This window comes from Papaver somniferum, chromosome 8, assembly GCF_003573695.1.
Source record: "Papaver somniferum cultivar HN1 chromosome 8, ASM357369v1, whole genome shotgun sequence".
Taxonomy (NCBI): domain Eukaryota; kingdom Viridiplantae; phylum Streptophyta; class Magnoliopsida; order Ranunculales; family Papaveraceae; genus Papaver; species Papaver somniferum.
Window position 1 is genome coordinate 26,001,269 of NC_039365.1, and position 72,089 is coordinate 26,073,357.

The 72,089-nt window shown below is 36.5% G+C and overlaps 2 protein-coding genes, 2 non-coding genes and 1 pseudogene across 4 annotated transcripts; 3 read left to right on the forward strand and 2 right to left on the reverse strand.

The window, feature by feature from the left end:
- The first annotated feature begins 15,305 nt into the window (after window positions 1–15,305).
- TRNAT-AGU lies at window positions 15,306–15,379 on the forward strand. The gene has a single exon. It is a non-coding gene; the product is annotated as a tRNA-Thr (tRNA).
- An 825-nt stretch (window positions 15,380–16,204) lies between these two features.
- TRNAT-AGU lies at window positions 16,205–16,278 on the forward strand. The gene has a single exon. It is a non-coding gene; the product is annotated as a tRNA-Thr (tRNA).
- A 1,283-nt stretch (window positions 16,279–17,561) lies between these two features.
- LOC113302078 lies at window positions 17,562–21,386 on the forward strand. The gene is made up of 7 exons (XM_026550925.1): window positions 17,562–17,764; window positions 17,847–17,878; window positions 18,224–18,321; window positions 18,423–18,505; window positions 20,294–20,371; window positions 20,463–20,561; window positions 20,854–21,386. The coding sequence occupies exons 1-7, from the start codon at window positions 17,681–17,683 to the stop codon at window positions 21,130–21,132; spliced, it is 753 nt and encodes a 250-aa protein (XP_026406710.1). The 5' UTR covers window positions 17,562–17,680; the 3' UTR covers window positions 21,133–21,386.
- A 3,637-nt stretch (window positions 21,387–25,023) lies between these two features.
- On the reverse strand, window positions 25,024–28,802 carry LOC113301712 (protein LONGIFOLIA 1-like). Its single transcript, XM_026550503.1, has 4 exons — window positions 27,998–28,802; window positions 27,818–27,912; window positions 26,540–27,730; window positions 25,024–26,431 (listed from the first exon to the last, which is right to left on the reverse strand). Exons 1-4 carry the CDS (start codon window positions 28,341–28,343, stop codon window positions 25,826–25,828), a joined length of 2,238 nt encoding a protein of 745 aa, XP_026406288.1. The 5' UTR covers window positions 28,344–28,802; the 3' UTR covers window positions 25,024–25,825.
- An 18,361-nt stretch (window positions 28,803–47,163) lies between these two features.
- Window positions 47,164–57,220, reverse strand: LOC113304611 (annotated as a pseudogene).
- Between the last annotated feature and the right edge of the window lie 14,869 nt (window positions 57,221–72,089).

Sequence of the window (72,089 nt, forward strand, 5' to 3'; positions counted from 1 at the left end):
GACGAAACTAATGATATGTTTCAATCACTTTGAAAATTGCTTTGACGAGAAATGGTGTAACAACTGTATAACGTCCTCTAAGAATGTTTCAATGGTTGGAATGAGAGTTTAGATTACATACCCAATGATGGACATAAGTATTGTTGTGGAAACACATATGTGCATAAGTCTTATCCCTTGAATCAAAGTTTGCGAACTTTGTTGATCAAGAGAAACCGGAAGAATGGCTTGTTGCCAAGTCCGGGAACTGCTGAACTTCTCATCCCGAGAAATTCAGCTGGAGTTGACAAACTTGTTTCCTAAGTACCAGTCCGTGAACCCAGTCCGCGAACCGGCGGAAAGTCTTTGCCGATATTTTCTGCTGGAGTTTGTAAACTCTGCCCGGTTGCTTAAGTCCGCGAACCTAGTGTGCGAACTTAAGAAGTTTATATATCTGAATATGATTTCTGAACTTAAACATATAAAGAATAAGGAATGCAATTTGCAAACCGTGGCTATAAATTTCATGAACCGATTCGAGTGAATCAAATCATCTTTGCTTCAATTGTGTCTTGTGTAGTACATAAAATTTCCTTCCAATTGAACAACTCTCTAACTAGTTCATTTGATTCATTTGAACTAGTTATGGTGAAGAAGAATATGGTTTGTATGAAATTCTCATATGGCTAACCTTTTGGTTAACTATTGTTGAACCAACAATGTACACGTTTGGGTACGGTTAAGAAACCTAGAAGCGTGCATTTCATTTGTGTATAACAAGCTAAGTTTCCGATATAACGGTTGACAAATATTAGCTTGAATTTAAATCAAGTTTTCATCTAACGGTGGATATTATTTACTTTGTGACCAAGGCGAAACCCTGATTTGAAAGACTATATAAGGGGACATCTGGCAACTATGCAAAACTAATCCCCACACCTCACGTGTGATATTAGTTTGCGTGCTAGAGTCGTTTCTCCTTTAACCTTTGGTTTTCTTCTTCTAAAACCAGGTTAACGACTTAAAGACTTCATTGGGATTGTGAAGCCAGACCGATACTACTTTTATCGTAATTGTGTGATCTGATCTTGCATCTTCTATCGTACGAGTACAATCAGATTGATTGGCTTGAGATTAATATCTCTGATAGGAAAGATATAAAAAGTAGTGACAAACATCTTCGTCTCATTGTTTGTGATTCCGCAACATCTTGTTCTCTACCATACGATTAAGATTGGTGTGAGGTGAATGATTTATCTAGGTTGTTCTTCGGGAATATAAGACTGGATTATCAATTGGTTCTTGTTCACCTTGATTATTATCAAAAGACGGAACAAAAACTTTAGGGTTTTTCTGTGGGAGACAGATTGATCCTTTGATAGACTTGTCTGTATGAGACAGATTTGTTTATTGTCAAAGCCTGCGATTTTGGGTCGTAGCAACTCTTAGTTGTGGGTAAGATCAGCTAAGGGAATCAAGTGCGCAGTATCCTGCTGGGATCAGAGGCGTAGGGAGTACAACTGTACTTTGGATCAGTAGGAGACTGATTGGGGTTCAACTACAGTCCAGTTCGAAGTTAGCTTGGAGTATGCCCGTGTCTGTAGCGGTTTAATATAGTGTGTGTTCAATCTGGACTAGGTCCCGGGGTTTTTCTGCATTTGTGGCTTCCTCGTTAACAAAATTCCTGGTGTCTGTGTTATTTCAGTTTCCGCATTATATTGTTTTATCTTTATAATTGAAATAATACAGGTTGTGCGTTAGATCATCAATTAGAGTAATCCAACCTTTCGTTGTTGATTGTCATTGATTGATCCTTGGATATTGGTCTTTGGTACCATCCAAGTTATTCCTTGTATTTGATTAGTACTTGCAATTTCTGTTTGATGAAATCAAATCAAGAGAGAGATATAAACTCGTTGATGTAATTTTAATTGATTGAGTTTTGTTGATTCTCTTAAAAGAATATTTGAGTTTGTCCATACAGATTGATAAGAGAAATATTGGGTGGTGTTGTTAGACCCCCGCTTTTTCAGTTAGCATGGTCAGCGCATGCCAGTAGCACAACGGTGCAAGTGGCGCCTGGCGTAGCCATGGCCACCATATTTTGGTACATTGGTGTTGGACTCAAATGTGGTGTGGAAACATCATTTCCAGTAGCCACATCAATCCCAATGTTCCGTGGAACATTATTTGGCTTGGTTGGCGTAGTAACTTTGCCTAAATTAGGGTTTGGCATACTGAAACCCTAATTAGCACATGTGGCATGCCGCATGTGACCGTGGCACAATGGCGTTTTGTGCAAGTGATGCCAGAGCCACGCCAAAGGAACCATAGCCAGGCCATCGTGTGGAAATGGCCACGGGAGCAAGTATTGCTACGAGTGGCTATGGTATGGCGCCTTTATTAGAGTTTCCTAAGTCCGCACGGCTCGTGGAATCTTGTGGGGCCCGAAGTGGCATAATTTACGCCACGACTGGAAATTAGGGTTTCATCCATCGCCACTAGAGCAAGGTCGTGCTACTGTCTAGGAGAACCACGTTGAAGTCTGTTATGGCGTTTGCCACGAACAGAAGGTGGGTTGGCGCGTATGGTAAAGTGGCACGTTTGGCATGTGAACTTGGCAAGCTCGTTTGACATGCGTGTTTGGCATGCTGGCGCGAGCGCTGGCTTTGTGAAGCCAACTTGGCATGGTGCCCACTTGACGTAATACCACCTCTCTTAATGTTGTGGCAGGTTTAGAGCAACCTGATTGGTCAATAAAAGAGAGGGCCGGCTAAGCATGGGCGTGGCCACACTTCTGGTGCGCATGGTAGATTTAACGCGACCTGATTGGTCGATCGGGAATAGGGTCGGAAAGTATGGCCCAGCCACAACTTATGTGCGTGTGGCGGGTTTAAGGCGACCTGATTGGTCGAGGAAAATAGGGTCGGTTAGGTAGCATGGGGCGTGGCCAATGGCAAACGGCGTTGGCTGGCCTAAGGCATGGCCACGCCTCCCTTTGCTGCTGCTCCTATTCTGCGGCTCCTTTATTTCTTGTTTTCTGATTCTGGGCAAGATTTTTCACCTACTAATCCATGGAGGATTAATTAACTAGTTTTCCTAGGCTTAATTTCCACCGTTCTTTAATTTCATTGCCAAAGAGCAGTATTATTTTTGATTAAATACTTTATGTAAAGACCTTGTCCTTGATACTTGGAAATTTATGCTACTCTGCTGCGAGTGAACATAAATTGTCATGCCATATCAAGATTAAGAGTTCATCCGGGGAACATAGCACAGAATGCATTCAAAGAAACTTATATTAACTGAAAAATACAAGCAAGGTGCCAAAATTTACAGAATATCTGGATTGTTGCTACATGCACCATTCTGGGTAAATTTCATAAGAAAGTATTGAGTTGCTCAATAAATGCGCCAGTGAAGAGGTTGAACACTCATCACTTTTACATAGCTCTGTTTCTTTGTAGAGTGACGACACATTAAATGTAGGGTTTTACAAATTTATCCCTAAACTAAAAACCACCATCAACGGATAGAAACAGAAAGATTAGATCACACAACTACAAGAGAAGTAGTATCGACTTCGCTTCACAATCCCAATGAAGTCTTCAAGTCGCTAACCTACGGGGTATCGAGAAGAAACCTGAGGTTAAAGGAGAATCGACTCTAGATATACAATTAGTATCACGTAGGAGGCGTGGGGATTAGGTTTCCCAGTTGTTAGAGTTCTCCTATATATAGTTTTCAAATCAGGGTTTGCAATCCAGATTACCTTGGTAACAAAGCATTCAATAATGACCGCTAGATGAAAAACCTGATTCACCAAGATAATATCTTTCAACCGTTAGATCTAACTTAGCTTGTTACACACAAATGAAATATACCCTCATTTATGTTTATGAACCGTACCCAAACGTGTACACTCATGTTGGCTCATCAAATAGTTAACCGAGGTTAGCCACATGGTTACTATCATATTAACCTTATACATCTTATCCATAACTAGTTCAAATGACTCAAATGAAACTAGTTAAAGAGTTGTTCAATTGCATAGAAGATACAATCGAAATCAAATCGGTTTGATTCACTTGAATGAATCATGAACATTATAGCCACGGTTTGCATAAGATTGCATTCCTTAAGATTTAAATGTTTAAGTTCATGAACTGACCGATTTAACAAAATAACCAGCTTAAGTATGCGTATGGTTATGCGTACTTAAGCAACCGGATTTGAGTTTGTCAAGTTTCCAAACTCAGCAGAAATTTTCGATTGGAAAACCTCCGCCAGTATGCGTACTGGTACGCACACTTAAGGTGAGCAGTTTAGGAGTTTGTAATTCCCAAACTCAGCAGATATTTTTGGTTCGAAAACTCTTTCTAGTATGCGTACGAGTATGCATACTTAAGGTGACTAGTTTAGGAGTTTGTAATTCCTAAACCCAACAGTTATTTTCGGTTCGAAAACTTCTACCAGTATGCGTACGGGTACGTATACTTATCTTGTCCTCTTCACCAATTTTGTATGCACACATATGCATACATTTGGTTCCCGGTTTATGGATTTTTACACTAATGTGCGAACACACTATATATGCTTATTCCAAGGATGGTTATCTCATCAACTCTTAATTTCAATCATTAAAACTTTCTTAGAGGACGTTATATAGTTGTTGTTCACAAAGTATTTTTCATCAAAGCGATTTTCAAGTTATTGAAATTATCATAATGAAACATTCCAAGGCAACATAAAATGATTGTATCACACAAACCATGTTAGATATAACTCGGCAATTTTCATATGATCTTATTCGGACTTTTCGTCAACGAATGTAAGATGAACATGGCTAAAGCGAAAGCTTGCCAACACATATTTCGAGAAATATATAAGCGAGATGAACTCAGCTCGAAATCTCAAATGTGTATAATAGAAAATTATATCGTAAAACGACTTACATCTCAATATAGGAGATAAAGAAGAAATATACTTTCCAAGTGATAGATTAGTTAAAGTCTCCACATACCTTTTGTTGATGAGGTTCCACAAGCTCCCTTTAGTAGTTCTTCGTCTTTAAATGATGAACCCTGAGAGACCTAAGCTCAACTACACTATCAATGTCCTAGTCCAAGACATCTATAAATAGGCTAGAAATCAAGATTTATAGTTTTGGTCACTAACATTGACAAACATGTTTGATATAGAAACGCATGCGACTTCGACCGAGCAATGCTCTAACAATCTCCCGTTTTGCCAATTTTAGTGACAAAACTATCAATACATATGGATTACAAAATAAATAAAACTTGAAGCTTCTCATCCACATGTTTTATCTCCTTGGAATCTTCAACAGACTCGCAATCTTCGTCACTTCCAATTACTCCAATGATTCTAAAGGTTGTAAATTTAGTATCATCGTTGTTGAGGATCCGTATCTATAACAATAAGAAAACAAATGCTCTCAATCATTGTTATACAGTGTCATAGTATTATTACACATCATCAAAGTTCAGTTGTATCACAACTTTGACAACAATACTATGGTGATATATATCGCTCCCCCTTAGTCAATACTTTATCTCAACATGAAAACCACTCCTTCTTACATAATGATCCGTAAACCATATGTATTTGTAGTATGAACTACACATTAATTCTCCCCCTTTTTGTCAATAAAATTGGCAAAGGTATGAAAATTAGTGGGATCCTAATGAAATTTCCACGGAGATACTTCAAGACCAAGGGTGTATTAGCATACCAACAAATTTAGATGCAATCATGAATCCGAAGCTAAATGCATTCATCAAGGAGTTTATAAAGATACAAGATAACCCCTAAAATATTCCATAGTCGCACTCCCCACAAAGATATGGCAATTAAGCACAAGTTCAAAAGAACTCTCCCCCATAAAATGTCATTCCCGAAAGAACAACAAAGGCGACCTTACTTTCACAAGAAAAGAAGGATTTCTTTGAACAAAATTAAATCACATGAAAACATGAATTTGAATCCAAAGTATTCAATTGAATTATCCATAAATTAATCACAAGAAGACTCATAATTAATTCATTCGGAATTACACAACTAAATTAACCACAAAAAGTGATCGGTTCAATCGGTCATGCTCAACATAAGATAAATTGCGGAGCAACACAACTAAACAAATCAGGGAAATGATAAATTCAATTGATTATTCTCAATCATAAGCAAATATAGAGCAACACAGTACATACACAAAGATGTGGATCGGAGATCGACCAAATACTACGGAATATACAAGGATTCATTCTGTCTTTCATCACTATTTGCATAATGACATATAACAGACTTTAGTCCTTGTGAAACAACCTTTCTTTTATCATAATAATGACAAAAAGGCTTTTAACTTTTATAAGTCAAAAGTTCATTCTATCTTTTATCAATACATTAATATCAACATAATAGAGATAACTTTTGAACAAGTATGGGACAATCATAGTTCGTGGGCGCAAACACACATATCCCATAACAATTTGCAATATATAAAACCATAAAGATTAAAATTGCAAAAATCATCTTCCAAATAACTTAGAATTTAAATTAATAAATCCAAAAACATTGAAGATGAAAACGTTTGGAACTAGCTATGTGTAATCAGAATAATGGCTATTCCAAACCCTAGTTATTCTTCTAAACAAAAACAAGAATAAAAAGTTATCATAAGAAGATTTACTAGACATAAAGAACAACTCTAAAATCCAGAGACTCATCATGAGCGAATCAGTGGTCATGACAAGAATCTTCATGGACCACTGCATCATCAAGCTTGTGACCGACAACATCAATAGTATCTTTAGAAAAGATATCCTCTTTGAGAAGATCCTTAACATGTGACTTCATGAGAACAAGGTCAGATTTAACCTTTTTCAACTCAGAACGTAACATATTAAGATCCTTTACAGTGTTCTCAAGCTTCAGTTGAGTCTTCCCAAGATTAGTGAGAAAACCATGAACCACTTCAGCAGAAACCATCTCAGCATTTTCTTGATCTTGATGAGAAAATGCATAATAGCATGATGCATAGGATCCGAGTTCGTCAGCTTTCACAAGAGTTCTCTTCTTGTTTAAAACAAACTCCAAATAAACAAAGTCATCAATTGAATCATCTGGTAACTTCCATGAGTGTGAAGGAGACCCCATTCTTAAAACCGAAAGGAGAGAGTATGCGAGCTCTCATACACAGTTTGGTATTTATAAGTTTCCACAGGAAACAAAATTTTAGGGTTTCCAGAAAAGGCCCGTGCACGGTACAGTAGATACATGCACGTATACAACCTTACTCTTCGAGAAGAACATACCAAAGCAGCCAAAATTGCAAAAACAAGTTTTAACCAAACTTTACAAGGAGACTAAATCTCACAGGAAGAGAATCAAATAAATTTTTTTTATGGGAAAAGAATTTAGAGCTTGGAAAATTTGTCAACAGATATTCCAAAGAGAACTAAAAACAAGAACAAATACTTATGCAAAATGTTTGTGAGAGATCATCCAGCTACGAAGGATAAGAAAATAGTATAGAAAAGTCATTTAGCATCTGTATGGACGAAGAACTACTCAAGGAACTGGTGGAACTTCATCGACTAAAAGGAATGTGGAGACTTGAACTTATCTATCACTCAAAAGTCTATCTACTCTATCTCCTATCTTGAGACAAAAGTCGTTTTGCTATATAGACTTTGATTATACACATTTGCTATTTCGAGCCGAGTTTGTCTCGCTTATATATTTCTCGAAATATGTGTTGGTAAGCTTTCGCTTTGGCCAAGTTCATCTTTACTAGTGACGAAATTCATATTAAGTTTCAATTACTTGAAAATTGCTTTGACGAAAAATAGTGTGTGAACAACAACTATATAACGTCCTCTAAGAATGTTTCAATGATTGAAATGGTAGTTTAGATTATATAACCATGGTTTGATATAAGCATTGTGTGGTAACTCATACCTGTATAAATGCTTATTCCTTGAACCAAAGTATGTGTACTTTGCTGCTCAGGAAAACCAGAACTAGAGTCCGCGTACCAAGTCCGCATACTATCGTGTTACGATATAGTTTTCTATTATACAGATTTGATATTTCGATCTGAGTTCATCTCGCTTATATGTTTCTCGAAATATGTGTTGGCAATCTTTCGTTTTATCCATGTTCACCATACATTCGTTGACGAAAAGTCCGAATAAGATCATATGAAAATTGCCAAGTTACATCTAACATGGTTTGTGTGATACAATCATTTGATGTTGCCTTGGAATGTTTCATTATGATAATTTCAATAACTTGAAAATCACTTTGACGAAAAATAGTTTGTGAACAACAACTATATAACGTCCTCTAAGAAAGTTTCAATAAATGAAATTAAGAGTTGATAAGATAACCATCCTTGGTATAAGCATATATAGTGTGTTCGCATATTAGTGTATAAATCCATAAACCGGGAACCAAATGTATGCATATGTGTGTATACAAAAATGGTGAAGGGGACAAGATAAGTATGCGTACCCGTACACATACTGGTAGAAGTTCTCGAACCGAAAATAAATGCTGAGTTTAGGAATTAAAAACTCCTAAACTAGTGACCTTAAGTATGCATACCCGTATGCATACTAGAGGGAGTTTTCGAACCGAAAATATCGGCTGAGTTTGGGAATTACAAACTCCTAAACTTGTCACCTTAAGTGTGCGTACCCGAACGCATATTACCGGAAGTTTTCCAACCGAAAATTTCTGTTGAGTTTGGAAACTTGACAAACTCAAATTTGGTTGCTTAAGTACACATACTTAAACTGGTTATTTTGTTAAATCGGTCAGTTCATGAACTTAAACATTTAAATCTTAAGGAATGCAATATTTTGCTAACCGTGGCTATAATGTTCATGATTGATTCAAGTGAGTCAAACCGATTTGATTTCGATTGTATCTTCTATGCAATTGAACAACTCTTTAACTAGTTTCATTTGAGTCATTTGAACTAGTTATGGATAAGATGAATAAGGTTAATATGAGAGTAACCATGTGTCTAACCTCGGTTAACTATTTGATGAGCCAACATGAGTGTACACGTTTGGGTACGGTTCATAAACCTAAATGAGGGTACATTTCATTTGTGTGTAACAAGCTAAGTTCGATCTAACGGTTGAAAGATATTAGCTTAGTTCAATCAGGTTTTTCATCTGACAGTGATTATTGAATGCTTTGTTACCAAGGTAACTTGGGTTGCGAACCCTGATCTGAAAACTATATAAAGGAGAACTCTAACAACTGGGAAACCTAATCTGCACACCTCTTGTGTGATACTAGTTGTATAGCTAGAGATGATTCTACTTTAACCTTAGGTTTCTTCTCGAGACCCCGTAGGTTAACGACTTGAAGACTTCATTGGGATTGTGAAGCCAGATCGATACTACTTCTCTTGTAGTTGTGTGATTTGATCTTGTTGTTTCTATCGTACGAGTACAATTGTAAAATTGGCTTGAGATTTATTTCTCCGATAGGAAAGATAAAAAATTAGTCACAAACAAACTTCGTCTCATCGTTTGTGATTCCACAATATATAGCTTCGCCAGCATACAATTTTGATTATTGTGAGGTGATTGATAACACTAGATTGTTCTTCGGGAATATAAGTCTGGTTTATCAATTGGTTCCTATTTACCTTGATTTATTAAAAGACGGAACAAAAACTCTTGGGTATTTATGTGGGAGACAGATTTATTCATTCCTATAGAATTTTCTGTGAGTGACATATTTTTTTTATCAAGTCTTCGACATTGGATCATAGCAACTCTTGGTTGTGGGTGAGATCAGCTAAGGGAATCAAGTGCGTAGTATCCTGCTGGGATCAGAGACGATAAGAGCGCAACTGTACCTTGAATAAGTGTGAAATTTATTAGGGTTCAACTACAGTCCAGTCCGGAGTTAATTGATAGTAGGCTAGTGTCTGTAGCGGCTTAATACAGTGTGGTGTTCAAACTGGACTAGGTCCCGGGGTTTTTCTGCACTTGCGGTTTCCTCGTTAACAAAATTCTGGTGTCTGTGTTATTTCTTTTCCGCATTATATTTTGTTATATAATTGAAATATCAGAGGTTGTGCGTTTAGATCAATCAATTAAAATATCCAACCTTTGGTTGTTGATTTACATTGATTGACACTTGGATATTGGTCTTCGGTACCATCCAAGTTATCTCTCTGGGATTTAATCAAGACTCGGAGATTTACATTTGCTTGAGCAAGAATTAAATCGAGAGATAGAGATATTATACTCTTTGATATACTTTACTCTAGATTGAGTCTGACTGTCTAGTTGACTCTCTAGAAAGTGTATTGGAGTAAGTCCTCTCAGATTTCCAAACGAATTGTTGGGTGTGGTTGCTAGACCCCCGCATTTTCAATTGGTATCAAAGCAGGCAAACACATTAAACACCTCTTAAGTTTGTGTTTGTAACGATTTGAGGATGGACGATATCTGAAAAAGCGAGGGTCTAACAACCACACCCAATATTTCGATTAGCTATCTGTATGGACCAACTCTACTATAATTTTAAGAGAATCAACTAGACAGTCAGACTCAATACTGTTGAATCTCATTTCGTGTCTCCTTTATCTGTTGAATCTCCTTTCATGTCTCCTTCAATACTTCAAGAACATCAGAAAACTTCTGAGAATTTGAAGGAATAACTCTTGGCTTCCTCACATTCCTTCTTTTCCTTTCAAAGTTGGAGGCAACGGAGATTTCTCTTTTCCCTTCATGATTGATGGCTTGACAATCATATTAACATCTTTTCCATCAGAAGACATAACACTTGGAGTATCCATAAGCGTATGGGTTTGTGAGAGGAAATCAAAATTCAACTCAACAAGTAGTCTTAAGATAAAAGAAGTTTCAGGGAAGGAAAAAGGAATGTAGGGTTACGCAACCTTTAATAGGTTTGTGCACGCATAATTATGAACTATAAAGCGGGGGTCTAACAACCACACCCAATATTTCGATTAGAAATCGATATGGACTAACTCCAATATACTTTTAAGAGAATCAACTAGATAGTCAGACTCAATCTTAATAAAAGTATATCAAAGAGTTATATCTCTCTTTCTCGATTCAATACTTATTCAAGCAAATAGAAATCTGCGTGTCTAATTGAATACAAGAGAAATCACTTGAACGGTACCAAATACCAATGTTCAAGTATCAATCAATTTCAATCAACAACCAAAGGTTGGATTTCCCAATTGATTGATTTAACGCACAACCTGTGATATTTCAATTATATAAACATATATAATGCGGAAAAGAAATAACACAGACACCAGAAATTTTGTTAACGAGGAAACCGCAAATGCAGATAAACCTCGGGACCTAGTCCAGATTGAACACACACTGTATTAAGCCTCTACAGACACTAGCCTACTACAAACTAACTTCGGTCTGGACTGTAGTTGAACCCCAATCAATCTCACACTGATCCAACGTATAGTCGCGCTCTTTACGTCTCTGATCCCAGCAGGATACTACGCACTTGATTCCCTTAGCTGATATCACCTACAACTAAGAGTTGCTACGACCCAAAGTCAGAGACTTTAATAAACAAATCTGTATCAAACAAAAAAGTCTACGATAATAGATAAATCTGTCTCCCACAGAAATACCTACGAGTTTTTGTTCCATCTTTTGATAAATCAAGGTGAACAGGAACCAATTGATAAACCGGAGTTATATTCCCGAAGAACAACTCAGTATTATTAATCACCTCACAATAATCTTAATCGACTAGCGAAAGAAGATGTTGTTGAATCACAAACGATGAGACGAAGATTTTTGTGACTTCTTTTATATCTTGACCATCGGAGAAATCAATCTCAAGCTAATATTACGATTGTACTTAGTACGATAGAAACAACAAGATCATATCACACAACTACAAGAAAAGTAATATCGGTCTGGCTTCAGAATCCCAATGAAGTCTTCAAGTCGTTAACCTACAGGGTCTCGGTATAAACCTAAGGTTAAAGGAGAATCGACTCTAGATAATACAACTAGTATCATACAGGAGGTGTGGGGATTAGGTTTCCCAGTTGTTAGAGTTCTCCCTTATATAGTCGGGATGAGAACTTTCGACAGTACGTGGACTTGGTATGCGGATTTGGTACGCGGACTCTGGTTCCGGTTTTCCTGAGCAGCAAAGTACTCATACTTTGGTTCAAGGAATAAGGACTTATACATGTATGATTTACCACACAATGCTTATATCCAACCATGGTTATATAATCTAAACTCTCATTTCAATCATTGAAACATTCTTAGAGGACGTTATATAGTTGTTGCTTACACACTATTTTTCGTCAAAGCAATTTCCAAGTAATTTAAACTTAATATGACTTTCGTCACTAGTAAAGATGAACTTGGCCAAAGCGAAATCTTACCAACACATATTTCGAGAAATATATAAGCGAGATAAACTCAGCTCGAAATAGCAAATGTGTATAATCAAAGTCTATGTAGCAAAACGACTTTTGTCTCAAGATAGGAGATAGAGTAGATAGACTTTTGAGTGATAGATAAGTTCAAGTCTCCACATAACTTTTAGTCGATGAAGTTCCACCAGTTCCTTGAGTAGTTCTTCGTCCATACAGATGTTGAACGACTTTTCCGTGTTATTTTCTTATCCTTCATAGCTGGATGATCTCTCACAAACATTTTGCATAAATATTTGTTCTTGTTTTTAGTTCTATTTTGAATCTCTGTTAACAAAATTGCCAAGCTCTAAATTCTTTTCCCATAAGAAAAAATTTATTTGAGCCTCGTCATGTGAGATCTAGTCTCCTTGTAAAGTTTGGTTAAAACTTGTTTTTGCAATTTTGGATGCTTTGGTATCTTCTTCTCGAAGAGTAAGGTTGTATACGTGCGTGTATCTACTGTATCGTGCACGTTCCTTTCTCTGGAAACCCTAAAATTATGTTTCCTGTGGAAACTTATAAATACCAAACTGTATATGAGAGCTCGCATACTCTCTCCTTTTGGTTTTAAGAATGGGGACTCCTTCAAACTCATGGAAGTTACCAGATGATTCAATTGATGACTTTGTTTATTTGGAGTTTGTTTTAAACAAGAAGAGAACTCTTGTGAAAGCTGACGAACTCGGATCCTATGCATCATGCTATTATGCATTTTCTCATCAAGATCAAGAAAATGCTGAGATGGTTTCTGCTGAAGTGGTTCATGGTTTTCTCACTAATCTTGGGAAGACTCAACTGAAGCTTGAGAACACTGTAAAGGATCTTAATATGTTACGTTCTGAGTTGAAAAAGGTTAAATCTGACCTTGTTCTCATGAAGTCACATGTTAAGGATCTTCTCAAAGAGGATATCTTTTCTAAAGATACTATTGATGTTGTCGGTCACAAGCTTGATGATGCAGTGGTCCATGAAGATTCTTGTCATGACCACTGATTCGCTCATGATGAGTCTCTGGATTTTAGAGTTGTTCTTTATGTCTAGTAAATCTTCTTATGATAACTTTTTATTCTTGTTTTTGTTTAGAAGAATAACTAGGGTTTGGAATAGCCATTATTCTGATTACACATAGCTAGTTCCAAACGTTTTCATCTTCAATGTTTTTGGATTTATTAATTTAAATTCTAAGTTATTTGGAAGATGATGTTTGCAATTTTAATCTTTATGGTTTTATATATTGCAAATTGTTATGGGATATGTGTGTTTGCGCCCATGAACTATGATTGTCCCATACTTGTTCAAAAGTTATCTCTATTATGTTGATATGAATGTATTGATAAAAGATAGAATGAACTTTTGACTTATAAAAGTTAAAAGCCTTTTTGTCATTATTATGATAAAAGAAAGGATAAAACTTCTTCACAAGGATTAAAGTCTGTTATATGTCATTATGCAAATAATGATGAAAGATAGAATGAATCCTTGTATATTTCGTAGAAGATTGAATTGTCCATACTTATTTTCTTCTCTAACATCTAACATCCAGTCTTCATCTTCTCAAAATTTCCAATTGAGTATTTTTTTCATCGCCACCATTTGCCTCCATCTTTAGTAGACGTACTAACTAGATTCCAAACCAGAAACTAAGCCAACAAAACCTTATTCTAGTACTTGACTAGAATGCAATGTGAATGACATCTCTTCACATTTTTACCCTTGGAAGCACCAATGATTTTTTTCCCACATGTATATTCTTTCAGTCGCTCAACTTCACATCCAATCTCCTTGTATTGTTATCTTTATGGATCATAAAACAATTAAACACATTGTTCTTGATTTCTTTATTGATTGAGTCGTAAATCCATCCTCATCTACTATCTTGTTGATGTTCACCGTTTTCAGCAAGAAAAATGACTGGAAAATCCTTTCTCACTCCTAGTTTCTCTGTGTAGAACTATAAGCATAATGAACCGCTGACATGCAATACATGTCATCTGTTAACAACCACCCGGATATAATTCCATGGATGCTAGACTTGAGGTTATCTAGAAGTTTTAAAAAAATTAGTACAACTGGTGAGAAATATTAGTGGAGCACAAAACGAATATAAGCTTCATCAAAAAAGAGAAAACGTGTATAAGTAATAGAGTATTGAGAAAAATATTGAAAAATAATTGAACCTTATGCGTAGTGGGGTAGACTAACATCTCCATGCAAGTGAAAATATTTTAGCTATCATATATTTTAAAAAATTTATTTTTTGTCAGCATACAAAAACAAAGAAAACACAAAGCAATAACTAATCAGGAAAAGGCCCTGCTAAACAAGGAGGATGAGAGTTAAGACACCGATTACCATTGCGAGAGGATGAAACAAATTTCGCCAGATTATGAGCAACAACGTCTGCATTTTCATTGACAAACTATGTTATGTTCTTCCAAATTCCAATATTGTGAGGTTTCATGTCAATTTTCGGAAGTTTAAGGTTTTAACTCGTTTATCTCTTTTATGATAAAGTTTACATTTTAGAAACCTTCCTTGACGCATCAACTTGAAATACAATCTGATGTCTAGTTTATCTCTGTTATGATAATGTTTACATTTTAGAAATCTTCATTGACACGTCAACTCGAAATACAATTCATAGACTGTCTAGTATAATAGTAATTCTTTTACATTTTAGTTTATTATTTATGTCTTTTGTTTATACCATGAGTTTTGCTAAATCCGTGAGTAGCTAAATTTTATATTTGAATCTGAATGAAATCAAACCCCGAATAATGAATCTTGATTAGTAATAAAAAATTCATTTCAAGGTTTATAAGAAATTTCTTAATATGAAGCTTTCATAGCTCAGTTGGTTAGAGCACCCGTTTAGTAAGCGGGAGTTCTTGAGTTCAACTCTCAATGAAAGCAATTTTTTTCCTAGTTATCTAGGTTCATGGGTAGCAGACTCTCCTTAAACAAGTGGGTTTTTTCAACAAAATTTTCTTCTCATGTTTTTCAAGTTTAAATTATGTTGTCGCTTGTCTATATTGCTTTTCGCCAACCTTTTTCATAAAACATACATCGATAGTTCTAAAACTAATTTTTGTCGTGTGGTCTGTGTAATCGTCTTACAACTCTTTACACAAATAATAACTTGCAAGATCTAACAATTACTTATAGAGATAAAACTAGCAAGTAGACCGAACCTATTTCACAAAGCATAAATCATCATTGAACTATTAGAGATGATACCTAGATAATTTAAACTTTTTTTTTTTCCTTTTAATCATTCTTTTTGTTATGGAGGTCGGAATTTTTGCTTCCTTCATTTTTGTATTTTTATTGATATAGTCTCCCTTTTAATCTTGTCTAAAAAAAGAAAAAGCCATCTTTAAAATTTATATTAAAATGCTTCCAAGATTTTTTAGCTTTTTACTTGATCGGAGTTGTAAATTCTCTTTATATGAAAAACCAGAAAATTATCTCTCATTTCGTAAATTTTTAGAACATCTTGTTTCTCGTAATAACTCTAACGCTATCATGAAATATGTCTAAAATCCGTATGCAAAAAGTGGTAATTCTTTTACTTTAAGTTTATTATTTATCTCCTTTATGTATACCATGAGTTTTGCTAAATTCTTGAGTAGATAAATTTTATATTTGATTCTGGATGAAATCAAATCCCCGATAATGAATCTTGATGAGTAACACAAAATTCATTCTAAGGTTTATGAGAAACTTCCTTGACATCAAGCTTTCATAGCTCAGTTGGTTAGAGCACCCGTTTAGTAAGCGGGATGTCTTGAGTTCAACTCTCAATGAAAGCAATTTCAATGTGTGAGGATATTTTTTCATATGTTTTTGCCTATTATCTAGGATCATGGGTAGCAGACTCTTTAAACAAGTGGGTTCTTTTAACAAAATTTTTTTCTTCTTCTGTTTTTCAAGTTTAATGAAAGCAATTTAAGGTGTGGGATATTTTCTTCTGTTTTTGCGTAGTCAAAACAAGTGGGTTTTTTCTACAAATTTTTCTTCTTATGTTTTTCAAGTTTAATGAAAGCAATTCAAGATGTGGGGATATTTTTTCTTCTGTTTTTGTCTAGTTATCTAGGTTCATGGGTAGCAGACTCTCTTTAAACAAGTGAGTTTTTTCAACAAATTTTTCTTCTTCTATTTTTCAAGTTTAAAGCATGTTATCGCTTGTCCATATTGCTTTTCGCCTATGTTTTTTCTAAAACATACATTGATAGTTCTACAACTATTATTTTTGGTCGTGTGGTCTGTGTAATCGTCTTACAACTCTTTACACAAATAATAACACGCAGGATCTAACAATTACTTACAGAGATAAAACTAGCAAGTAGATCAAACTTATTTCACACAATATAAATCATCATTGGACTAATATAGATAAAACCTTGAGAATTTAAGCTTTATTTTTCTTTCTTTCATCATTCTTTTTAGTTTGGAGGTTGGTTCTTTTGCTTCCTTCAGCTTTTTTATTTTATTCTTATCGATGCAGTGTCCTATTTAGGTTTGTATAAGAAAAGAAAGATACATCTTTAAAAAATTTATTGAAATGCTTCCAAGATCTTTATACCTTTTTACTCCATTCGAGTTGTAGTTTCTCTTGATTTGAAAAACCGGATAGTCACCTCTCATTTCTTAAACTTTTAGGACATTTTGTTTCTCGTAGTAACTCCAGCTCCGTCACGAAATATGTCTAAAATCCATATGCAATAGGCAAACAATTCGTACAATTATGCTCTGACATCGGAAAAAAATATTTTCTCAAGTTAGTATGAGAGTTCGCTTCTCCGATGGCAATTTTCCGGCAAGCATCTCTTTGAAATCTCGTGTAACATCAGTTGTTCCACCGTTGAGAAACAATGGAAAAAGCAGTCCAGAGACAAACGTGAATAGCAAGTGAAGAGCCCAATGAGTGTCAACCCAAACTCACAAGATCCATGACATGCGGCATTGGTATTTGGGATACACTGAGATAAGTCAAACTTATAAGGGTATTCTAGTGAATCTACCCCATTCAGTTAAAAATGTATGGAAATTTGGTCGATTTCACGATTTAGTTGATTGGAATTGGATCCGAATCGGATTTGTAATCTGGTACAAAAGGGAAATTAAACGAGAAATGAAATAAAAATAAAACAAATACAGAGAGAGTATTTGGCTGAAGATCAGAAAAACAGATCTTCAGCGAAATAAAAAGAAATGGCAAATCATCCGTCTCTTGTTCCTGAAATCGGACCTGATGGTATAGCTAGAGAATCCCCTGTCATTGCCTATACAGAAAAGGTATGTTGATTTTGGCAAATGCAGTTCAATGATTGTGATGATAATAATGGTGTATTTGAAATCTGTTTTGTTGTTTGTTCAGATAATTGCAGCGGAGCAACTTTCACTTCAAAAGTATGAACTCGTTACCATTTTCGTTTTCTTTGGTTCTATTTAGTAATTATTATCGTTGCTAGTTTCATTTTAGGTTTATTAGCACCATTTTAATGAGAAAGGGAAAAACAATAGTTAGATGAAACAATCAATTTCTTGTTCAAAATTTCGTATGTTCATCATCATCCATGTAGATTCATAATAACCGACAACTAAATGCAACATCGGGGGTGATCATTTCATTTACTGTGTAATTTCTTAGGTACTACTTGGAACTATATGTTTCTTGAATTGAGTTGTGATTGCGCATTCTTTCCTGAAAGAAAAAATAGGCTTGTTAATTTTGCTACTTCATTATTTGCTCAGATATATTGAGGAGAACTACAGTAAAATCCGTGATGTTGAACGAGAGCTGACGAATCTAAATTTGGAATTAAAGCTCACAGCTGGCCCCAAGAAAGCAGGTTTTGAAATTTATTTGGATATTTACCTCTTTGTTCCTTCTGTCTTGAGTTTTTTTTTTTTTGGGTAATTGACTGATGTTTGTTTGGGCATGAATTTGAAGCTTTGGAACACATGCGCAAGAAAATAGAAATGGCAACGGAGAAAATACGTCTAGCTAAGATAAAAGAAGAACAAGCTAAAAAGGTTAGTTATGCTTCCAAAAGTTTGTGTTCATCTTGTACTATTTTCACTTTTCGAGCAATCCACGATGGAGGGCATTCAAAAACTTGTCAGGGGCAATGATAGTTTGAACATGTCAACATTGTGAAGTTTTTAATTGGTCTTTATACATGTTTATATTCTTTTGATCTGAGGTCATTCTTGTTAAGATAGCTTCTTTGCATCAAACCAGTCATTTTTCTGATTTAGGATGTGCGAAGAAAACTGTTCACTTGACTGTTGGGGTAACGACAAAACCCAGAGTCTCAAAATAGGATAATCTAGTATGCTTACAAATCGTGTCTTGTACTGCCTTTAAGGCTGTAACTAAATAACCACTCATTCAGCGAGTTTGGTAGCTCAAGCTGTGAGTGACGCTCGCTTAGTGTGGGTAGCTTGACATTCTTTAGTTTGGGCAGCTAGCTATGCAAGGATGCATGAAGCATTCAAATCAAAAATTAGAGTGGAGGAAGGATTATCAAGATCCCTGATCTCTACTGCTTGACTGATTACAGAGATCTTATTCATCCCTCAACAGTTTAAAAGATGAGCTTTTGAACTTCGAAAATCAGTGCTATCCTTCATCAGTGTTATAGAGTCAAGAAATATATTTATTTTTGTTTCTCCTTCGGTGAATCATGAGACTACTATAAAATGCAAGTGAATCTGGTTTCAGCAAAGGCATTGTAGTTCCATAATCTTGAGGCAGGTTCAAAGGTGAATTCCCTCGTGTAGGAATACTTTAGATGTAGAAACCATGAGCTGGTGTTAACTTCATAATTTGGATCAAGAAATGGCGTTATAATGTTAGTTATCTGTATTTCCTATTACAACCTAGAATTTTTTCACAGCTGTGTCAATATTGGTGAAGTCGCATTTTTCAATAATTTACCAACTGATGGAACAGCTCTCAAATATTCCTGGGTAGATTTTGGGTTCATACCAAGCTGTATCCTGTGTGGAATTGGCAATCTGATGATTCACACTTTTCTAAACTCTTCTTAGTATATCACTTTTTCCATGAATCTAAATGGCTTATCCATTCCGTCGGCAGCTCTTATATATCCACCAAAAGAACATAAGAGTGCTGCCCCCTTACTAGTAGATAAAGCTTCAACAATTAGTAACTGGCAGGGTAGGTGTAGGATGGTATCATTGGCAGACATCTTTTAAATGTTTCTTGAGAAACCAGATCTCTGTTTATCAGTATTATGTTATCCATTTCTTCCTTACCCATATAGTCTTCTTCACATATAAAGTTTAAGATCAAGTGATATTGGTGATCAATATGTTATAAGCTAAAATGTAGTTGGAATGGGGTATCAAGCAATGAAAATCTAGGTAGTGGGAAAAGAACCCCTGCAAAGAAGAAATAGGGAATTTATTCTCGTAGCTTGTTTGGCTTCTGGTTTAGCTTCGTGGGGGCAGTTCGCCTTTCTGTTCTTTTGTTGCGATTTTGTTTTGGCTTTTGCCTTTTGGTGCACTTGATTTGTGCTTTCTTTGTACCTCTTTTATCTTTTCAAACTTTTCAATAAAATCTTAACCATTTCAGTAAAAAGAAAAAATACTTGAAATGACTGGTGGAAAGTGTACCCCATTACTTTGTATATGGCGAACTATAAAATAGAGTGTAACTTATGGTTACTAAGTTGTGTTTATACATTATCAACTGGTTATCTGCCAAATCTATACTAATGACTAACATGTTTGTGTATTTTTTTTACTTCATATATCGCCTTTCAGCTAATTATGGTCTTAACTTAAACATTTCAGGCATGGGAAGAAGCAGCGAAGGTTGTAAAAGATGAGGAAGCAATCAAGCAGAAGCTGTGTGATGATTTAAACAGTCTGGTATTTTTATTGTGTAAAACTGTCTGTCATAATTTAGCTGATCCGTAGATTGCAAGTTTTTCTGAAAGCGCGTTACACCCTTGTTTGATAGGTCCAAGAAAGCAGTCAATCACAGTATGCTAGACTGGAGGAACTAAAAAGAAGGCTTGAAGCTTTAAATCCAGGCAGGGCTTCTGCCTCCAGTTTACAAGTAAGTTTCTCATTCCTTTTCCTCTATGGCACTGTTATGCATACCCTTACCTTTAACTGTTCGTATGAATCATATGGCCAATTAATCTAATTGTTGGAAATTCATGAAAAGGCCTAACAAAAATATACACTAGTGATTTTGATAAACTCAATCCATGCAAGAGCTCCAAGGCCTTAGACTTTTTGTAACCATTTGATATAGTGCAACATAAGAACTGCTGTTTTCGTTGATTAACACCATGTTTGGAAAAAAATAAATATAAGATGTCTGAATTTCCCTTCTTTTTTTTTAGGATTTAAAGTCACCACAGGGCAGCACACCAGCTCCAGATGTTTCATCTAATTCACAGAGAACAGCGCCAGCTGGTCAGACGGCTGGAAACTCACACGATCAAGGGAACACACCAGCTGTAAATGGTCAGGGTCTGCAACCTTCTGTTGAAGGAGAAGGAAGAGCGAAGAAGAAGATTATAAATCCAGGAAGAGGTAAAAGTGGCTTTGTGCCCAAGGGTAGAGGATCACCAGGGCCTGGCTGGACAGGTGCTGGTTTCGATGTCGATGCAAGGTCTTGATCAAATGCCATAACAAGGATCTCCTCAAATTTGCTGAAAGCTAAAGTAGCAAGGAAAGTTCACGTTGTTAGAAGGTGCCACCTAATTCTTTCTTAAATTTGCCAAAATTTTATGTCTGTGTTGCTACCATGTTCTCAAAATTGAGCGATCTTTTCTGTCCCTTGTCTACTGCTTTTGCCTGTTCACATGTACAAAAACTTGCCGTTTCTCTTTAAAATGGAAATTCTGTAGGATATAATTTTTTTCTTGTCTCAGTCTTAATCTATATGCAGAAATTATGTAATATCCAATTATTGAAGCTTGTTATCGGAAAACATCTGTTTACAAGTAAAATAATGCTCAGAAACTATTACCTTTCTGAACTACTACGGAGTCCTACCTAAGTTTTGAAGGAACATTCATTAATGAAGTCTTGGCTGTCATTCAATTTGAGGCACATAGGCATCTAATCCTCATTCCTCACTCATTTGAAGCTCCATATGGTTGGCCGGTCTTGGGCGTGGTTTTCATTCTGTCTACTGATGACAAAAGGGTTAGAGCTCAGTTTTGGAAGTAGCTGAAAGCCTAGTAGCGCCGCAGATCTTCAGCTCTCCGGTTTAACTCCTGCATTCACTAGGCACTTGGTTTAACTCCTGCATTCCCTAGGCACTCCGGTTTAACTCCTGCATTCACCAGGCACTCCATGAGAAAACCAATAAACTATATGACTGGAGTGGAGGGATATAAAATGGATGGGCTGATTAGATGAACAGCCCAGTACAAACATACGCTACACCGATACACATTTTGTGATGTGGGTTATTTATATTTTGTTCAAAATTATGATTCATTACTTTATGAATTCAGACTGAAAGTAAGGCAGGGTTACCAAATTCCTTAGAGTTACAAACTCCATAGGATGGAATTTGGTAACACACTCTAACAGCGTGGAAGGAACGGTGCGTCTTCATATTGCTGCAACAACAAAAAAAAATACTGTAAAAACTAAAAACTTAACAGTAAAAACTATCATAACATGATTTATTGACATGCTTACTGCAAGAAAGAAAAAAAAAACTGTAAAACATAGCAGTAAAAACTATCGTAACATGATTTATTGACATACCTACTGCAAGAAAGAAAGAAAGAGTAGAGAACCCCCAAAACTCCTTTTTTTTTGACAGATTAAAACTCCTATTTAATCTGTCAAATCCAACAAGATGGGGTCTTTAATCCAACATTTAAGGAAACTGATCTCTGGTCTCCTTCCTGAAGACAAATTTCACATCTGTTTTTATGGGCATTTACTTTCACCATACTATCTCGTTTAACTAATTTTCACTAATTTATTACACTACGGTCAGGTCCGTGAAGAAGATTAAAACTTGCCCAGATAGTATATGTAAAATCTACTCCTATCAAACAGATACAGAGTGACCCACCATTTCAACCCTTCTGGTGTAGTTTTGTAGTGCAACTGTGCAAAAGACATTATGATCATTTGAAATTTTAAAAGCCATCTCCAGTTATTTTGACTAGTTTTTAAAGTCCAACAATGGGGTAATAAATTTTTATTGATCGGACACAATGGGGTGATAAATAGTCTAGGGAAAAATCAATGCCCTAGGTTTGTGGACTTTCAGTTCTACTTCTTTCATTGTTCTGCTTCTATTCTTCTTCTTCAAGACTATTTAGGTATAAAACCCATACTTTCTGTAGGACCATTCTTTAAACCATGTATCTATCAGAGCGCCCATTCAATTTATCTAATAATCATCTATTACTACTATTAACTGTGCAATTTAATGCCAAATATAATAAAACTCCAAAGTCCAATTAGCAAAGGTCATGAATGGAGCATTTGAAGTTCTCAACATCTGTATAACTTTCATGTTGGGGGTTGTGAAACATTCCATAATTGAAAACCGGAGAAAAGTATAACTCAACTCAGTTGTTTATACCTGGTTACGCTCCTGAATATAGCCTTGACACATTGAATTGACTCGGAAAAAAGTTTAAACTAAGCATCACCTGTATGAAAGTCATTTCTTAGCCCTAGATTCACTACAAGACTACTGCTCCCATAAACATTAACAGGAATCAAGTATGGCATTACACGATGGGTGTAAGAAAAATTGGAAACAATTTGAATGATTCAAATCACCATCCTTAACGGTCGATTTTCTACACAACCTGGACAAGCTATTAACAGTCTAAACCCTGACACCTTTTTTTCACACTAAACAATAAACCCCTTCCCATCTTCAATAACAAATGGGTTAATGAATAGTTTATTAATGTTAATATTATCTTAAGCTCCCTTTAAATGTGTCCATACCTTTTAACCGTCCAGCAAAATTTGCTTTGACCAAAACTGTCATGCCTCTATTACTAGAAGATGCATCTTCTTGGCTGGTTGCACATGTCAGTATTTAAAGTCGTTACAATAGAAAAACAAAGTGCACACGACATATTGATCAATGTATCTTAGGAATCATAAAGTTATTACAATAGAAATCACATCACGAAGACGAAGAGTTGTATATAAGGAAAAAATTACTACACAAATAATCACAATTGGGTTGCACGCTCATGCTCTAAGTTGGCTCCGACATTAGGTTGGCTAAGCGCTAAATTTTTCGGGATTTTTTTTTCTTCCGAAAAACAACCCTTAAAATAGAGTAACAACACATTTTAGAAATACAGTAGAATTTCGATAAATTGATCCGCGACAAATTAATAACCTCGCTAGAATAATATTTTTTACCGGTCCTGAATTGGACCAGTGTATTAAATTAATAACCTCACTAAATTTATAAGATAATAAAAATTTTAAGTGTCCAGTAAGGCCCAACTAAAATATAAATTAATAACCATTATAATAACATTACATTATGATGCCTTACTAAAATAAATTTCCAAAATTATTTGTTTCTAGTTCACATTTATGATATTTTGTAGTGCTTGAGAAGTTCAGGAGTGCCTTTTTCAAATTGTAGGAGGAGATCATTTACCTTTACTATTGATAAGATTTTTTTTTTACGAGAAACTGGCTCGACAACACAACTATCATCTTTTAGTTCTTCTTCTTGGGGATTTGATATACCATTCTCAATAATTTCTTCGGCTATCCAAATTTCCGTACTGTTATAATTTTCACCTGGATAGTCTAGCAAAATGTCGACATTTATTTGATTACGGTAATTCAACTCCATGATGAAACAATTTGCAATTGACTTTGATAATTTGTTGGCCATTACGAAACTGCAATATTAATTGCCTCGCAAGGACATTGATTTTTTTCTGGACTTAATTTTCCAGTTTCATAACCTTCAATATATTTGTTGTTACGAGAAATCTTTAAGTTAACTTAAATATTTCATTTTGTTTTATTTTTGAAACTTAAACTTAGAATGTTTCGATAATTTAATAACTTATTAATTTATCGATAAATTAATACTTCGCTAAATTGATGGAATTTGACAGTTCCAACATTATTAATTTATTGAGATTTTACTGTACAAGGATGGCTGAAGCACCCAGGACACCTGCTAGCTCCGTCACTGCAAATTGGTACCATAAATAGCTGCATGTCTAAAACATTGCATAAACTCTGTTGATCCAACCAGGTAACGTGAAAAGAATAGACATTTAGACATTGCAAAATAAGTTATGTTTACGAACTTCAACTTAAGGTAGTATACTTATGTTTCGTCAACAACTATACGACCGCAATGATGAAACAACGAAACCAGTGAGAAACACCAGCTTTATTGACCTTCTTTAGTTTACCAACGATGTTAATAGGATATCTGAATCCTCGTCGGAACTTGGACATGTCGAAAAGTAATTACATTACCAAGTTTGATAACAGGCAAAGGGCAAATTCGTTGTGTGGTAAGACCGTAAAAGCAAAGAAGATTCGACTCTCTCGAGACCCACCTGCATAAGTTTTAACAGTAAAAGTACAAGAATTTACACACAAACACAAAACCTTAAAAGATACCATCCAAACTACCATCTCACTTTAACTGCTTCACACCATCCATTCGATGACTCCATGTTTTCGAGATCTTCAACAAATCAAATAGCCAAAAAAACATAAACACGTGACACCAACTGAAAAACCAAAAATATGTTATCCCTAGCAAAAACAGAAAAAACAAGTATTTACATGGAAAAACAACAAAACACACATTTTTTGAATTTTTCCCGCTACTACAACGGAATTATGTACACATTCCTATGAACGTAAGATCAAGAGGATCTCGCATCAAATGAATCAATCTGAACCGTTTGTTTTTTCTCCAATAAAAACTGACCAGATTCTTCTTGGGAAAGATCACTATTTATTTTATACTCTTCTGCAGCTCTTAATTGCAACCCTTATCTTATTTCTCTGTTTCTGAACTCTGTATGTAACTATATTTACCATCTGATTAACGAGAGGTTTTAATCCAACGGCAAAGAATAATTCTCACATATACCTTAAATTGCATCGAGATACACAAAGAAGATTCCCTGTTGCTGATCTCATCTTACACACGACGTGGTCGAATCTGAGGCGTCAACTGTACTCTCTTGGGCCCCACGAACTCTCTAACAGCATCTGGTCACGTGGTTCGGTATTGCGCCGTTTCTGTACGGAAAAAAACCGTTTGGAATCTGACGTCACCAGAATTTAATTTCAAAAAACCCGAGTTAACGAACTGAGTTAACCATGAAAAGCCATGAGAGCGAGTTCATGAACGAGCGAGTCAAGAATATCTCGCTCGATTTCACAAACAATCGATTCCCCTTCTTCCAGAACCGGCACAGTGCGTAAATTCGCATTGTGAGGTAAATCCTTCTCAATTAACGCATCAATATCTTGAAGGATCAAACAATTAGCACAAGGAGATTTCTCGATTTGCTTGCAAATTTCCTTCAGAAGTTGATCTCCTCTCATTAATTTCTTCTTCTTTATCAAATAATTGTTCATTGTGGTGTTCATCCATGGCTTCATATTTAGGTACGATCTCAAAATGCCGACTAGAATTTCATCGACTAGATTGAAAAGTAATCTACGGTTCGACCGGTTCTGATGATGCCCATTAGTACTACTACTAGTACTGTTGTAGAAATCTTCGAGATGATTGAACATTGATGGATCAAGTGGATGTGAAGGTGAAAACCAACGAGTTATAGAAACTACCGTGTCGGGTTCAATACCCGTACATTTTAATATACGGCTTACGTACCGGAATTCTGCGCTGAGTTTATCTTCTCGTTGCCGATGATTGTCGTACCGCACTAGAAACGAAGTAGAATTGGAATGTATCTGAAGCAATCCCAGAAGATTTTAAATTAAATTAGCATTTCATTAAGAAATATAATTATAATTAATCGAAAAATAATGAACTGAAAAACAGAATTACCGATTACGTACCACTGATTTTGTTGAAATTACGATGTTTTTCTCATCTTCGGCCAATGGCGAAGACGGAGACGGAGATGGAGATAAAGATTTCTTGCATTTCTTATGAGCTGATAAATTCAAACTTGATTTATTAGTTGGTAGTGGAGATTTTTCTTTCCGCTGTGTAAATCTTTCGCAACTTGCTTTCTTGCATTTCTCCATTGTTTGATGTTGAGGTAATTTTGGTTTCGAAGAATGTCTGGATGCTGTAATGGTCGTCGGTTTTGGTAATGGTGGTGATGGTAATGGTAACGGTTTTGGAGATGAAATTGAGCTTGCTTTTGATACTACGAGTCGCGGAGAATCTTTTATCGAATCGTACTGATCTTGCCGAAAAACAGAGGCTGCTCCTGGTGTCGTTGAAGAAGAATTAGAAGAAACAACTGATTTGCTGTTGTTAACATTCTTAGTTTCCAGAAATCGAAGACGAGGTGAACACGACGATGATATTAAATCTTGATCATTACCACCACCACCATTTCTGTTTAAGCGGCTGCTCGGCCTTTTCGGTTTGATAACGGTAACTAACTCTGGTTCGACGGAGGATTTCCTGGTGGTGGTGGAAACGTTACTGGTGGTGATATTTGTGATGTCTCTTCCCATTTTTCTGCTAACACTTTCTTTAACTTGTTTAACAATCTGTCTGGCATAATGACTAGGACTCCTTGTAACATTCTCTGTTTCATTCGATTCTCCTCGTTTTCTCGCTGCTAATTTCTTCTTCAGAATCAAAGAATTCAACGAAGCAACTGAATCAATTGATGATCTACTACTGAAATAATCAGATTCCTGATCATTTTCTTTATTAATTTGTAATGAAAGTCTACTTGGATCAAAATAAACATCTGATTTTCTTGCTGATGAAATTCTTGGTGTATCATCAGGTAAGGATCTGGAATCAAATCCTCTTCCTCCTCCTCCTCTTGCATTGATGGATTCTTGTAGGTATTGATAACGGCGATGAGTTTTGATTGTTTTTCCGGGGATTGAAGAGGTTGATGATGGTGGTGTTGGTGATTGATCAGGTAATGGACTATCTAAACCCATTAATCTTGCTACCAGACTTGGAGTTTTAATGCACGGGGAATTACTCGATTCTGAAGATGAAAACTCTGAATGTCCTTCTTTTCTACCAACTTTCGTATGTACCCGAATTCCAATCTGTTTATATCAAAACAGAGCAATTAAAATCACAGACATGGATATCAAGAATTTGTTGGTTTGAAATTTGATTAGATTTTTACTTACATTCGGGAAACCAAAATCTTCTTCTTTCATTTCTGATGAAGAAGAAATGAATGTTTCATTATCTGATTCCAAACTATTCCTCGGTGCTTCAACACCTACATTAACCAGAGCTCCATTACTACTTCAAAACTCAAAGACATTAAAGAAAGAAAGAAATTTAAATTTGTGTTGAATTCTTACCTTGAATGGGTTTTTGAGGTTTATCTTCATGTTCATGTCGGGAGACAGTGTTGTTGGGTTTGAAACACATTTGATGATTAAACGAAGAAAACTGAAAATCAAACAAATTAAAAACACCACTCATACAACCTAAAGGAACACCAGCACTATTACTACTACTGCTTTCTAGAAATGATGCTGCTGCTGATGATGATGATTTTTTAGTACTCTGCCTTTCAGTAGTCTTAGCATTAGTCGTTGATGATGATGATGATGATGATAATTTCTGCTGCTGCTTTTGATTACTACTACTCTTATTAGAGTTACTCCCACCACCTAAAACTCTATACTTGCTTTCTCTGCCCATAGTGTTGGATTGGTAGAAGAGCAGTAGACAAAAGAGAAACAAAGGAAAAGTTGGGTTTTGAGGAAGGAAATAAAAAGAAAAGAAAAAGACTATGACTCTATCTCAGAGTGATAAAGACAAGTAGGAAAAAGCAAAAGCAGAATCAACCTTATAAACTTCAAAAAGCTGAACTAGTATTAGTATTAGAGACTAGAGAGAGGCTGAGAGGGGCATATGCAATGACCAAAATGAAGAGATATTAGAGAGTTATGTTGATGCGAGAAAACAGGATCCCATCACAAATGCAAAACTATACTACTAGCATTAAACATTAACAACAGGGCCAGGCAGACACTTGATTGTCTCTCTCTTTCTTTCTTATCTCATGAACAGAAGTTCACGACCTTACATTGGGAGTTGAAGTTTGCTCAGGGTTTTGATTTTGTTTTGTGAAAAGATGACGAAATGATAACGTTCTTGTTTTTCTCTTTTCTCCCCCTCTAGAAATAAAAAAATTCATTGAAAAGGAAATTGGCTCGGTTTACAATGTGTGATTCTCTCTTCATTTTTCATCACTTCTACTTGTAGCAGCAGCAATAGAGGTGTGGAGTAGGATAGTGAGCCCCCTATGATGCCCCCCTTTCCATGTCTGTTTTTTAAATTTTTATGAAACAAACGGTCATATTCATGAGGATGATGGCCTGGGGGGCTAGATGGGATCAGATTCTTTATAAAATATGTATTGCATAAGAATGGGATCAAATGGCTTGGCAGATTCAGGTGTAGTGCTGTACTTTTTCTATTTTTTTTTTTTTTGGAATGAAAAGCATTTTTTATAATCTTTGGATTTGAAATTTATGCCTGCCTGGCTTGGCATGTTCCTTTTGCTTCAAACAATTGGCCGATCACCGAATGTGGATAAAAACGCCACTAGCTGATAGGAGGAAACAGACCCTGAAATGAACTAAAGATTTATTACCATTTAGGGGCCACTTGACACCCCCTTCATTTTTCAAAATAATGTTTACAGGCAAAGTTGTCGATTAATACATTTTTGTGATTTTTTCTGCTCCATTTGAGATGTTCAACGTATCTATACCACCTAATGATACTGATTCAAGATCCTTAGTTTATGTGTATCTGGTTTTACCATCAGACCGTTTTCCCCGGTACGTACGGGCGAAACGCAGATAAACTGCACAAATTTGATCTTAAGGTAATATTCTGACCATGTGACAAACAATGTCACAGGTTTGATTTGATCATACATGTAGTTCCTTCGGTATTGGAGAAGGTACATTATGGTAACTATTAGCTCGGTTACATAACTTGTGCCAATCCAACAATTCAATCAAAAAATTTGGGGTTCCGAGCTGAGTCCAAGTCAAAACTCAAAACCAAACCGTGACATGCATGGCTAGGCTCCAAAACAGTGAAAAACATGGCACTGCCGACACTATTAGCCTACCAAATGCACACATTTTCGACTCGTTTTTTTTGAAAGCTTAGGTAGGTTTTAGCCCTGTTGTGCCATAGAGTTAATTTATTACAATGAAAAAAGACATTAACCCCAAAATCATGCAAATACCTGCTATGCAAAGCTCAGAGCAAATTAACATCAATATACCAACAAATTTTGTCAAGGCCTAGTGCCCTTATAATCCCATCAATCATAGAGGAGACTGCATTTCATGTAGGTTTTACCAAGACCACCTTCTTCAAATTTTGAAATTTTTTGAGTGAGAATTGAATTCAAACTTGAGGCCTGTCCCTGATCATGAATTTCAGGATTTTACAGTCTTGGATTTTTCTGATCATTCAATTTGAAAAGAAAGAATTTTTATTTTTCAAAAAGATATAGTAGGAGTATCATTTCAATGAAGTATATGATTATTCTTCTTCTCCAACCACCAAAGTAAATTCATAGCCATAGGCAGGCCCCCTTTCTGGTTCTCTTCTACTAGTACTGGTAGGTAGGGTCCTTCAAAAAATGGCTCAGTTTTGCTGCATGCAATTTGCATAAGCTTTGCTACAAAATCATCTATGTCACCTAGTTTTTCCATTCTTAGTCAAAAAAATTTAAACGACAAAAACACAACCAACGTTGTAGTTTTGTGCTGGGACGGGGGCCAGTGGCCCTTGTTTCTGTAGGGTCTGTTCCCTTGTATCATTTAGTGCATTTTGGCGTCCTTCAGCATTAAATTCCCTCTGCAAGGATATTTCAATTTCTTGCACGCCAACTGTTTGAGATGATAATAATCTTCCAATTGCATATTAATCCCAAAGCTCCAAAGTATATATGAATGCAGGAAGACCTTGAACAAGGCCATTTCCGGCTATAATCCCGGAGGTTTTTCTCCCCATACTGCTGCGCTCTTGCTTGACGTAGTTGTAGTTGTGCAACTCTCCTATAACTAGGTGTACCGCTGTCCGTTCACACTTACCGTGCCAGCGTGCCTACATGTAGCCTATATATGAAGGTAATTAGGTCGGAGCTGATTTCATATATTAGTAGTACATGGGACTATAAAACGAGTGGTCCAATCTACTGTTGTCCCCAAATTTGGTCCATTCTATGTTGTCCGCAAGTTTGGTTTATGATTATTGAACTGCGCTTCAACCAACTAAAATCAAGCGAAGTCCCTGAAGTTATATATAACCCTATAGCTGTTAGCTGGTTCCAAATATATCTGTAATTAAAGATAGATTAGAAAGAAGAGAATGATTATTATTTCATTTCAAGAGTAGTAGTCAAATCATGAGTTAGATAGTATGATTGTACTAGTACTAGCTAGCAATAGTAGTATTAGACTAGACCACTACTGTCATAGCTCTGTTGGGATAGTAGTAAATGCTAGGGCTGCCTGTACATGTAGATGTAGTATTAGTACGTGTATTGTATAGTAATAGTAGTCACGACTGAGTCAGATTGGGTATTAACTACTACTACTGAGTATGAGAAAATAGACAAATGCATATACATATTAGACATGGATGTCAGTCAGATATGTTGCATACTATTCAACGGTTTCCATTCTATGTCCTTGCTTGAACGGTAGTAGACTGTGAGGGTGTATGGGAGGAGGAGGAAGGACAATGTCCTCTTCTTTTTGTTTTTCCTTACGTATTTGTGCACCTCCTATGATTCTTTGCTTTTGCGTATGTAGCACGGAGAGTCAGACTACAATGGGAAAATATCATCCATCAGTAACTAAAAAATTTGGTCAAGGAATCGGGGGATATTACACCGTAAATAAATAGGATTATACGGAGAGGATTGAACAAGATTGAACAAGATTTCAAACGGGCTCAACAGATAAAATATGAATTTTAAACTTTGGTAAACTTGAGAGCCAATCGATAAGTGAGGACAATTAATTCATTTGTCCTCCGGCCGATAATGACACCCGAAAATCTGCAGTGCAGTGCATTAAGGAGTTGGACCATACTAAATGGTCCAGTATCCATCCAATACATTCAGATACAGATTGTCTAGTAATAAGGTTAGATTGTAGCGGAATAGTATTTATTGTATGTGTACTGTAGAGATCTTCTTTCAAATCTAGTTGAATTCAAAAATATTAGTAGCAATGATCGGAGAAATTAAAAGAAGAGAGATGAAATTATTAGATATTATGCCAGAGTCGGAGGGTGAATTATTGCAATGACTGCTAGCTGAGCATGGGAAAAACATGATCGAGTATAAGTAGAATTAAAGAGGTTGTTCAGGTTCAGATAATAAAAATAAAAATGAAATGAATGATTGAATAGTGTTGAAAATTTTCAATTTCAAATTAAAGAGACCGAGGCTGAGAGTAGACCCGTCAGTCAAGGTATCTTTGTTGTGAGACATTTTCAATCAAAATCTCCGGCTATGCGTGTTATTCCGGCCAATTTGACTCCTAAGCCGCAGTTGTGCACTAATGATAGTACATCCGTATAGGGTTTTTTTTTTACTCGTTAGTACGTCTGTACTGTTTTTTAACGAAAAAAAGGAACTTATATGCTTTTTTACACATGTATTGTGTTTGTCAATTCACATGTATAATAGGAGTATCATCTATAAGAGCAACTGCAGTGGTGCGATCAAAACCAAAGATCAAAGATCAAAAAAAAGACCAAAATTTGGGTTTAGTCCGTGTTGTGACGCAACGGTACATGATTAAAATTTCATCAGGTGGACTTTAAAAGTCCGCCCCATTTTTTTTTTGTAAAATTTCATCAGGCGGAGTTTAAAAGTCCGCCCCATTTTTTGTAAATTTCATCAGGCGGACTTTAAAAGTCCGCCCCATTAAAATTTCATCAGGCGGACTTTAAAAGTCCGCCCCATTCTTTGTAACTTTCATCAGGCGGACTTTAAAAGTCCGCCTCATTCTTTTTTTTTTTTATTTAATTAAAATTTCATCGGGCGTAATTTAAATCTCCGCCCGTTAACAAGCGTACTTTAAATTTACGCCCAGCAACAAGCGTACTTTAAATTTACGCCCGACTATATTAGAATTTGGGATTTGGTCGCGACCATATTTGGTCTGGAATTTGATCTTTGGTTGGGATTTGATCTTTACTCCGTCCCACTGTGTTACGATCTCATCCCAAATTTTTGATTATACTCGCCCACTGTGGATGCTCTAAGGCTGTAGCTATTTATAAAGAAGAAGAAAAAGAAACAACATCAATTTGAAGTTCAAAAGAATGAAATCAGTACGTTACATCTGTGGAATATTGTGACGAGAGGTTATAGTTCGTGATAGATATACGGGACGGACATGAGTTGATCACAGAAAAAGGAGAGAAAGGAGCGTCTGCGACAACTTTTAGGGGCCGATAATGCTGTTTGCTGTACGGAGCTAGCCACTGGTATTATTCTTGTCGGTCACATGTGTGCATACGACTGCATGCTCAGCTCTCAACTGTTCATTGCATGTTAAAAGCGATAAAGAGGTAAAATCGAGGTTAATTTTGCATGGCAGATTAACTTTCCGAGCTAACTTTCTGATGTACTGTGATATTCTCTGGTTAAGTGGTTAGATATTGCATGATGCATGTAACATGGAAAGATGGAGAGAGAGAAGTTTTCCAACTTTGGAGGCCTAAAAATATCAGTCATGTACTACAGGGGTCCGGTACTAGCAGTCATGATTCAGCATTAGGTGTGTGTGACCAATCATTTGTTTACTTTCTAACCCTACATGCCATCAAATGTGCATGTCTCACCCTCCACACTTTGTTAGATTTGCACCTTGACCTGGCCAGAGCAAATTGACTATGGCGTAATTCATTGAGATATGTCATGATTGATAAAGGGGATACCGCGATTAGCATAAGAGATATGGTTTGAGTGATCTGATGATCAAGATCGGTTTCTATCTTTTGTCTTGTATAGAATGGTATCCCACTAAAACAATTGGTATCAACCTTTAGTAAGCATGGGATATGTTTTGGACTATATTATTGGGGCCGCAAGCCAAATGGTTTAGGAGCTGCACCGGATTATGGTGACTAAAATGTGGATATGGGGACCAAATCCTTGTAAAAGTTCAAAAATACCTCCAATAAATTTTTCTTATTACCTTATTGCCCTTTGATTAACTACTTAATCTAATTAAAAACCAAAAAAATCCGTCGTCTCTACTTATTCTTTCCTCTCCTCCTCTGTTTCTTTCATCACCTTCTTCTTCATTTCGACGACGATTAATCGTCGATTCTAAAAATTCATCGTTGATTAAACTCTTTTTATAAACGATGGTGAAGATAAAGGATAAGGCCAAAAGCAACAAATCAAATCCCAAAGAAACTAGTGAATCAACGAATTCACCACATCTTTCTGAAAATCCACAATCCGTGAATGAAGGTGTTGAACCACATGCTAATACTCCTGATATGACCGTTATAAGGTATGAAAACTCAATTATGTATTTATACATTTGGTTGAGTATTTTGTTCGATTCGAAACGTTTAGGTCTGAAAAATGGTTTATGGAACTGTTAACGGCTGGGAGTTTTAATTTCTCTGCCGTAAATAATAAATATGGTCCCAGCCTTAATATGTTACATATGGTTTAGAAATTTTAGTTTTCTGGCCGTAATTGCTTTTATACATTAAGGTTTTCTTAACCGTGATTCGTCATGTGTTTGAAAGAAAAACAAGCGGTCAGGTTTACGTCTAGGTATTCTTAACCGTGATAGTAAATAACCAAGTCGTAACATATATGTCTTAGTTGTAAGACCTGATACAGCTGGATCGTGTTAAAATTCCTAGTCGTAGGTCTTATTTACAGCTTGGACAACTAAATATTCTAACCGTTTGTATTGTTACGGTTTGGCCGAGTAATCCCAGACGTATTTATAACTTTTTTTTTCCCATTTTCTCTCTTGTTTGTAAATATTTGAACAATATTTTATATATGATTTGTATTGAACTTTGTTAAATGTATCTATTGAACTGAGTAAATGGAAAAACGAAGAAGAGAACACAAGAAGTAACACCTTCTAATGATCTGACTCCGGCCCCTCAGTTACGAAGAACCATCAGATGTCGATAAAAGGAATGCGGGAGGACCTATCATTGGTATTGCAACTGAAGAACGGATGGTTGAACGTGCAATTGTGGTTGTTGAACAACCAAATCTAGAGATTTAGGAAGAAATTTTAGCTGAAGCAAGTGATGTTGCTATTGATAAGGGTAAAGTTGTAGTGGAGGATAAGAAGGAGAAGAAAAAGTATCTAACAAAAGACTCAGCAAGAAAAATCATTAATGTTATGGAATTGTTTCCTCCCAAGAAGAATGGGAGACCTTGGGTGATCCAAGAGATCGATCCTTATTGTTTGGTTACCAATCTCCATTGGATGCAAGGGTTTGTTCAAATGTTCTACAAATTGTTCATAATTGGCCGATGCTCCTGAATAAAGATTAGGATGGCCAAGACCTTGTGAGATAATTAGAATGATATGATGTTCCCCAATAAGAGTAAAAGAGTCTACCCCCACCTCAATTATGGAAAATCAGACCCAGTCGATGAAGAACAAGGTCCTTTTGGAGCTGCCGATGAAAAAGAAGCTCATGTTGAAGGATACGTGGTGGATGTGTCGGACAATTCATTAACGGAATGTGGTCCCAATTGCGGAAAAATCCAACCCATTAATGTGTACAACATCTCGACCAATTATCGGCTCTATAATGTGAAAAGGCGAGGGTACCCAAATATATCTCAAGCTAAAAATTTTCCTTCCTATAAGTCCTTTCTCCGAAAGTGATTGTCTATGGACTGAGTCGAGACAATACAACTAATCGGTTCACACTTCGTGCGATCGTCTATGGATACGAGATCGAGACAATACAACAACGAAATATGTTTACTTGATATAAAGGTTCGGACTTAACCAAACACAATAGGATTGCTTATCAAGTAAATAGGAATTAAAGTTTGTGTAATTTACTTTAATTATAATAAAACAATTATAATACAAAAAATAAAAGTAAATGACACAGCAAGATTTTATTAACGAGGAAACCGCAAATGCAGAAAAACCCCGGGACCTAATCCAGAATTGAATACTCTCAGGATTAAGCCGCTACACAAAATTACACTTAACTTCCTATAGTTGAGACCAAGTAACTAACCCTATAGTTCACCTAGTTCCGTCTGTATTCCCACACCTCCGACTTATGAATAAGTCACGTACTTGGAACAATCCCTTTGGTTCGTATTCCAAACAGTAAAGGAACAAGAAATCTGTTTGGTATCAACTCTATTCAACCAAGTGATATGAGTCGGACAAAGGCTCTTCCGTTTATCTCAACATAAACTCCTTCGTCAGGTCTAGATCTATCTTATGTTCAATCACCCAAAGGTAATCGATTAAGATTAAGCCAACAACACCTTTAATCCAAAGAACCGTGTTGATGCCGATCTACTCAATTAATCAGTCCAATCTACCACAAGGATAAACCGATTATTAATTGGATCCTCTTTTACCCAAACAAGTATTGCGCACACCAAAGATTATAAATCCCAAGTCAGATCTTCAATATCTTCTTTGTCTTCAAATCTTCTTAAATCTTCAATAAAACTTGCACACAATCACTTGAATCTCTTGTGATCAATCACGTACAAAATGGAGTCTGTTAACAATGGATTATCACAAGACCGTCTTTACAACTAACAACAGTCGAAACTCTGAACTAGTTTGAGTGAATCTTATATCAGAAGAGAAGATTCTCAGGAATAAACAGACTAGGTGCAATCAGATTTCAACCACCGTTAGTCAATCAAATCAATCGAAAACAAAGATAAACCGCAATTATCTAGTTTCCCACCAACGGGTCGCGCTAGAGCTTCTCAATCCCAAAGAAGATCTTAAAACGAGCGGCTATAAGAGATTTTACCTAATTAGATTACTCTCTTCTATGATAGGCGGCTACACCAGTAACAAAGACAAAAGAGGAAGTTTGTTGTTACGAAGGATTAGTTTGCTAGAAAGGTAAACTTCGTGTATTTATAAACAAGGAATTTGGACACCAAGGAATTTCCAAAACCGAAAATATTCTCAAGATATTCATAAATGCACAAATTCGGTTTCCATAATTCCTTGAAATGCTCTGTCCAAAAATAACAATCGAAATCTCTCGGAAAATCTAATTAGTAAATGCACATTACTAATTCTGTAATTTTCCTACAAAGTGAAATTAATAACCTTGATTAAAAGATTCTTAACTTACTTATGTTTCGATCCTGGGATTCTCTTCCCTTAGCCGTTAAGGAATATCTTTGAACAATTATAGAAATAAACAGTCACAACACGTGTTCAAAGTTTGTCGACATCTTTACTTTGTAAGTTCTCTTTCACACTTACAACCTTGAAACCGATTTGCCACACTTCCAAACAAGTTTAGAATTGGTTCATCTGACTTTCAAGAACTATGTGATTGATCAAACCAACATTCAATCACAATCATGGGTTTACGGTTCTACCAAAACAAGTTTCGGTTCTACCTCCATGTGAGTACTACGCATAGTCACACTAGATTACCAAAGATTCGTTTGACTAGGTACTATGATCGGTTCCCCACATATATATGGTATCTAACTTATATGTGTTGCACATGTCCATAGGATCAGTTCCCATTTCTGCTATAAACCTTGTTGCACCCCGTACAAGGATCGGTTCCCCTTGATGTACTGCACCCCTTACAAGGATCGGTTCTCTTTCCCTTACTAGGATCGGTTCCCTTTCCCTTACTAGGATCGGTTCCCTTTCCCTTACAAGGATCGGTTCCCATTCCCTTACTAGGATCGGTTCCCTTTCCCCAAGGCAAACATAATCCAATCATACCACAGGTGATTACTTAAGATTGGTTTTACTAATAAAAGTTAAAGCAATACAAAAGTCAGGACTCTGTGAATAGTTCTACCAAGAACACAACAAGTTGTGAGCGGTTATACTCTATCACACATATTGGTTGTTCATAAGATATGCAATGAATAACAAAACCAATAACTCCTAGCAATTTCCTTTTCGGTCCACAAACAAGTTTATGAACTTACTTCCTTAGAACACATGTAAACATTGTTCCCTAGGATGAAATCCTCACCTCATACCCATACATAATCACAATAGCATTCAAATGATTATGGCGATGTCTTATCTATAAAGTTTAATGGTTAAACAATAAACCTCGTATTGTATTCCTTAATACTATGTCTATCTAGAGTTCATATATGCTTCGCAGTTATGTTTTCAATATGCACGACTTGAATGATACGTTAGGGAATGAAACAGTTCAAGTCAAATATCACTAACCTCAAGTGGAAGGATGATTGTTGTCGTTGTAGATCCTTGCTTCTTCACATCTTCAAGACTTCGCAATACTTGTAATGTCTCATATCCTAATGCTTTCAATGTAACCTATACGAAGTTTAACTCTAGTACATAATCAAGCGACTCTTAACATGAGTTTTTGATTCACTAAAATATGACAACCAAACTTGACATACCAACGCTTGGTGGGTTCAACCGAGCAATGCTCTAACATAATGTATTTGAACCATTTGTTGTATTCTCCTTCGTCACAAGGGGTAAATAATATGTCATACCTTCTTCAAACTTTTCTCTTCGGTCTTGCGTATTCCGATCCAAAGACGGTGTCTAAAAATCGAGGCCTTGTTGGATTTTTAACTGCACCAACTAACTGTCCAACACATCTTTCCCCAAAATAATAAATATCGAGGTTCATGACAAGATTTTATAACACAAGTCACCGGATTGAAATGTCTTTCATCCTTTAGGCATCCTCATGACTCATCTCCTCAAACTTCTCATACGATATCCAGATAACAAAATCTTTGTTTCTAATAATGTTCTGGTATCTCCACACATATATATTAATCGCCTCCGCAATATTTTGCTTTTTAACCTAGTTACCGCCATCATACCTTATTATAATTAAGAAATATCATTTGTTGTAGTTTTTAAAGTTGGTAGACTGATGCGTGTCGTGAGTGCAACAAATTAAATCACTTATTTCCACGCAATTAACTGGTAATATAATGGAAGCAAGGATCGTTTCCGCAAAGAGAGCGGATTTTTCAGTTGTCAAATATCACAAATGGGGGGTTTTCTTTATAGTTTGAATATAAAGCAAAGTAAATAATAAAGCAATTAATTAAGATGTAATCAAGGATGAAAAGTATGATCGAGGAATCTTTCTTCGTTACTAAACAATAATTGAAGTAATATATTCATCTATTCATCATAAATCATAGATTATCACCAACCATAGAGTAACATATACGCTCAGCTATCCCCAAGACTCCTCATATCACCGAGTAACATGTACGCTTAGCTATCGGATTATATCCGTTGGATCCACCTTGAGGTACGCTTACAAGATTTAACTCAATCGAGTGCTTAGGGGTTTATGAATCTAGGTTTGGTTCTAACAGTTAAACTCGATATGATCGGTTCACTTACTAGTGTTGTTTTTACACGGGATTGCTCCATAGATTCCCTCTACAAGGTCTCACGTTTTCTACTTGTGTAAGAGTTATTCAACAATTACGGATATCCTAACTCGTTACCACCAGTGGATCAATAAGGATCAGTTTAGTAGGCCTCCTAAATCAATCAGAAACATTCGTCACAACAGAAACAAACGATGATCATATGAAGACAACAAAATAGATTCATATATTAAATCAAATCTTGTTTAGAACTTAGAATTCATCCTTAATCAAATACAAGTTTATCTACCCATGGATTTAGTAAAACCCAAGATATACATATGATGAAATCAAAGAGAAATAGATTCGGTAATAGAAGAACCCAAAATCCTAGCTTTCGATCCTTGTCTTCTTGTCTCCACTTCGGATCTTCTTGAAACGTCTGTCTGGACTCCCTTGGAAAGTATTTTGAAGTCTCCTTAAATATGTCTAAGAATAATAAGGTTGGGGAATACTTCGTAACTAAGAAATCCAATTTTGGCAAGTATTTTCGTCACTTATTGGAGGTAGGGATCGGTCATACCCTATTCCCCGACATAGATAGGGATTGGTCCCTGCTTCATCCCAAACTGTTTTGCCCATAACCATTGCATACGAAAATGGAATGTATTTATTGTTTTTGAGTTCTTTTCGTTTCTTCATTCTCTACAACATAAAGTTGAATACCCCTGAATTTGGTCGAGTTCATTCTGGTCCTTAGTCTACACTCACGCTTATGTCCGTTTCAGCATTCTTTTTGTTCCTTTTGGATGATTCTACCTAAATAAGACAAACAAAAGAAAAAAAATAGTAGTACAAGGTGTTGATGGTGGATTTTCGAGAAAGGCTAAAATCGCTAAATCATAATTTTACATATTTCTGACACGCCTTCAGACACGTATGTGAAATTCACGAACAACCTCTGACTGAGCGTCCACCCTCTCAGAGATCACAATTTTGCATATTTCAGACACAGCTTCAGACCCGTATGTGAAATTCACGAACAATCTCTGACAGAGCGTACACCCTCTCACAGCTCTGTATGAATATATTGACAACACGAACCCATGATTGAAAATCACGCGCTTATAGAAAGGCACGCATAGCAATTTTCTACCATAAGTAATTCGAGCCATCGAAGACTGGAGGTACGTTTATAGAGATAGCACTTCTGTCCATAGAGTCATATTTCTACAAACACAGACTTCTGAGGTCTTAGCGTGTTTGCCTACTCTGATACCAATTGAAAAAGAGGGGGTATAACGACCACACCCAATAAATCGTTTGAATATTTGTATGGATTAAACTCCAATATAATTCCGAGAGCACCAACTTGAAAGTGAGACTCAATCAAGAAATATATCAAAGATATTTATCTCTTTCTCAATACCATCAGCAAATCGAACAGATAGAAATCTGTGAGCCTGGTCGATCTGAGAAATACGTTACTCGTAAAGCCTCCCGACTGAGGTTTTAGACACTTCGCATATTTCATCAACACTTCTACATAGAATTGAAATGATTGGACGACTCTTAGACATATTGCATGCTAGCATAGAGCGCTAACGTCTTCAGGATGTCACATTGTTCCCTGACTATGCACAATCAATATTCAGAACGAGTATGACACCTCTATCATCTCATACCTCGATTCTCGAATAAACATAATGCTCCTAGACATATTGCATGGTAGTATAGAGCAATTCACAGATTAAATTATAGCGCAACATTCATTCCTAGAAAAATAATCTACCCTATCTCATTACTCTGTTTCATGGCTTATTCCCTACTGAATTCCATGAATTAGTAATATATAATCAATCTATCTTATTACTCTGTTTCACGGCTTATTCCCGACTGAATTCCATGAATTAGTTATAAATATTCCTTGTTCGGGCATCTGGGCCACCACCGAGTAATCCCTGAGAAAATAGTGCGAGTGTACTTAACAGTAATGCACAAACGAGCACCCAAATGCATAAACGACCGTTCAAAAATATAGATGAACGAGGAAACCTATGTGAAACAAGGAAGAAATAATAATAATAATAACAAAGAACGGGCCCCTAGTTCAGCTAGTCATCTCCGTTTCCCAAAGTTTGATGCGCTTCAGGAGATCCCAGGTTCGAGCCCCCAATGACGTAATATTGCAGGAATTAACGTGGAAGGTAGAGTTATCTTGCACCCCTTGTGACACAATCTCAGCCTCCCAATCCGCTTCGGTTCCCTTGGCTAGTTTACCCATGAGGCTCGCTGGTAGGCTAGCATAGCAGCCCGTTCAATTAATTTAGTAGTATGTTGTTGGGGCTTAGCTTGTTAGGCTTCCAACTAGTTAATGTAATACTCTTTATCCAATAATAATAATTTATTGAACTAATAAATATTAATAATAACAATAATAATAGAGAGGCGTACGGGACCGGGCCTACTGGACGGCCAGTCATGACGCCGTGGCTAATTCATGCCTCCCTTTTTATTTTTTATCTTATTTTATTATTTTCCTTATATCATGAAAACTCCCTCGTTTGAGCAAAACTCCTAGCTTTTTTCACATTTCCTCACACGATAAAAAATAATAATTTAAAATAGGAAAGAGTGTCAAGGGACCGGGCCTACTAGCCAGCCGACCATGTCCTAGCCGTGGTCGGTCCCACACTTTCCTAAATCCTTATTTTATTATTATTTCTTCCCTCGTTTCATGAAACTCCTTCGTTTGAGCAAAAACCCTGGTTTTTCCACATTTCTCAAATATTGCTCAAACTATCAAAGCCAAAAGTCAAATGGTCACACGACCATCCGGGCTTCTCACGAAAAATATTAAAATATCATTTATTTTAATATTCCCAAAATATTGGTCGCATGAGCAAAGTTCTACTTGCCCATTCAAGAAAAATAGAGAGTTTCAGTTAAGATCAAACTCTTCTGAAAATCCAAAATATTGCTCAAACGCGCACCAAAAAATATCAAAATTCTCAGAATTGAGTCACGGAAAATATGGTGACACGGGCATTCCACCTTGACCGGCCAAGGTCGGCCCCTTGGCTCACAGATGCCGGTCCCACATTCTATCACGATTTTGACCTTATTGATATTCCATAATTCATATTGGGTTCAAAATCTTTTCAAACGACTTGGAATTTGATCAATAAACCATCAGTTGGTCCCACGACCACCAAGGCTAGTTTCATACCCTTTGGTCGGTCCCTCTCTCTCAATAATTAGATTTTACCACCTAATGCTCATACGAGCACTATTTTAATAATGATTGAACGATCATTTAATCATCTTTTCACCAACTGGTCTACAAAGGACTTTGGTGCACGCTCATTCGAGCACCTGGGTGCTACATGGTCGGCCATCATCCCATTTATCCGGTCCCTTTCTCGCTCATTGGTTGATTTTAAGTAAAACATCAATTGATCAACAATCGACCAAAATTAGGGTTTCAAATCAAATGCTCTGCAAAGCATAATTCTGAACACGTTCAAACCCTAATATTTTTATGTTGATCCAGCAATCAACATTTTAATTAATAATATTCGGTCTAGATGCCAGTATTTTAATTATATTATTTGGTCCCGCTACCAATAATTCATTAATCGAGCAATATTCGCTCAAGCTAGCAATATTTTCTCAATCGAGCAATATTTGACCAAACTATCAATATTTGCTCAATAGAGCAATACTTGCTCAAATTAGTAATACTTGCTATCAATAATTAAATGCTCGACCGAGCAGTAATTCTCATATTGATCCAGCAATCAATATTCTGATTTATATTAATGTTTGGTCCTGTTACCAACATTTTTTGCTCGACTGAGCAACATGGTTCGGATGGATGACCATCCAATATTTCTGATTCTTGCTTTGTCATTTGATGACTCATGATATATTAGATCAGAAATGAGCATTCTATATAATTCAGCAATATCTTTGATTTCCTGTCGAGTACTCGACACTTCAAAATAAGTCCTTGATCGAGCAATCTCATCGGACACTCGATCCAAATATCATTATTACTTTGACTGGTAAAATAATATATCACAGTTCATCAAGACTCAACGTCTTTCCATTATTGTGTCCCAGCAGACACCTTATGATCAATCCATGAGTGTCAGAGCGTACCACATTCGTTTATTATGCTCGACTCATTAAGTCTAAGGCTCATCGTATAGTCAAGTCAACAACTGACTAATTAAATACATATCTTCCTTGCAGACTCCACATTCGTGACATCAATCACGTCACATGGGGGATAATCACTAGGGTTTTGGTCTGGCGGTCTATGGCACGTATGTTCACCCACGATGAGAAATGCGAGTAAGTTGTGCAAACGGTTGAGGAAGTTAGCAAAGTAGTGGATGGACGATCAACCAAGTCTCGGCACAACATGAGTCTGGTTTACCCGCGATGTCCCACTTTCCAACTCTTTCACTCCAGCAACCGTCACACTTACTGGGATCAATGTGCCTAATATTCTTGCAATATAAATAAGTCTCTGAATCCATGATTGAATAACCAACAACCAAGAATCATCGTCTAACCAAGAATTCTCATCTGAACAGTAACTCTCAACAGAGCAGAATTCACTCAATCGATCAGAACTTATTTTTCATCTGAACTCAACAGTTCACCAACTTGAAAAAAATACCCAACACATACACAATCCTTGATCATCATTGATCTAACACACTTCTAATCTTCCCTTATACATATCGACCCTCATCCCTCTTATGACCGAATTGATTCTGCAACGTCCATTATCTTGGTTTAGGCCGGAGTCCTACAGATTGATCTCTCAAACTCAAAGCACTCCCGCGCAGTGCATCTGTTTGAAAAAGGTTTAAGCAATTTGCTCGGTCGAGGAGTCTCCATCCACACGGTCGTCTCTTCATTTTCCTAAAAAACCAATAAATCGTTTTGCCCCATCAACATATAGGCGACCACGGTGGGAGATTAATCTCTCGGTTGCAATCTCAATTCGTCAAAATGGTTGATCTTAGGTCAGGTTCAATTACAAATCCTAACCCTAACCCAAACATTGCTAGCACTTGCAATAATGGTGGTACTCCAGTCATTCTTCCCGCTTCTAACAGCGGCTCTACTGATACTACTCCTCAAACCAACAATACTGGTGTCGATGCTAAACCAACACCGGTACAAGCAACAATCCTCTCTTCGGCCGAGCTCTTGAAGAAATCAGAGAAGATCCACCTACCATAGCTGATATCATGAAGGTTCAGGAAGTTCTCACCAAGAATCATACAGATATGGATGCAACACAGAAAGAGTTGTGCGCTTACCTCAAGACTCTCATAGAAAGACTGTCGTCTGAGAAAACTCATCCCCATTCACAGAAAAGAAAAGCTAAGGAAACATCCTCAACTGCTGATCCTGAAACCTCCTCAATCCACATCCTGGAAAATAATGAAGTCCGCAATGCTGCAGATAACCCACCGCCAAAGGAACCATCAAGTTTCATCATTCGTGAAGCTTTGGAGCGCATTGTGGAGGATCGTGGAAAAGACAAGATATCATTTGCTATACAGAAAGTTCCTCTTCTGAAGGTTTATACTTCTACAATGTTCAAGCTTTATGATGGAACGAGCAATGCTCGGGAATATGTTTCTCGATTTTTGGAAAAGTTGGGCGAACATGAGCACAACCATGTTGTTCGTCTGAAGGAATTTTCAAAGTCTCTGACAGGCATAACATACACCTGGTACAATAACATCGTGCTAGGAAGCATCATCAGTTGGGAAGAAATGATTAATGCTCTATGTCGAAAATACTTCTTCGTTTCGGAACAAGTTACACTCTCTGATCTAGGAAGGATGTTTCAGAGTAACAATGAACATCTCAATGATTACCTGAAAAGGTTCAGAGTCCAAGATTTGGATTGTCATGATCCTAATGTCACAGAGCAACAACTTGTAGACTTGTGCATCAACGGAATGATCCCGGTCTACATAACTTTATTGGAAAATATTCGATTTCGGACCTTCTCGGAGCTTCATGAAGCGGCGAAGCGATCAACAACTACCTCTCCTGCTTTACAAGAAAGAAACAAAGGTCGAGGAACCTCGTAGTAGCTGACGCCTACTCAACAAACAATACAATCTCCGACCTTCCGCAAATGTTGTTGCTGAAGAGATTAAAAGGAAAGCCGAGGCACAGAAAAAGAACGCTTCTCTAACATCCTAGGCTCCTCCAGAAGCGTAAAGAAATGGTAACCAATGCTGCAGAAACCTCGACCCAGTATCAACAAACGAGGAAATGATCAGACAGACTCAAACTTTCCTCTTTTTATTGAAGAAGTGATCGAGTTACTGGAAGTCTGGATTCAAGATGGTGCAATCAAATTTCCATTCATCGGGAGAGATCCATTTGAAGAAAAAAATGGAGAATCCCAGGTACTGTCACATGCATAGTTTCATCGATCATCCAACAAGTGACTGCAATGTTTTGAAACGCATCTTCAAAGAGAAGGTTAATCCAAGAGAGATTCAACTGGGGACTAAAGGAGTACACAGGACCCTATCCCAATCAGGACCTTCACTCTCTTTGAACAACCTGTAAAAGAGGAAGTTCAATCCTTGGTCGAACATATATGTGAATTGCTCTATTTGTCGAAGGCACAAAGGAGAGACATGTTCACAGCAAGGATCATATAACCAAACTCTATTTAGTTTATCAATTCTAGTTAGCTTGGACAACATGTCCGCTATTTAATTCTTCTCTTTTTACACGTAATTACAGCGCCAAGGGCTGAATGACTGAAAAAAATCTTAATGTCTCTAATAAGATTATGTAATCTCCAATCTATGTTGTAAACATCATTGTTGACAGCATCGACCACAAGCTTTCAGTCCAGTTGAAAATATACTTCCTGCATATCCATGTCCTTTGCCCACTTTACTGCCTCCTATAAACAACTGCACTCTGCATGCTCCGGTCCTGAAGATTCAGCTAGATAGATGCACTTTGATCCTTTGTGATGACCTGTAAAATCACGAATTATGAGTCATATGCCACCAGAGTTACTAAGGTAAGAGCCATCAGAATTAATAGTAAAAGCCCCATTAGGAGGAGGAGAGCAATGCAAATTTTGTATGTTTTGCCTATTAGTGTTGATAGGATTTTTACGCGACATCTCAGTATAATCAGATAAGAACTTCCTGTATTTTGGAATAATGATATCTGGAGTGGCTGGAAAATCTTTAAAGACATTCTCGCATCTCTGAGACCAAGCAACTAGTGCTATTCTGCAGATATTATCTTCATTGATATGACCAGCTTGGAGATTATCAAAGAGACTGCATATCCAGTCGACAAGACTGATGTTATCTGGAGTATGAATACCTAGACAACAAACCAGACAAGTTTTACCAGAGAGCATTCGAGAATACAGTGAGAAGCAGTTTCAATCCCCTGGGTACAGAATGGACAACCGTAATCACCATTTTGAATGACGTAAGTGAGCTTATCTCTTGTTGGTAGAGTGTTCTTCACACACTTCCATAAAAATTGATTAATCCTTGGGTGAACAGGTAACTTCCATAATCTTTTAAAAGTACTCTTCATCCTAGGAGAGACGATTGCATTGGAATTTTGCTCTTCATACATCTTTTTATAAGCAGATTTCACTGTGAATTGACCATTCCTTTCTAAAGTCCACACCATCGTATCTTCATAATGAGGATAGATTGGCATTCTGAGAATCAGTCTTGCTATATGGTCTTCAAAAAGAGCGAGAATTAAACCAGAATTCCAACTTGTAGAATTAGGAGAAAACAGTTGATATACATACTTGTAATGTTAAAAGCATTGGTGACACCAAGTTTGGGAATAGGAGGATCATGAAGCCCTTGCACCCAGTTATGTTTCCAAGTGAGTATCTTACGACCATTCCCAATACTCCAAGCATTGTATTTTGTTAGTGAAGTTCAACTTAGAACTGATGCTTGCCCAGGACCAAGTGGAGGATGAACTTTTTTTGATATTGAAATTATCACCATCTGGGAAATACTTAGCTTGCAGAGACTTCGAACAAATTGAGCTCTGCTCAGTACATAATCTCTATGCTGACTTTGCGTTAAACAAATTGAGGTGTGATCAGTACATAATCTCCATTCTATGGATATCTTATTTTCCAAGTTTGAGACTTAGAATTATTTTAGGAATATGAGTTATATTGTCTTCTCTATAAATAGAAAAGTCCTATATATTAATCATAAATACATTATTATCAATCAAAATTGAGTTTTCTCTACAACTATCCTACTTTTACTTGCAATTTCTCTATTCACGCTTCCGTTCTGCGTTAGGTGAGAACAAACAAAAATTAGTAGCAGCGTGAAATGCTACAGTCCAATAAGTTTTCATCTCTTCCTCTTGGCTGCAGAAGCAGCTGCAGCACTACCGCCGCTATTTCGACTGCCTTTCTTTCTCTTTCTTGATTTGCTAGCAGGAGCTTTCTTTGCACTTGACTTACCATTTTTCTTTAGATCAAGCTGTACTTGGATTCCTGATAATGTTGTCGCATTTAATATTTAGTCGAAAAATACCGAGAGGAAAAAACCTCCAAGCTGACAATGTACTTTTTCCTTTGAAAATGATGAAGACGGGATATTTAAATTTACCCATCGTTCTTGCTGTTACTTTGGAGATCCAGCTGCAGCTTTTTCTCACCATTATCAGGTCCATCTGAAAAAAGTACAAAACATATCAGCCTTGTTGTAAAGTTCACTTGCGACAACATGAGACAAGTCCACCCTTGCTATTAATAAACAAAAGGTTCACCTGAATGCAGGAGGTAGAGGTCAAAGACTCAAACATATTCCTCTCCAATGCAGGAGGTAGAGGTCAAAGACTCAAACATAGATATTGACAAGATGCCCAGTCGACCTGATCAGGAGTATAAATGCAACTATCTTTTGAGATGGGTAATTTTAGCCTTGACTTTACCCTCATTTTATTGATAATATTCAGGGTAGTGTCAATAGTTCAATCTTATAGGAAGAGCCTAACTAGAGGCCCTTCCTTTCACAAGCTCTATAAAAACTTAGTCCAAATCTGTTTTTCCAGGACAAATTTCAAATGGCATGCACTTTGTGGGTGCGCACAATCTAGTTGTGCATGTAGGATATCAAAACTGACCTTCCACACCATTCAAGGCCGATAAGGTCTCAGAGTTTCCAATTTCCAACCTGGTGGAAACCTTTTGTTGTCATTTTACTATCGCCAAAGGTCTTGGATCAACCACTAGAAATGAGCTACCCATTCATAGAAAAACTTACCTGTGTCTTCAGTATCTGAAGCATTTTCCTCTTCACTTTCTCCTAGCATGTCACCGTTCTCTTCTTTCAGACCACCACTATCAACAGGCTCCAGCATCACTGCAATACGTTTCTTTGGAACCTTCTTAGTTCCTGGAAGCATAATTAGACGAGCTGATCGTATAATGCGTGAGCTGCTTCCTTGCTTATATGCCTGTCAGTGCAGCTTTAACAGCTGGCTGTATTCCCTCTTGTGGATTTGGGTGCTTCTGTTACATATAACACAATCACGAAACAGTTGGGGCATTTGACAAGAGAATATATATGATATACCATACCACACAAGGATCTGCAGAGGCACCTTGAATTGTGATAACTCCATGATTGACTCATAGTCCTCCTGACTTATTGAGTAAGCATCCATGAATTCCACAACCTTCTGAACTGCTTCATCCTGACAATAAAGTGCAAACACGTAAATAAATCTGCTTGCCCCAGCTTTCAGCCTTTACAGTGTATGAGATTAGTACGGCATCTACCTTAGGCAGCGACCTAAGCGGATCAGTTAAGTGTTTCCGAATAAGAGGGAAGTAATCTACTCGCAACGTTTCCCTGCAGCATTTTAAAGAGTAGAAACTAAGCAACTGGCAAGGGCAAGGAACGCAAAGAAGAATCAGCCAACTTAATTTCTTATCTATAGAAAGAATGACGTGTGTATGCAGTTGTTGGCCCCCGAAGCTCACTACATATGAACACTCAGGTTTGACCAACCCAACCAAGGGGTAACAGAAAACAATGTCAAGTTCACTGCCATGGGGATCTGTTTACAGCTTATAACAAATCTTTGGCAAATTATTATTCCCAAGTATTCTGTAGAAGGCCGAATGCTGGTTAACTAAGTCATTTATTGTTCATGAATATAAATGAGGATCTTGGAATTTTAACCAAATGCAAGGGTTCGGCAAGTTGTTTGATAACAAACAACCATAACCAAAATCGATGACATATTGAAAGAGTGTTCGCTGAGTACTGGGAAACCTGCAGAAGATGATACCAATAACCTGGGTTTGAAACTCGTCAGCATCGGGGTGGTGGGCTAGCTACTTGGGTTTGTAGGTAGTAAACTTCTTCTTATCAAAGAGGTTCAGATTTTACATAACCTTTGGGCTTTAAGCCTTAAAAAATAGAAGAAAAAAATTACTGGCAAACCTGTGTGAGATGGACTCTCGAGAAGCAAGAAGATGAACATGCACATCCTCTAAAAGCCTCATATTCTTTCCCATCGTCGAGTTTTCCCCAGCCACCCACCAAATCTATTGACATTGCGCTCCCCCTACCAACACAAATGTTTCTAAGCATCAATGATACATATAAACCCAGATAGAGGACATTAGAAATATTTGGATTCAGACTATTTTCATCCATGAATTCAGCACCAAATCCAAGTTTCCTTGGACAAAGAAATTTTTTCCTGATAAGCAAAGACATTAGAAACAAAAGAGTTTTAAGGATCAAGAGGAGTTGCTGAATAATTTATTCCTCCATATAAGGCCCTCAAGGTCAAGGATGTTATGAGATGTTCCAATCACCATTTCACTGCATTTCCAAAGAATAAATTACAACATCATGCCTATTCAGAATCCAAACGAAGGATTCATGGCCTTCTTGCATGCGAGAACAGATTTCTTCAACTTTTCTCACCTAACCTGCCCATATACGCATAGGAATGCAATTTTTAGGTTCCATTTTATATGATGGATTGACATTGGAGGGAAGCTTCGGCAGAGGTTGTAGTGAACACCTCCAATAATCCATAAACTTTTTTTCTCCTTTCCCATGTACAGCTTTGGATAGTGTCTATTCACTACACTACTATCACGACCAAATACGAAAATGGCTTTATCAAGTTTAAGAGCAGGCAAAGTTCCACTAAGCAGTTTCAAATTTGTAACACAGGAGAAGCAATACCTGTTCAAAGACCTCCCCTCGCCCGTGCAACAAAGCTGCGCTGGTACACACACAAAAAAAACAAAAACTAATGAGAACTTGTATAAGGTGAATAAAAATCTCACTAAATGATCCCTATTTTCGGTTGCAGAGTTGAGGCTACTTACGGAATTATACTTGACCCAAGTAAACTAGTTTGAAAGTGCTGCCACTGTTGGTATCTCCGAATCTGTACATTTACAATGTCCCCATTTCCAATAGATTCTGCGGCACACGCAATCATGTTCATTCTCTTTGTTCCATCCTCATCCTTACCAACAGCACTTGGTCGAAAATTAAGGTAGTTCTCCTGATAATAAAAAACATTATGATATCCTTGCAGTAAAAAGCCAAAGATATAAATTCATGAAAATATATAAAAGCATTACTATAACTCTCGGAAATATCAGTGTGAAACAGTTTAATTAAATTAAAAATAATTCCGACAAGATATCATCTTTTAACACTAAGATTAAGGGACATCACACCAGAGTTCAACACTTCCTAAGGTTGGAAAAGAAAAAATTATACGCACAATTTTTAGGAAATGTAATGCCCTACACTACGATTTTGAAGCCAAGTGCAGCAACTTGTACTAATCTTTATAGTCAAAACTGAATCTCACATGTAGCAGGCCAAAGGTGAAAAATAGTTGAAACTGTGCAAATAAACACAATGGAAAACCTGTATCAGAAGAGGAACAAGGTCTGCATCGCTCATGCACAAGTCAACCCTCTCATCCATTCTCAATTTTCCACCATTAAAATCAAACAGCCTGCATGCCAAATGGAAAATGTCAGCACGGCCATAAAATATCAGATAGATCAACTCATCCACTAAACACAGCTTTAGTATTTACGCAGTTTGTCATATGCAAAAAAAAACAGCCAAAATGTAACATCAATAATCATATGGACAGTAGAAGCCGAAGTGTAACATCAAATTATGATATAAACAAAAGAAGCCCTGATACATACATGCTTACAGTTGACTTAATTCATAACAGATGAATGCCAGAACAAAATTGGGAAATCAACTGAACTGGGTCTTTTATAGAAGGCTATCATGTCGCAACTTGAATTATGAAACTATTTTAAAACAAACATAATTTAAAGGAGGACTCTACATGGTCTTGGAGGAGTATAAGTTCAGTGTTTGAATTCATAAAGAAGTTCAGTTTTTGGTCAGTGGGTAATGGGAAACAAATATTCATCTGGAGTGATAAATGGATATTACATAAAGAAAGCCCCCGCAACCCTAGCTCGTATACTTATGTATCTGAGCTTATTGATAATAACAGTAAGAGTTGGAAACATGATCTGGTAATCACCCTCTTCGATCATGAGACAGAACAGAAGATCTTAAACATGTGAACGCTTACAAAAAGTGGATGCTTCACGGTCGAATCTGTGTACCATGCTCTATACAACATTAAGTATCATGGCAGTCATAACTCGCATCAGTCGGAACCAAACAGCATCTGGAGATCGGTGTGGAAAATTGATTCTATTCCTAGAGTCAGACTATTTGTACGGAAGTGTGAAAGATAGAGTCCCTTCAAAGGAGAGACTAAATAGAAGAATATTGTCTGTATAAGGTGCAAGAGTGCAGTTGAGACTACTAAGCATATTCTTATTGAATGTCCTTATGCAAGAGCAGTCTGGTGTAGTGCAGGTTACAGATGGGAAGGAGTTCAGTGGGCTTCTCCTAAGGACTGGATCTCATCATGGTTTGACAGTTCTGACACTGCTACCATAGCTAAGATGGCTATCATTAGCTGGTTTTTATGGAAGGAAAGATGCTGTTTGGTTATCAGCAGCCAGTACTCAACCCCACAGCAAACCATCCAGGCTATAAACTGTTATGTACACAGTTCAATACCTGCTCAGAAGCTGTTAAAAGTTTGTGTCTCAATGGCTGACAATTCTAAATGGATTCCACCTGGAAGAGATTTTGTTAAACTAAATACTGACTCTTCATTCTGTCATTTAACCGAGGCTGGTGGATATGGTCTAATATTTAGGGATTTTGCAGGAGAAGCAAGTGTTCCATGGGAGCTTAGAGGCATTGTGGAAGATATTATTTTTCCTTTAGTTAATTTTGAGCATTGGTCTTGTATGCACACGAATAGTCTAGCAAATAAGTGTGCTGATAAATTAGCGAAATATGCTCGTAAAGAGAACAAATCATGCAGTTGGATAGGTATTCCCCCCTAGCTTCTTGTTAAACTCTATTGCGCATGATTGTGCCTAGTTAATAAAAAGTTTGTCTGCATCAAATACATATATATAAACAAGGAGAAACTTGTTTGCTGCCAAGCACCAACGTAAAAAACTGGAAAACTACAATCTGGAAAATTACTAGAAAGTAGCATAACAAAAACAAACCAACTGGGAATAGCCCAGTTGGCCAGGGGTTGAACTCTCATGTTAGAGGTTCGACTCCTGCGCTGTCCGTATCGAGAGGGGAAAAAAACGAATAGTCAGACAGCGAAACACCAATGAAACAGTATCCCATTACCTAATTAAGAAACAGAAAGAAGGTGGGAATTAAGACATACTTGGCAACAGCAGTAAACAGTGAAATATCCTCATCCTTCACTACTAAGAAGGCGTTGCCTTACATCATCATACTGAATAACAGACATTGAGAGGCTCATGTACTGCAACTGATTAAGTGCCATACGCATATCTCCATTAACTCTATCTGCAAGTTCCTCAAGAGCGGTCTATTTATGTAAAAAAGTGATCAGTGGTTGTTTTTTAGTTTGACAAAAAAAAAACAGTAAATAAAGAAATCATATTGCTGCGAAATTTGTTGACAATAATTTCAGGAAAAACAGAGATTCCAACAAGCAAGTTTAGTTACATATGTACCCCATCAACCTTGACACCTTCTGTAGTTGCAACTTGCATTAACCTCTTTGCCATCTTCATCCATTTGAAATAATGTCACTGTCAGCATATTCACATTTAAATTTTATAGAAAATTATAGGAGGCAATCATGATACCATAATAGATTGTACCATAATGGCAACTATCAAAAAGCTCATTGGTTCATTCATCAAGGGTTGCAGAGAGTTGCAGAGAGAAATGATGTCACAATTTTAGGCAAATTAACGAAAAAATAATTAAGGTCAGGTTTATCCAGGGTGGTTAGACCTGTTGTTTTGTTGGTTTCCTACAGTCGAGAAGCAAACAGTAGTTGAGAAGACTTTTCAGTTTCTGACTATGACGTTCATGCAAAATACAGATGATCGGGATTTTGGAAAATTTGATGCTGGCAATAAGGTCAGCCACCCCGCGGTCCCGCCCCTATCTCTGGAGGACATGCCATCAACTTCATCCATAATCAACACAGTCTTTTGTTGTTTTGACCTGCTAGATCAATTTACATGGTTAAATCTTTGTTTCTTCCAAGTAAGCGCACATGGAAATTTGGTATTTGCTGAAAAAGACCAACCGTTCCATCTTGACACTCAAAGATTCATTGCTGACAAGTTCTTTTATAGAGTTTGCCATGCTTCCACCAATTCCTTTAAGAATTTTCGAATTAGCTTTTCCCCGGCTGACACTAGCATTGACCTATAATACATAAACGAGGTGCAGAATAAATTAGGAATACAGAAGTGGGAGCATTAGGAATGAATTCAACATTCACGTGCTGAACAAGATAATATTGGAGGATACATCATGAATACAGAACCTCTATGCCCTGGAAACCAAGCATCTGGCTAACCAATTTTGCTGATGTACTCTTTCCAGTGCCAGGTGATCCACTTATCAGTACGGCTTTTTTAACTCCATTGTCATTCTGTTTTTTCCCCTTTCCCTGCTGCCCAGTATGTAGAAAGTGATCGTTCCAATGGGACAACCACTCGTGAAGTTGCTTAACCTACATATGACATAAAAGGGGGAGAATTCTCAAGGAATTATCCCTCATCCAAAAGAGGAAAATATGTGCATGCCAAACAAAAAAATGAAGAAGTAAAAAGAGAAGAAATCAATGTCCATGAACTGACAGTTATAAACATACAAGTAACTGGTTGCCCAAAATATCATTGGGAGTCTTCGTTTGTACTTTTCTGGCCATGTTAGCGAGGAATTACCACAAGCTTGGCAGGAGAAACACCTTAAGCCGAACATTTTGGTGGGGTTTTCTTTTCCAAAGAGGGCGAGACTTCATTACCTGGAGTAGCCCAGTCATTAAGGACAAAAATAATATAATGTTATGTACCTTACGCTCACCAGGTGAAGTAGTGAAATAAACTGACAGTCTGATAACTTATTATACCTTTTACTACTTTCAGAGGGCTTCCTTTTGGTTGCGAGGTAGCACCCTTGTCTTTAGTATTTTTTAAATCTTGTGGGGGTGTTTTCGTGGGTTTTGATTTATGGATCAGGGCGAACAATCCATCCTCAGTTAAGAATGCAGTGCTGCAAAAAAAGAAAAGAATCAGAGAGAAGGTAAAGCAATTGCACCCGATATTTAAACAACAAAAGAGGAAACAACAAACCCTAGCTCTTTGGCTATTTCTGATTTCCGCCCCTCAATATCTTCATCAGCAAGAAGATAATTCTGCAACCAGACAACGAAAATCAGAAATAGAAAAATTGATGAAACCTAGAGCAGGAAAGACATCTATAAGACTGACCGTTTTTTTACTGACAGATCCAGTAACTCGACCTCCATGGCGCTTAATCAAGTCTTCTGCTTCTTCCCGTTCCAAACTAGAAGAAAGTCCAAAGTAATTTGTAATTTTCTGATATCAAATTGCTAAAAGACACAGGGTACCAACCGATAAGGACAAATAGAACAAAGGCTAAATTGCTAAATTGTAATCTTCTGTAACCAAAGGCTAAAACAAATAGACAACAGATAAGGACAACAAATAAGCGATATGAAGAACGGATTATTAGGCTTTCAAATATTTCTAAATTTTAGTCCTAATAACAGCCATTTTAAGCTGCTGTCGCGAGTTACCTTTCAAGGGTTCCGCTAATAACAAAAGTTTTACCAACTAAACAATCAGGCACGCCCTCTGGGACTTCCTGAAACACAAGAAGAATGCTTCACTGTAAGGATAAAGAATAATTGTCAATCCACGCAACTACTAAAGAGGAACAGATCCAGCTCACAGCATTGAATTCAAATCAAAGAAGAGATATTTCATCAGTTCCTTCGAAGTACTAACCTTTTCTCCTTTGTGGGGAGGATCTCTTCTTTCACCAAAATTCATGAATCCACCTCTTCCACCAGCAGGGGACGCAGCAGAACTTCTTCCACCACCACCTCTTCCTGCTGGTTTGCGAGGAGTACAGCCCACTTCATCATCGTTCTTGTCTATTTCAACAGATTTTTTAACTCCTTTACGAGGGACACTCTTCAATTTTTTGGCAGGACTAGGCTCAAAGACATCATCATCTTCTTCTTCTTCTTTAGCCTTGAGAAGCTTCTTCATGGGTGGAGGTTTAGAGTCATCATTTTTTTCTTCTTTAGCCTTGTGAAGCTTCTTTACAGGTGGAGGCTCATCTAATGCCTTAGAACTTTCTTGGGGTTTTCTTTTAGTTACTGTTTTCTCAACCTCCTGTTCATCTTTAGACTTATCCGCTTTGGTAGCAAAGTATCTACTAGTTTTCCTCCTCCCTGAGCTTTCCTGCCCTCCACTTATCTATTTAACCACACGAAACCAATTCAAAAAATGCAATATATCAATCTTATTCACCAGAAAAGTATACAAACGCATGAAACATTGTATCTATTCCTCATGAAAATGACGAAACCAAATTCTGGTATCACACTTCCTTTCGTCACTAGTAGAGACGATAAAAAGGAAACAAAAATCAACTATACAGTAATAACTAGTGCCTTACAGATTTTTCTGTTTGTGGGATAATTGCAGCCGGTTTAACAGGAGGCAAAACTACTGCAGAGGGTTTCGAAGCAGGCTTTGTAGCATCATTCTTGTCACGTGCTTTCATCAACCATTCCCTAATATCCCCCTAAAACGCAATATAAAATTCAAAACCGTAAGTTATAAGTAACAAACTGTAATGTCGTTGAAACAATAATGCAAAATGAGAATAAGCTTCAATCAGCTTGTTTTTCCACTCAGAACTGAAACAATAATGCACAATCAGACAGCAGACACAAGAGTTGGCACTGAAAGTTGAATGATGCAATACTATATGCAAGTGAAGATTACTACAAGATTTACAGAAAATGCAAAAGTCACAAATGAAGAAAACTAACATGCAACAAATCCCTCTGCAGCTAGCAAGACTGAGCATAGTTGATCGGCCTGAGATGAGCAAGCATGAAATTGGATTAACAAAGAAGACATGTAGAGACTAATCATTCTTTAAACCTAAATTTAATAGATAAACCCTAACATAAACCCTAAATTTTAAAACTGAATTGAGCCAAAATAAAAGAATACCGTCTTTGCAGCTTTTCTTTGAGACCCGTGAACGAGATCTCCAATAGCATGTGTATCCACCGCTCTTTCAGCCATCTCGTCGATAAGTCATTTGATTTGCAGAAGGTCTGCCGTACTCCTTTATCAATGGAGAAGGCGGCCAGGCTAGACATAGCCAATTTAAAGTTTCCAAAAATTAATTTCACATAATCGGCTAGGCCGACCACTTTCCGATGATCTAACCAATTTTGTAGCCATTAGTTTAGTTTTATTGTACTGTATATGTGCAGCCCCAAAAGATCAGGATTAGTCCCCCAAAGGGACCCAGCAGTAATTGGAACAGTCTCCACGTTAGTGGCGAAACCTAAAAGCACTTAAAATGTGCAAGCGCAAGCCACTGACAAGTCACTGAAGCTCTATGGCCCACCCATTGTTCTTCGGGATGAGTTTTAATTCTAAAGCGTTTTAAATGTTGCTTCGGATGAAATTCCCTGCCCTAGTAAAGATTCTGCAGCGAGATAGATTCACTAACATTTGAGACATCTGCTGAAGAATAAGCAATTGGGTATATACCAAAAATAATCGGTGATATTTTATTGTTGATTTTTTCGTTTTTTTCTTTCTTAAAGCATGATATTTTGTAGTTCATGTCGGCATTGAAAAATCATACCAATTTGCATTACTGGTATTGAAAAATCATGCCGGCATGAACATTAAAATATCATCCAAATATTTCCTGAATATCCCAATTGCTCGTTCATGCTAAATCCAAACCAGAAAATGGCGTAAAAAAGAAGAAAAAAAACTTACACTGGACTGGAGACAAGTTAACCATTTAAACTTAAGTAATCAACTAAATTTCACTCCTTTTGCTGATTCCTCTCTTTTTATTCACTACATTGATAACCAGGTTACTATCATCCTAGTCTATGTTGATGGCATTATTATCACTGGTAGTTTAACCTCTTTCTGTAACTTAGTTATCTTTCAATTACAAGCTAAATTTCCAGTCAAGGATATAAGGACTTTATATTATTTTCTTGGTCCAGAAGTGAAGAGATCTGCTGAAGGTTTGTTTCTTTCTCAGACTAAGTATGCTCTAGAACTTCTTCAGAAAACTAATCTTGTTGGTGTTAAACTCTGTTCCACTCCCTGTCATGCATCCTTCAAACTAAACAAAGGTGATGGAGAGTTGTTACCCAATCCAACTGAGTTTAGGTTCGTTGTTGGTGCTCTTCAATACTTAAAATGGACAAGACATGAGATTTGCTTTGCAGTTAATCAAGTATGTCAGTTCATGCATTCTCCTACAACTTCTCATCTTCTTCTAGCTGCTAAGAGAATACTCAGATACATCAAAGGCACTTTGGGTCATGGCTTATTTTTTGGCAAAGGTTTTCAAGCTCTTCATGGCTATACTGATGTTGACTGGGATGGAGATCCAACTACTAGAAGATCAGCAAGTGGCTATTGTGTCTTTTTTGGAGGAAATCTCGTGTCTTGATCATCTAAGAAACAAGCCATTATTACTAGATTTAGTACTGAGGCTGAATATAAATCTTTAGCTTCAGCTGCAACTGAGATTGTCTGGCTATGTCAGCTGTTGAAAGACTTGCATATTTTCTCCCAGATGCACCTCTTGTTCAGTGTGACAACAAGACTTCTATAGCACTTGCTTCTAATCCTGTGTTTCACAGCTGCATGGAACACTTAGCCATTGATTTCCATTTTTCAAAGAACTAGTGCATTACAATACTTTGCAGGTAAAGTACATCTCTACTGATGCACATGTAACTGACATTCTTACCAAGGGTTTGACTGTTCCAAGATTTAAATTTCTCCATCATAAGATTCAGGTGCTAAAGCCCCCTCCGCTTGAGGGAGGGTAGTTGGGGAGATATTTTGTTTTTCTAACTATCACTCAGCTTGTCTGAGTTAGCCACTCAACATATATGAGTTAGTTATTCTAACTGTAACTGACAAAATCCACGTGTGTCCTTTTTAGTGGTTCTTTGTTTATGTCTAATGAGTGTGTTACATTTGTTGACGGGATCTTGAGTTACCGTTAATTCTGTCATTCATATAAAAACTTTGTAATCCCCTCTTTATCTTTTGTAATGGAAATTTCTGATCTCTTCTCTACAACTAGTATTGTTTCTCTGTATGACATATATATATATATATATATATATATATATATATATGTGGATTGCGATAAATTTAAAGGTCTACAAGAATACAACTCAATCTCCGGAAAAGATTTTTCACATTGCACTATTACTATATCAGAAAAATCAGCGGGTTCAGCATCATCTACCATTACTCTACCAAAATAAATCAACCAACCATTCACAACATCGTGTCAACTACACCCACAACTCAACACCAACACCCAATGAGATGATACTAGTAAATTGGTTACCACTAGAGAGCTTAAATAAAAGCAATACAAATGGAGCAAGCAAACGACTACCGGGACCAGTAGGAGTGGGACGAATATGCCGGAATCACGAACACAAAACAATAACAGAGATATCATCCCCCATGGACTTCATTACATCCATGACTGCAGACACATGTACTTTTTTACCTTCAGCAAGAATGACAATGCTATATGGATGGAAGACGATTCGGTACGAAACAAACTCACTTATTTTGGTCCAGTTTATCAACAACAACAATCAAAAACATACACCTTGTTACATAAGGAACATGATCATAGAGATACGATACCATCTCAGCAACACATAGCAGCTCTGTATCACACATGCATACTTAAAAAGAGGGGGGTCTAACAACCACACCCAATATTTCGTTTAGGCAATATTTATGGACTAACTCCAATATAATTCCAAGAGAATCAACTAGACAGTCAGACTCAATCAAGAAAAATACATCCAAGAGTTATATGTTAGAATACGGGCATCAAACTCAAAATCAATTGGAAATGAGTGGAGTGTCACATAGGATTATAAACCGTAGGATCTTAGACTTCCCATACAATGTGGGACTAATAATCTCAACACGCCCCCTCATGTGTAGCCTCGTTGGTCTAACACGTGGACAATTATATCGGGTGACGCAGAGTAAAGGCGCGGTCAATGACTCAACGCAAATAGCCTGCTCTAATACCATGTTAGAATACGGGCATCAAACTCAAAACCAATTGGCAATGAGTGGAGTGGCCCATAGGATTATAAACCGCAGGATCTTAGACTGCCCATACAATGTGGGACTAATAATCTCAACATTATATCTCTATTTCTCAATGTAATCAGCAAATCAAACAGATAGAAATTCGTGAGCCTGATTATGAGGAGAATCAACTTGAACGGTACCAAAGACCAATGTTCAAGTTTCAATCAATTTCAATCAACAACCAAAGGTTCAATTTACCAATTGGTTAAACTACGCACAACATGTGATATTTCAATTATATAAAAAAAATATAATGCAAAAAACAAATAACACGGACTCCAGAAGTTTTGTTAACGAGGAAACTGCAAATACAGAAAAATCCCGGGACCTAGTCCATATTTAAACATCACACTGTATTAAGCCGCTACAGACTCTAGCCTACTACAAGTTAACTTCAGACTGGAATATAGTTGAGTCCTAACCAATCTCACACTGATTAAGGTACCGTCGCGTTCTGGTAGAGTATTTAGGGAAAGGAAATATATTTGTTTCTTGGTATTATTCACTTATTTATTATTATTATTTAGAAAATAATATTCTAATTAATTAAGTTATTTTCATTTATGAAGAATATTCTAGTAGTATAATTATTTATGTAGGGATTTATTCGTTTAGGAATATCTCTTATTTTAAGTAATTAGTATTTCAATAGTTTAGGAAATATGAGAAGAGTTATTTATATAAAGAGCTCTTTGTTTTAATGTTAAACGGTCTTGGATGAATTGGAAAAGTTGTGTTTTTCCTTGAGAGTGGTATCTCGGAAACATGTGGTTTTAGGTATTAATTTTATCCAACGATTCCGCCCTGCATCAGTTGGTATCAGAGACAGGCAACGCTCCTGCATCATGTTTCGAGGAAGAAATTATGGTGTTGTTCGAAGAGCCGCTCTCAGCGATGAGAAAGAGCAAGCGGTGATAGATGATCTAGAACGGAAGGTTAAGGCGCTCACCCTCCAATTGGATGAAATGCATCATCAGCAAGAGCCCCATCATGGTCCTAGCCTACAACGAGTGGAGGAAGTGACCGGTGATGAAAACAAAAACCTCTTTGGCGACAAGGAGAAAGGATTTCAAGGAGTTGCACATGATCCGCGAGATTCGTTGGAGTCCGGATTAAAGCTTGAAATCCAAAGGTTTGATGATATTTTTCCTTTTTCTGAAATTGAAAAATATCAAGTTATTGTGGATTGGAATTCACCTCCAATCTATGATGTTTACCCTGAGGATAAGTTTTTAATATGTCCCAAATACGTTGATCATTCTCATGAAGCAGTTTGTACGATTAGTTCAGTACAAGTGTTATTGTGTCCGAAAATAACTTTGCAAAGTTTGGATTTGCCGAAGGATTATATGAAGTTTGCTCAACGGATTATAAATGCGAGCAATTATACCAGCAAAATTCGAGGGCGAATTTTTTTTTGAAGGGGAGAATGGTGGAGTATTTAGGGAAAGGAAATATATTTGTTTCTTGGTATTATTCTCTTATTTATTATTATTATTTAGAAAATAATATTATAATTAATTAAGTTATTTTCATTTATGAAGAATATTCTAGTAGTATAATTATTTATGTAGGGATTTATTAGTTTAGGAATATCTCTTATTTTAAGTAATCAATATTTCAATAGTTTAGGAAATATGAGAAGAGTTATCTATATAAAGAGCTCTTTGTTTTAATGTTAAACAGTCTTGGATGAATTGAAAAGGTTCCGTTTTTCCTTGAGAGTGGTATCTCAGAAACATGTGGTTTTAGGTATTAATTCTATTCAATGCTTCTGCCCTGCATCACGTTCCTTACGCCCTGCATCACGTTCCTTACGCCTCTGAATCCCAGCAGGACTCTACGCAGTTGATTCCCTTAGCTTATCTCACCCACAACTAAGAGTTGTTACGATCCAAAGTCGAAAACTTGATAAACAAATATGTCTCACACAGAAAAGTCTATTGAATAGATAAATCTGTCTCCCACATAAATACCTACGAGTTTTTGTTCCGTATTTTGATAAATCAAGGTGAACAGGAACCAATTGATACACCTGTCTTATATTCTCGAATAACATCCTAGTAATATCAATCACCTCACAATAGCTTAACTATATGGTAGTCGAACAAGTTATTGTGGAATCACAAAGAATGAGACGAAGAGATTTGTGATTACTTTTTATATCTTACTTATCGGAGATAAATCTCGAGCAAGTCTTAAACAAGATAGTACTCAATACGATAGAACAAAGTAAGATCTGAACATGCAACTACAGAGAAAATAGTTGGGCCTGGCTTCAGAATCCCAATGAAGTCTTTAAGTCGTTAACCTATAATGATTTCAGGAAAAACCTAGGTTAAAGGAGAATTTACTCTAGTCGCAACTAGTATCACACAGCAGGTGTGGGGATTAGGTTTCCCAGTTGCTAGAGTTCTCCTTTATATAGTCTTCAAATCAGGGTTTGATAACTTTGGAACAAAGCAATCAATATTCACCGTCAGATGAAACCTGATTTAAGATTCAAGCTCATATCTTTCCACCGTTAGATGGTCTTAGATTGTTACACACAAATGAAATATACTTTCATTTGGATATGGGTAACCGTATATAAACGTGTATATTGAGTTGGCTCAATAACAGTTAACTGAAGTTAGCCATATGAACACTTTTCTCTTAACCACGTTCATCTTAACACTTCTGGATCAATTGATAATCAAATGAATCTAACTGTGTTACTCATAGAGTTGTTCAATTGTTTATATTCTCATAGAAGTATACAAGACACAATTGAAGCAAACTAGGATTGATTCAAAATAATCAGTTCATGAACATTTTAGTCACAGTTTGCAAAGATTGTATTCCTTAGTTTATAAATGTATTTGCTCATGAGTATGAAATCATATTTAATCGATTTAAGAACCTGAACCACTTAAGTTTTCAAATGGGTACGCGAACTTAAGTTCCGGACATTGGTCACAAGACGACAGTTTGCAAACGGGTACGCAAACTTTAGCTCCGGACCGAATTCAGTTGAAACTGTTTGCGAACGGGTACGCAAACTTGGTTCCCGGTCTTAAACAGTTAAATAAATTTACGAACGGGTATGCAAACTTAAGTACCCTGACTTAAACAGTTGAATAAGTTTGCGAACGGGTATGTAAACTTCCGGTCCTGAATTCCGTCAAAACAGTTCATACACTATGTACACAAACCGTAATGTATCCATACATGGGTTTTAACTCTTAACTCCCGTTTCAATCATTGAAACATTCTTAGAATACGACAATATCTGTCTCACACAAACTATTAGCTTATAAGCAATTTTCAAGCGATCGAATGATCAATACGAAACATTCTGATTCTACAACAAATGACTGTCTCACACAAATTATGTAAGATGTTACCAGGTGATTTTCACATGATCATCTTTTGGATTTCGTCAAGAATATTTCGAGAATGATATAAGCGAGTTAAACTCAGCTCGAAATATCTAATTTATATAATGTAAAGTCTATATAACTATACGACTTTTGTCTCAATATGAGATAGAATATAATAGACTTCTGAGTGATAGATGAGTTCAAGTCTCCACATACCTTTTGGTGATGAAGTTCCACAAGATCCCCTTAGTAGTTCTTCGTCTTCCACCGATGAACGCTATGAAGTCTAAAGCTCAACTACACATTCTATCCTAATCCGACACATAGCTATAAGTAGACAGAAATCAAGACTTATAGTTTGGCAACTAAACTTGACAAACAAGCTTGAGATAGCAACGCTTGCGAGTTCGACCGATCAATGCTCTAACAATCAACCCATTTGTCAATTTTAGTGACAAAACTATCAATACATATGGATTACAAAATATATAAACTTTGTAGCTTCTAATCCAAATGCTTGATTTCCTTGGTTCTTCAACATTCCTTGAATTATTCGTCACTCCACGTAATCTATTGATTCTGAACATGTTCAATTCAACATCATAGTTTTTAAAGATCCGTAGCCGTAACAACACAAAAACATAAGTTCTCCAATATTGTTATACAGTGTCGTAGTATTATTACACAATATCAAAGTTCAATTGTATCACAACTTTGACAATAATACTACGGTGATATGTATCACTCCCCCTTAGTCAATACTTCATGTCACAATGAAAACCACTCCCCCTTACATAATGATATTAAAAAAGCGGGGGTATAACAACCACACCCAATATTTCGATTAGCAATCTGTATGGACTAACTCCAATATACTTCCAAGAGAATCAACTAGACTCAATCTCAATAAAGTATATCAAGGAGTTATATATCTCTTTCTAGATTCAATTCTTAATCAAGCAAATAGAAATCTGCGAGTCTAATTGAATACAAGAGAAATCACTTGAACTATACCAAAGACCAATGTTCAAGTATCAATCGATGTAAATAAACAACCAAAGGTTGAATATTCTAATTTATTGATTCAAGCGCACAACCTGTGATATTTCAATTTTATAACAAAATATAATACGGAAAAGAAATAACACAGACACCAGAAGTTTTGTTAACGAGGAAACCGCAAATGAAGAAAAACCCCGGGACCTAGTCCATATTGAACACACACTGTATTAAGCCGCTACAGACACTAGCCTACTACAAAATAACTTCGGTCTGGACCGTAGTTGAACCACAATCAATCTCACACTGATCCAAGGTACAGTTGCGCTCCTACGTCTCTAATACCAGCAGGATACTACGCACTTGATTCCCTTAGCTGATTTCACCCACAACTAAAAGTTGCTACGACCCAAAGTCGAAGACTTTAATAAACAAATCTGTATAACACATAAAAGTCTACGGTAATAGATAAATTTGTATCCCATAGAAATACCTACGAGTTTTGTTTCGTCTTTTGATAAATCAAGGTGACCAGGAACCAATTGATAAACTAGACTTATATTCCCGAAGAACAACTCAGTATTATCTGAAAAAGCGGGGGTCTAACAACCAAACCCAGTATTTCGCTTAGCAATCTGTATGGAAAAACTCCAATATACTTTCTAGAGAATCAACTAGACAGTCAGACTCAATCTATATAAAAAGTATATCAAAGAGTTTATATCTCAATATCTCGATTTGATATATACTCAAGAAAATAGAAATCTGCGAGTCTTTATCAAATACTCGTGAGATAACTTGGATGGTACCAAAGACCAATATCCAAGTGTCAATCAATTTAAATCAACAACCAAAAGATCGGTTATTCTAATTGATTGAACAACGCACAACCTGTGATATTTCAATTATATAAAAAAATATAATGCGGAAAAAAAATAACACAGACACCAGAATTTTGTTAGCGAGGAAACCGTAAATGCAGAAAAACCCTGGGACCTAGTCCAGATTGAACACACACTGTATTAAGCCGCTACAAACACTAGCCTACTCCAAACTAACTTCGGTCTGGACTGTAGTTGAACCCCAACCAATCTCACACTGATCCAAGGTAAATTTATGCTCCTACGTCTCTGATCCCAACAGGATACTACGTACTTGATTCCCTTAGATGATCTCACCCACAACTAAGAGTTGCTACGACCCAAAGTCGAAGACTTTAATAAACAAATCTATATCACATAGAAAAGTCTATGGTAATAGATAAATCCGTCTCCCACGAATATACCTACGAGTTTTGTTCCGTCTTTTGATAAATCAAGGTGAACAGGAACCAATTGATAATTCGTACTTATATTCCCGAAGAACAGCCTAGTATTATCAATCACCTCAAAATAGTCTTAATCGACGCAGCGAAAAAAGATGTTGTGGAATCACAAACGATGAGACGAAGATATTTGTGATTACTTTTTATCTTGCCTATCGGAGATAGAAATCTCAAGCCAATTATCACAATTGTACTCGTACGATAGAAACAACAAGATCATATCACACAAATAGAATAAAGTAGTATCGGTATGGCATCACAATCCCAATGAAGTCTTTAAGTCGTTAACCTGGTTTAGAAGAAGAAACCAAAGGTTAAAGGAGAATTGACTCTAGCTTAGCACAACTAGTATCACACAAAATGTGTGGGGATTAGGTTTCCCAGTTGCTAGAGTTGTCCCTTATATAGTCTTTCAAATCAGGGTTTGCAATCAATATTAGCTTGGTAACAAAGCATTCAATATTCACCGTTAGATGAAACCCTGATTAGATTCAAGCTAATATTTATCAACCGTTAGATCGAAAATATAGCTTGTTATACACAAATGAAATGCACGTTTCCAGGCTTGTGTAACCGTACCCAAACTTTTTATTGGTCCAACAATAGTTAACCAAATGGTTAACCATATGATCACTTTCATATCAACCATATTCTTCTTTACCATAACTAGTTCAAATGACTCAAATGAATAGTTAGAGAGTTGTTCAACTGCTTAGATCTTATCGAAGTATACAAGACACAATCGAAGAAAAACGATTTGATTCACTCGAATCAATTCATGAACTTTATAGCCACGGTTTGCAAACTTGCATTCCTTAGTTTATATAAGTATAAGTTCACGAATAATCGTTTTTAGAAAATAACCAACCTAAGTACGTGGACTTAAGTACCTAGAATAAGTTTGTAAATGGTTTACAAACTCCAGCAAATTTTCTCGGGACGAGAACCTCCAACAGTTCGCGGACTTTGTTCCGGTTTTCCTGATCAACAAAGTACGCATACTTTGGTTCAAGGAAAAAGGAATTATACATATATGTGTTACCACACAATGCTTATATCCAACAATGGTTATATAATCTAAACTCTCATTTCAATCATTGAAACATTCTTAGAGGACGTTACATAGTTGTTGTTCACAAACTATTTTTCATCAAAGCCATTTTCAAGTAAAGCGAAAGCTTACCAACACATATTTCGAGAAATAGTTAAGCGAGATAAGCTTGCAAAGTAAAGATGTCGACGTACTTTGAACATGTGCAGTAACTCTTATCATTAATTTTTCAAAGATATTCCTTAATAGCTAAAGGAGAATCCCAGGATCGAAATAAATTGAGAATCTTTCAAATAAGGTTTCTTAGTTTTTATATGCTATTTAATTTCCAGTAATTAAATGCATATCTTTAGAAAATAATAATTAGTAATGTGCATTTACTGATTATAGATTTTTCTATTGGGATTTCGGTCAATATTTGGACATTGCATTTCCAGTAGTTATGAAAACTGATTTTGTGTTTATTGCATATCTTTGAGAATATTCGGTTTTGGAAATTCCTTAGTGTCCAAAATTCCTTGTCTATAAATATTGAAGTTTGCATTTCTAGCAAACTAATCCCCAGAGCCAGCAAAACTACCTAGTTGTGTTGTTACTGGGGGAGCCGCCTATTCGGAGAGGAAAGTAACATAATTAGGAAAAATCTCTTACGGCCGCTCAGTTTAAAGACTTCTTTGGGATTGAGAATCTCTATTAGTACCGTTGGTGGAAAACTAGATAATTGCGGTTTATTATTAGTTTTCGATTGATTTGATTGACTAAAGGTTGTTGAACTTTGATTGCACCTAGTTTGTTTATGTTTGAGAATCTTCTCTTCTGATATAAGATTCAGTCAAACTAGATCGAAGTTTCGACGGGGATCTTTAGACTGTTTGTAGATCTAAAGACGTCTTGTGATAATCCAACGTTAACAGACTCCGTTCTGTGTGTGATTGATCACAAGAGATTCAAGTTGATTGTGTGCAGGTGCTGATTGAAGATTAAAGAAGATTTGAAGACAAAAAGACTTTTTGGGTTCATAATCTTTGGTATGCATAATACTTGTTTCGGCTGGAAAGGGATCCAACTATAATCGGTTTATCTTTGTGATAAATTTGATTGATTAGTTGAGTAGACCGGCATCAATACACTTCTTTGTGATTAATAGTATTGATTGCATAGTCTAACAATTACTTCGGTAGTTGTTGAGAGATTGATCTAAGGACCCTATAAAGGAGTTTATATGTTAAACGGAAGAGCCTTTATCAGACTCATATTACGTTGTTTGAAAAGAGTTGTTACCGAACAAATTTGTTGTTCCTTTACTTTTTGGAATACGAACCAAAGGAATTGTTCCAAGTGCGTGACTTATTTACAAGTTGGAGGCGCAGGGATACTGAGGGAACTAGGTGAACTCTAGGTTTAGTTGCTTGGTCTCAACTATACGAAGTTGGTTTGATTTTGTATAGCGGCTTAATTATGAGAGTATTCAATTCTGGACTAGGTCCCGGGGTTTTCCTGCATTTCATTTCCTCGTTAACAAAATCTTGCTGTGTCATTTACTTTTATTTTTCGCAAAATTTTGTATTATAATTTAAAGTAAATCGCACAAACGTTAATCCCTATTTTACTTGATAGACAATCCCTAGAGTTTGGTTAAGACCAAACCTATTATCAAGTAAACATACTTCGTTGTTGTATTGTCTCGATCTTGTATCCATAGTCAATCACACAAGTTATCTTGTTGTCGTATTATCTCGATCTCGTATCCATAGACAATCATACGAAGTGTGAACCGATTAGTGGTATTGTCTCGACTCAGTCCATAGACAATCACTTTCGTAAAAGGACTTATAGGTGGAAAAGTTTTAGATTGAGGTATATTTGGGTACCATCGTCTTTTCACCACACACCGTTTTAGATAACCAATATAAAACCGAAACTACTAGGTAATTTTGTTTTGATATGTTTCCAAGGAAACAATTGCCCGTTTAGAAAATCAAAATTGACTAAGCACCTTATTTCTTTTGCTAAACCGATTGTACAAAGACAATCGCTTGTTCGATAAGATCAAAATTAACTCTATTTTTCTCATCAGGTTCTAATTATTCAAACAATAACTTAGACCGTTTCACTTTTAAACAAGACAAGTAATAGGTTACTTAACTAGCATTTCTTGTTAAGGCATTCGATTAGACTTGAATAACCGAAACCTCCACTTTGATAAGTCTAACTAAGATCAGAATTAACTTAGTTTCTCTTGTCCGGAATCGAATTGGACTAAAAAATTGATCCCTAAAACCTTTTTGTTAAGCCATAAACAATTCATACAAACCAAATAAATCAACTTACATAATTATTTACCTCAACTGGAAGCAATTGAAACAAACATAGACATTAAAGTACCCGCAATTGCACCGAAATTTCGTAAGCCTAAACAATTGATACCAAACCATAAAGAAAGATAACAATAGTTTTTCTTAACCGGAAACAATTGAATCACAGACACATCCATACAAATAATGGAATAAACATCAATTGTATCGAAATTTTGTTAAGCAAAAGCAATAAATATATGCAATAAAATCAGGCTTTTCTTAAACAGGAAAACGATTAACTAACAAATTCGTTACCTCAAATTCCGCATCCTCTTCTCTCCAGAAAGATATATCATTAAGCGCGAGTTCACATAGAACTCTCCCCCGTTGTGTTGTCATCCTCTCGCAAGACAAAAGAACAACAACAAGGACCAACCTTTAATTATCAGAGAAAGGTTGAAAATCGGTTTTAACTAATGCGATGCAAAACTTGAAACCCCGAAACACATATGCTTTTATGCTAAACCAGATGATTCAACATATTGTGACTTTTTCACATATTAGTTTCAATTGGAACCCCTTATGATCCTTTGATAAAGCCTACCAACATGGGCTAGAACTTAATCCTGCTAAACCAAAAAGTCACCCAAACCATAAGGGTTCACACAATATGAGATCGAATATTAAGGTTATGAAAACCGAAATCAAACATCCCATAAACACATAGCAATAAAATAAAGCATTCAAGCACACACTATGTAATCGAAAACTATCACAAGAAAAAATATAAAATAATAATTTTATTCATAAATAAGATAGTTTTATTCAAAATAGACCTTATTGAGATAATCAAAACCTAATGTCTATTTCTTAACAGATTTTTCAAAGATCATCTTCAATTTCCTCAAATTTTAAAGGATCTTCATCAACAACATCTCGACTGATATCTCGGATTCTGCACACAGTACCTTGATTATGTACAGGCTAAAGCATTAACCTTTCGATTAATATCCCGAGCATACTCCCTGTTACAGATTCCAAGTTTAATCAGCTTTCTTTGGTTACGAATAACAGTTCTTAGTAGTGATGCCTGTCTATGATGCGTTTCGATAGTACCGAGGAGGACTTGTCGTAGATTGATAATATCAATCTTAGCATCCAAACTGTTTTGGACAAGGAGATGAGTCATATCTTCCTTTTCATTTTATATATTTTCACAACCATATTTCCTGAAGGTATCATCAAGATGAATAGTTTCCTTAGAAGTCATTCCACTTAATGCTTTCATAATTTTGGCTTGAGATCTGGTTTGAGGATACATCCTTTACCATAGGTTCTCGAATAAGATGAGTACATATATTCGAGAAGAATTTAACACATACCAAATATAGGTGTCAGCCTTAAATAAATAATTCTGACCAAATTTGAAAAGATTTTTTTATCTTATCTGTTATAGAATCACACAGATTCTTCTGAAGAATCAAACTTCTAGATCACATATCTAAAAATACTTTAGATAGGGAAACTTATCCTGTTCACGCAAGTTGTTTGTAAGGTAGCCTTTCTACACATGGAGATAGATTAAGTATCTTCAGGTAGATTGTGTAAACTCTCTATGTTGAATAACAGATTATTGACAAGATATGGATTGTCCAGATATATGTGCTTTCTTACATCAGAAAATTGGGCATTGTAAGGATGCACATTCCAACGCAATTAAGCATTGGGGTGAGGATTTTCCTCACTAAATACCTTTTGAGGAATTTCTTCCTTCTTACTTTTTAGGGACATTATCATGATCCCTTATGTGGGTTTTGAATCCATCTTATTCATTAGGAATATTGCGAGATGCTATATCCTTGTTTACATCTTGTGCCCAAGATGGTATGTTCCTTGAACTTGAACCCGTGTGGTCTAGATCCGCCATCCAAAAATTAATGATGTCTTTTGTTCAAGACATTCTATATGTCCTCTTAAGGTATCCATTCCTTGTTGGAAATGTTTTTCTAAAAACTTGTCTAGATATACCTTTCGACATGTCTCTATAAGAAGATCTTCAATAAGGATCTTATTCCTTATTTGTGAATGCTCCAGCGATTGAGTAAGAATTTCACACCATGTAGTCTGTTGATGAACTTCGTTGCATAGAGACAATTTTTGTTCTAAATAATCTGCCAGATTATTTTGAAGACTGAGTGTTTCTCGCTTTCCTTCACAAATTCTTACATTCAATTGAACAATAAGTTCTAGGACATCGTCTAGACTGTCAATGGTTTTTCCCTTTTCTGAATAGTTTTCAACATGTTTGAAAAATCTTTCCAACACCTTACGAAATTCAGAACTTGGGCACACTAGTGAATCTAATCTCTTTTCACAATTTGAAACAGACGATTTTTCGCTAGAGGTTGGAGTCGGATCCAAAAAATGTTTCTTGAGTTTCAGATTCATTTTTTTCTGATCATGAACCTGATTCGCAATCAAGTTATTAGTCATAGACTTTTTCTTTGATTTTCGAAAAGACTTATGAGACCAGTTTCCGTTGACCATCTCTGAGATCTTATTCTCATTATCTTGACATACGTTAACTGAGTTCTTCATAAGTTTAGCTTTTATTTTCTTATTTTGACTCATATCTTATAGGTTGGATCGCACCAAAGACAGATTGTTAGACCTTTTCGTGTTTGCCTGCTCTGATACCAATTGAAAAGACGAGGGTACCCAAATATACCTCAACCTAAAACTTTTCCACCTATAAGTCCTTTATCCAAAAATGGAACGAGATCGAGACAATACAACTAATCGGTTCACACTTCGTGTGATTGTCTATGGATACGAGATCGAGGCAATACGACAACAAGATAACTTGCATGATTGA

What these genes read in the sequence shown, in the direction of transcription:
- LOC113301712 (XM_026550503.1), bottom strand. Translation starts at nt 28,343, where the DNA reads ATGGGCAGAGAAAGCAAGTATAGAGTTTTAGGTGGTGGGAGTAACTCT. An exon ending in ACCTCAAAAACCCATTCAAG is followed by an intron (nt 27,913 to 27,997) that starts GTAAGAATTCAA and finishes TGGTTAATGTAG; the next exon opens with GTGTTGAAGCACCGAGGAAT. An exon ending in TAATTTCAACAAAATCAGTG is followed by an intron (nt 26,432 to 26,539) that starts GTACGTAATCGG and finishes GGATTGCTTCAG; the next exon opens with ATACATTCCAATTCTACTTC.
- LOC113302078 (XM_026550925.1), top strand. Translation starts at nt 17,681, where the DNA reads ATGGCAAATCATCCGTCTCTTGTTCCTGAAATCGGACCTGATGGTATA. An exon ending in AGCTGGCCCCAAGAAAGCAG is followed by an intron (nt 18,322 to 18,422) that starts GTTTTGAAATTT and finishes ATGAATTTGAAG; the next exon opens with CTTTGGAACACATGCGCAAG. An exon ending in CTTCTGCCTCCAGTTTACAA is followed by an intron (nt 20,562 to 20,853) that starts GTAAGTTTCTCA and finishes CTTTTTTTTTAG; the next exon opens with GATTTAAAGTCACCACAGGG.